General features: G+C 37.4%; 2 protein-coding genes across 2 annotated transcripts in view; both read left to right on the top strand.

Moving 5' to 3' along the window:
• st8sia3 (ST8 alpha-N-acetyl-neuraminide alpha-2,8-sialyltransferase 3) overlaps nucleotides 1-6687 on the top strand; it is a 21709-nt gene extending 15022 nt beyond the window's left edge. The window contains exon 4 of the mRNA XM_044334480.1: nucleotides 1-6687. This exon is cut by the window's left edge and continues 615 nt beyond it. The gene's annotated coding sequence lies outside the window, so the exon portion shown is untranslated.
• An 18976-nt stretch (nucleotides 6688-25663) lies between these two features.
• onecut2 (one cut homeobox 2) lies at nucleotides 25664-58422 on the top strand. The gene is made up of 2 exons (XM_044334579.1): nucleotides 25664-26873; nucleotides 58133-58422. The coding sequence occupies exons 1-2, from the start codon at nucleotides 25664-25666 to the stop codon at nucleotides 58420-58422; spliced, it is 1500 nt and encodes a 499-aa protein (XP_044190514.1).
• The last annotated feature ends 13667 nt before the right edge of the window (nucleotides 58423-72089 follow it).

Raw genomic sequence — 72089 nt, 5'->3', positions numbered from 1 at the left:
TGTTGCTCCTCAGCAGAATATCACAAGCTTGTATTGCTCAATGGTGTTTATATCAAATCAACAGATTGCTTGTGTAACATCAAGACAGTGTTCAGGCCGACATTCAGACTGTGTGAAAAAACGCAGACCCCTCGTCCACTTCAATGAGAGCACTGTTTTTGCACAGCTATGTCCTGACACGGAGGACTCCAGCAAAAAAGACACAGGTCATCTGGCAAACCTGGCTCCACTTTTGAGGCAATGTAATGCAACATCATCTGGCAAGGTGCTATGTAGATATGTGCAAGAGCTCATTCCTGGTAGATTACTCTGTACTATGAACAGGGTAATTCTACTGTGTACCACGCAATTGTGGAGACAGAGGATAAAATGACTGTCACCATGGTAACGTTCCAGAGTGATAAATCCTGTCTCATATTATTATGAACAGCTGTGCAGTATTTTGGTGTTTGATAGACCTTTAAACTCATTGGTCTTTTATCCAAACTGGACTTATTTCCTAAAGAAATATACCAATAACATCACGGTCCCTTGTGTTTTTTTAATGCAGTGCTGTTTTCGGTCTGAACGTCTTGTAAGACAGTAATGTGGTTGCTCGCAGTTTGACTCATACTTACCCTAAACTTTTCTTATGCCAGGGTCAGACTACACAGTGATTTTTGCCTTTTTAGATGGTCTTTGTGTCATCACACATAAATTCTTCCATGACTTGCCCGGGACACATGTCAGTTGTTGGCATGGCTTGATTTCTTTCACAACATGTATGACGTTCAAGGGCGGTCAGGAAGGAGGTCCCAGACTGATTTCACTGTTCCACCGAATGGTTCCAACAACATCATTGCTCTTACCATTCTTCTTGTTTACAGTTGTGCACGGAAGAGTGATCTGTGCTCCTGTTGGTTAATGTCACAGTACATATCATAGAAATTGTCAAACTAGGCCAGTTGCCCCCTACGCTAACTTTTTGTTCCCAAGGTCCCATGTCTGTTGGGTAGGGCCATTATCAGGCTGATTTTGTGTAGTCTGATCCTAGCATTAGTCATACTGATCTGTAGTCTGAAAACAAAGAGCAATGATGTTAGCTTCTTTCAAATCAAGAAAAACCTTGTCACTGACTTTAATTTCAGAACAGGACTCACCAAAAAAATAGTTAACATATGTCAAATGGGTGTATCATCATGTGTCAGTACCAGAAACAGTTTTGCTGCACTTTTAGGTTTACAAATGATTGTTTTATAGGAGAATACTATAGGGCTTGTGCTTGCTCCATTTGGCAGTGGTACACTTTAAATTAAATACATCTTAAATTTACGCATTTGGCTCTTATACAACTTAAAATGAGTGCAAAATTAAAATAAACTAACCATAGATGAGTCATACGCATGGTAATTTAGTCAAATGATTATAGAAAATTTCAATTTGTTACCCAGATTTCAGTGCATTTCATTTTAAAGCTGCATTCACTGATTTTTTTTTATTATTATTTTTATTTTCATTTTTTTGCCACTTGGGGGCACAAGTTGAAACCACAACCTTGATCATCTCATAAAATTGTTATGGGTAATGCGAGCTGTCAACAGTAGTTACACTTCTAGCAGACACAGAGTAACGTTGGAGTTGTGTATGTGTCGCCCTGATGATTAAAGGTCCAATATTGACTCTCCTTTTAGCTCTGATTTGGTCTCCACTAACTCCTGAGAAGAATATCTGGCTCTTTAGCTGCTCGTTGTTCCCCTTTCTTCACTAGCTAGTTGCTTACTTTTCTGTCAGCTGGGCAGGAAGTGTACAGTGGTTTACTGGAGCTTATTTGCTGAAAACAGCTGCCTGCAGCTGCTAGCAACAAGGTTGATGAGAGCAGAGCTTTGGGCTGGAAAACAGCAACAACAAACAATTATCCTAAAGAGAGTAAAATGTTTCATAGAGCTGATGGGAGAACCGAAGAGAGTTTGGTGATAATTCTCTGTGCGTTTGTCAGTATGAGTGACATCATATTCATATTACACGTAGTTATTTGATTCATGGTTAATATGAAAAATATTTCTAAGTGCAGCTTTAAAATCAATCCACTGTCAAGAGACCTCAGATGTATTCAGTTTGACAAATTAAAACCAGAAGTTTCAACAGAACCTCTTTGATGGCACTATCAAGAACTGAGGACCTCCACTATGGCCACTGGAGTGTGTGCTATGTAAGGGTAAGGGTATGGAACATACAACATGCAAAAGAGCATAACTATAAGAGCAAAGGCTATTGAATATCATTAGCTGTTTGTTACTGAAAGCTGAAAACTTTACTACAGCACAACTACAACTACAATAACTGGCACAATGATAAACTGTGAGGACTAAACTGAGTCAGGTTGTGTGTCCACGTGGCATCTTTAATGGGCAGAGAAGCACTGAAAGTGTGTGAGAACAAGAACATGAAAAACCGAGAGCTGTTCACACCCTTTTTAATAAGGCTGTCACTTTTTATTTGATATATTTGAAATCTTGTTTGTATTTGAGAAAGTCAGTCTGTAACTATATGTCCATATACAAAACCATCATAGTGTATAAGTGCAAGAGGCCATGCCTTGTACTCCAGCGGGGGGCACACTGTCTCTTTAATCTATTGCATGCTCTGTGACCTTAATAAACTAGGCTATTGCCCTCTTTCTCAATGGAAAATTGAGGAAACTACCTAGTCATAGAGATACAAAACCACTGATGTCAAAATTGTGGATAAAGGTAAGGCTATTTTCCAGCTTTGTGAAATGCAGCTGAGCAATCATGGTAGCTTGCTACCTATTGCTGGCAGCTTAGTTTAGAATTAGAATTAGGTTATGTATGTGTTTGAATTAATTCAAACTATTTATGTGCTTCTTTCTCATTCATTTGAGCTTGATTTCTTTTTTAAAGTGACAGCCCTTACTACTTTGTAAACATTACTGTTAGCTAGCTGGTTGAAAAGTCAGCATTATGCAACCACCAACTTATCAGGAAAATTCACTTTTAGCAGTATGCTCCCATTTCTTGTCTTCTTGTTGTGTTTTTTCCCTCCATTTCTGTGTGTTTACAACAACAATATCAGGTATACAAAATAGGGGTGTAACAATTTAGATTCTAAATCAAAAATCGATTGAAATGAGTGTTCGATTTTGACCTTCGAACTCAAAAGCAAGATCAGCGATTTTTTTTCTCTCCACCCCTGCCTACTTGTGCACGTGCAAACAAAAAAAACATCATTTCTAAGATGACACAGCGTAGCTTACCAGAAGTCTGCAGCTGCATTACTTTTTGAGACACCATGGCCACTGCCGGAGTCGAAGATGATGGAGAAACAACAGAACTGGAATATCCTCGTGTTTCCCTGAAGTCACCGGTTTGGGAACATTTTGCCTTCCCTGTGAATTATGTAAACAAAAAACGCATAGTTGACAGAAAAACTACAGTTTGAAGGCTATGCTACACACTTCAAACTTCCAGGATCAATAACTTGTAAGCGAAACGTTATTAAAACACAAACAAGGCCCTACCATTGTAAGGTAGACAAGCTACAACCAACCTTTTCACCAAAATGAGCCATCCTCCAAGCTGGACAAATAACATTGGTATCTATGTACATCTGTCTGTGAGACAAGTGTGCAAGGACCGTCTACAAAGTGTAACACTTAAACTTAATTTCAGAAACTCAAGCTGTTGTTGTTAAGTACCCCTAGTAGCCATCAGTGCTGAAAAAAAAGTTTAAATCAAAAATGTAATCGAATCGTGACCTTAAAATCAAAAATCAAATCAATTCGTGGATTTGGAGAATTGTGACACCCCTAACAGAAAATAGGTAATATAGATTAGAATATAGGCTCATAATCCCATAGTCCCACGAATCACTACATGTGGCTCCATTCTCACCAAGTTAATTTTTTTATTTGCTGATGCTAGATAGTGCTAGTGAGGGAATAGAGAGACACATTATTTTAACCTGAGGCACTGTGAGGCAGGCACAATTCATCTATTAGTTTTCATAGTATCTAGAAAAGATGCCTAGTAGACACAGATCCTAAAATTTGTCTCTCATCTTGAGACTCAGGCTGCACAACCGTGAAAATTGTAATTCTGATTGTTTTGTTGTTTTGGATATTTCAATCAAGATTATTGGTTGGTGATCTGCGAGAAATAATTATTTTGTGGCATGTTTCACATTTTATATCAGCATGTAAATTTTATTAAAATTTTAAAAAAATCTTGTTTGGGTTAGCGTGAAACATCTAAATCAGTATTTTATGTTTTTAAAATTATATGATATTTTAAAATTAAATGATATTAGAGATCTCCACTTAGAGATTAGAGATAATTAGCTCAATATGATTACATAATCAACAACAAGGACCAAGGCCAAAGAGTGCAGATTGTTGCTGCTGGATTGTGAATCTACAAGGAGACAAATGACGGGACACAAACTCTGGTCCCCCACCCCCATCTACCACCTGACCTCCACAACCTTGCTTTCCTCCTTTCCTACATTTTAATGTTTCATGTTAGCAATGCGTTATAGATTCATCCATTGTGAATATAATTCCTAGGGATACTGGGCTGGAATTTAAAACTCACAGTATGTAACAAAGTGTGAATCTACAGTCCGCAGCTCATTGTAGGTCAAAGGGACTTTAGGTGACTATATATATGACAATATGACAATAGTTTACCTTTAAACTAAAAATAAAAGGCCGCACACCAGATGTTTGCCCCATATTGCAGCACAATGCTTTTATCTGGAGGAAAGAGCTATATTTAATGTGTGTGAACATTACACGTTTTATTTGTTAAGGGACTGGTTTAGGAAGAAATTACAGCAAGAAAAGATCTCAATCTCGAGTCCTAATCCCACTTTGTTGGCCTGTTTATGTGATTCTGATATATCCAACTTCAAGAGCAATCTTAGGTAATTAAAATAACAATACAACATATTGTCACAGCCATGAATTCCAGTGTGTACACATTGAACAAAAAACAAACAAACTTTTTTTTGTATCATGAAGCCCTTCTATTCCGAACAGTAAACAACACAAATCAATTTGGGGGAACTGAAATTGAATTAAATTATTTTGGTCGAGGTTAGGTCAAGGTTTTTGTTAGGTTTTCTTTCAATTCAATGACAAAATCCATCACAATTTTTTTGGTAAGTTCATGAATTTTGGCCCTCTTGGCATTCCATAGACCCTGTGTATATTTGTATGCTCAGGTCTTTGTGAATGGTTACACTTATACAAATTACTTTTATCGTTGCTTTGGTGTGGGGTTTAGGAAGGTATTTATGTGTGTTATGTGATATGTTAATGTTTCGCAGGTCCATCTTGTATCTGTCATTTGTAATGAATTTGTATTACTGATTTGAAACGGTGATGTGATGTTTGGTTTCCGATGGTATTACTTGGAAACCAATATATGTTTCTGTTGCTGTATTTTCCATCATATCCTGCAATATCCAGAATGTCCGACACATTATAATCAGGAATTTGCGTCTGGGAATTTTCCCCAAAGAAACACAAACATCCATTCAGTATATACTTAGCCAAGGGAGGTGGTCTGGTAGTTAAAGAGACAGTTCTTCAACTAGGCTATAATCATTGATATCAATATCTGTTATCATTATCAATATCATTATTTTTATCAAGTGGTCATAAGCCAGGTGCATTCATCCTGAAACAAGGATCAAACCTGTGATTCAACAGTTACAGAGCATTTGATTGAACCACCAGGCCACCCATCCCTTAAAGCAAAAATGAATTTCTCACATGCGAAAAACCATTTCACACGTGAAAAATTCTCTGGATGGTTTTCAGACATTTCACATGTTAAATTCACTGTTGGCATGTAGGCACATGGAATTTTCAATATTTCAGGTATGAAATGTAAGAATTTACATGTGAAAATAACAATTTTACATGTAGTATCAAATGCGAAACAACATTTCACATGTGATAAACTCGCAAACGCACACTTTGTTCGGACGTTTCAAATGTTAATTATTGTATTTGACATGCTTTGTTTTGCAAGGAAGTGACTTTTTTTTCATTGTTTTCATATATGCTGCAATGTGTCAATGAGAACAAAAATGACAGAAACTGAGACTATTTTTATAATCTGCGGCTGAATTTCAGCTGTGCTTTTGTTGCCTCTTATTTGTTTGTTTGTTTTTTAGTCTCATACAGTTTAATTCTAAAATGAGATATCTATGACTTGAAATGTTTTCAGGACTTTGACAAAAAGATTGTTGGTGGTGAAGGTTAAGTCACTGTTTAATAATAATAGTGTTATTTTTTGACTTGAGCACATTACCTGCAAACTCTTCAAAGTTAATAGGATGTAATTGTATTTTATTTTTGCCACCTCTTATTTTTGTAATATAAAATATAGATAAGTATCAGGTAACATTTTTCCAGAATGTATTTCTTGCAATTTGGAAAGAAATTTGTCATTGCTTCATATCAATATGTCTTTAGAGATCATTCTATGGGGAGTAATATATACTAAAACCACATTTAGTTCCATAACAGCAAAAAGATTGAGATCTTTTCTGCAAAAGGAAATTGTAACATTGTAAAACCACATTTAGATATCATACACAATATGCTCTAGATTAACAAATAGTTTTTATTCTTCCAAAACTTGAAAGACAATATATCTACTCTGTATTTATTTCATCATTTAGTCATTAAAAAGAATGAAATTATCAATTTGACAAAGCGAGTCCTGTCTTGTTTTGAGGGAATGTTAACTGATTGTTTCTGAAGACTGAAGTCTGTTTAACACAGTCTTGTATGTGCTTTAAAATTTGAGGATTGTTCTGTTGACTGTTGGATTTTTTAAAATGTATATTCTTGTGAAGGCATCACACATCATTTGATGCCCATGACACAGAAGAAGTAACCAAGATGCAGCAGGCGTGTTGATCCAGGGAGCAAATGTGATCAAATTGCTGCTTTTCTGGAGAGTTAATGTGTGTTTGCCTAATTATACTCGTAAAACAGAAGGCCAGAGGCAATATACTGTGTATGTATATGTGTGTGTGTGTGTGTGTGTGTGTGTGTGTGTGTGTGTGTGTATGTATATATATATATTTATATATATATGTATGTTCACACCCACTCACTTTATTAGGAACAATCCAAATCAAATATGCAATCCAATACAACAGCTTTGCCATAAATTCTACTTTTACGAGGCTTATACATTTTCAGTTTTTGTTGACATTGTCAGAAAGGTGATAATTCTACTTTGTTTATTATTGAGGTCATAGTGTGTGGTGGTGGTATACTGGAGTGCATTATATTGAAAAGTGTTCCTAATATTTTGCCCCCTTTATATATGTTAATGAAGTGAACAAAATATTAGGAACACCATTCAGTATACTGCTCCCCAGTACACCACCACAACCCACTAGACATAAAGTAGAGTTATCACCTTTCTGATAATGTCAACAAAACCTGAAAATGTATAAGCTTCGTAAATGTAGAATTTATGGCAGAGCTGTCTACTGGATTGCATAGGTGTACCTAATGAAGTGGCTGGTGAGTAAATATGTATATATATGCATATAGGTCAAAATGACATTTTCAAAGACATTTCACATAGATTACTACTGGAACTGCTTTTTTGTAACAACCCTGATTGCTGAACATTTTCAGTTCTGCCTCAATATGGGGTTATTTGTTATTGTACACTTTCATTCAGAAACACTCCTTATCAATTTCTCTGCCATCTTTGATCACAGCACAAGCAGTAGCCCTCAGCTATTGGCTGTATTTACAAAGATCAATGCAGCTCGGGTCCAAGTTAAACAAATGTATGCAGCTCTGTGCAGCTCTCTGCATATCAGCATCAGACCAAAAACACAGTCGTGTGCAGTTGTGTGCTATTTTTATCTGATAATGTACATATGGCTCAGAACTAATAACTGGATTTGGCTTCAGCTGGACATTACAAATATGCCAAATGTGTCCCATGACCTTAAGTTCTAAGTTTGGACACACTAACAGAATCACAAACCTGTTTCTGTGATGTAAAAGTAACTTTCAATATTAAAGTAGTGATCCAAACAAAGACTGTCAGCATGTTAGCCAAGAAAAGCTTTTAAAAGTAGATGATGTCATTCTCTGTCACGTGCTCTCGGATTAGGGTGATAACGATAATGTGTATCAAAATAAGTGTGTGTGTATAAGAATGTGTGTGTGTGTGTGTCAGTGTAAACATGTTTTGTCCACGTTGCACAAGGGTCAAACAACATTCTTTGACCTTTAACCTTGTGACAGGGGAGGAGGCAGAGATCCATACGGTGTTACGTGTGGAGATAGAACAGAACAGAACGTGAGGTTCTATCAGCAATTCAAGCACAGGGATCATTCAAGTTATTTTTATCTCAGTCGGCGGTTCCTCTCTATGTGCCGAAGTGTCCTTGAGCAAAACATTGAACCTCACATTGCTCCACGTGAATTAATTTCTACCTTCACTTCATCTGGTTCAACTTATCTCAGCACATCTTACCTTGACGTAGTTTAATCTCATCACATCTCAACTTGAAGCAGTTCATCACATCTCAGTGTATTTTCAATTCATCTCACTTTATCTTACCTGATCAGTTTAATGACCTCATCTCATGTCATTCAAACAATGAAATATAGACAGTTGTTGATATGTGTATTTAATTAAATGCTTTAAACTACAACAACATTGCAATTCATTCTTTTGGTGCTGTTTTCCTCTGATCATAGTAATAAATATTGTTTTTAATAAATTAATTTTTAATAAATTAACCTGTTCATTTTTTTTTTTTTTCTCTTGTGATCCTCCTGTCCTGGAATTAAACTGTAATGTAAACTGTATTACTCATGTCCTATTTTTATGGAAATGTTGTGTAACATCCAAACTACATCATCTGCTGTTAGTGTGTGTGTGTGTGTGTATGTGTGTGTGTGTGTGTGTGTGTGTGTGTGTGTGTGTGTGTGTGTGTGTGTGTGTGTGTGTGTTCATACATTTTGTATATACAGAGACAGTGTCTCTTTCTTTCTTTCAACAACATTCAGTGGAAGACTCTGATGTGACTACATGTTCATTTGAATAAACAAAATTATCTGTCTTAAACACACACACACACACACACACACACACACACACACACATATTTGTTCTTCTATATCTAACCCTTACCCCATGACACAATCTATTCCCTATCTCCAAACCCTGATTTAATTAAAAATTATTCTTAACCCCCCAAAAGCCTGCTGTAGAAGTGAGGACTGGAAACAATGTCCTCACTTTGCCGAAATTCCCAAACTTTCAAAAACATCCTCACTTTAAAAATGTGTCATCTCTTTCCAAAATGTCCTCTTTTCTCAAAAATGTCATCATGTAAGAATTTTTGAGGCATGTAATGCCTTTATTAGGTAGCAATAGTAGAGAGATGACAGGAAATGAAGGAGAGAGATGGGACGGCATGCATCAAAGATCTGGATCTGAACTGAAAACATTAAGATACATGTCAGCGTTTTAATCCCAAAGTCACATGGAAACCCCACAATGATCCTCAGGTCCTCACAAAGATATAGAGCACAAGAGTGTGCATGCGCACACACACACACACACACACACACACACACACACACACACACACACACACACAGAGGGTTTTTCCCCTGAAATGCAAACAGAGATGATGTCAGGCACCAGCAGCCTGCAGGTCGATACTGTGCTGCTGGTTTTTAGAGAGCGTGGTGAAATCTCCAGTCTCTGAGGTCAGAGGTCAGAGGTCAGAGGTCAGGGAATGTTTTCTGAACCACTACTGGGATAAGACAAAGGCAATTTGGTCAGAAATTATCAAAATCAGTAGACATATTTTTAGTTGTTTCTTTTTTTTTCATAGTTTTATAAGCAACAATTGACTGTTGTCTTCTAGAGCCGTCGCACATCAGTAATATTTAGAGATGCAGCAACACAGTCAACAAAATCATCCTCTGCAGTGAAGGAGTCTTTTTTTTATATGTTAATAAGTTTGCCAACTTCTTTTTTATACTTTTTCACAAAATGAGCAAACACAAAAATCTGAAGGAACAATTAATGATAATTATGATGTATTTAAAAACCAAAATTATCTCTAAATCAGGGATATGATACTGTAAAATATACTTGAATTGAAATTATGTATGACTTTTTAAATTGAAACTGAAAAAAGTTTTGTTTTGTCCTCTGATAATAAATACGTGTGTGTGTGTGTGTGTGTGTGTGTGTGTGTGTATTAATAGCTTCTACTTACTTGTACATTTACAACTACTGTCCCTTTCCCGAACTCATAATGAATCAATATCTCCTACTGATCAATGATGTCAGCATTTCTACACCAAGTAGAACTGAAATGATCAATAATCACAATGATAATGACTAAATCAAAATAACTGGACAAAAAAGTTATTGAAATATAATTTAAGAATTTCCATAAACATATGAATATTCACAAATCAGTTGCTATTTAGTGTGATTTTTCTTTTAGTTAAACTTACGTGTTTTAACATTTTATATTTTATATTTAACTGTCTTATACATATTTCACTTTATGGTAAATTACAGTAAAAAAAATTTCATTTAATTAAAAAAACATTTTTAAGCTTTTTTATTAAAGGAAAAATTAACAATGGCCAGAAGAATGTAGGTCAGCGTGTATTGCAAATGAGAGAGGTCAGATGGCGTGCGCCAGAGGTGGCTGACCTCTGACCTCTGACCCCTTCAGCCCCGCTGCTTTATGTCAGCAGCTGGGAACAAAAGAAAACCTGCAGGAGTCAACCGCTGGATTTAAATCAGACCTTTGTTGGGGTTATTTTTTATTTGACTAAAGCAATTTGTAAAATTTCACATTTGATATTTCACAGTTTGGTATTTAGACGTATATAAAAAATATAAATTTTGTCACAAGATAATAATATGTAATATACTTTTTTCTATCATATTTGCATTTGATTGAGTTTGTGTAAATACATTTATTTGTAGATAATATATAATCCAGTTATATATTGAAGTGTTATTTTCACTAATTTTCAATTTTCAGTGTAAAATAAATTTTCTCATGATCCAGCAGCAAAGATGATGTTTGGGTGGATTTACCTTTTATTGTTCTGTGTGGGAATATAGAGTAAGTCACTAAAACTTAAGTAAAAATAAGATATTATATGACAGCATATTGACTGGAAATGTTCAACTTCACATTGTTGTGACTGTCGGATTTTCAAAATAAGAAGGAAATCGTCATTGATTCCTGCAGGAGGAAATGAGGTCACTGCAGCAGCGAAGAGTGAAAAGATCCAGCAGTGACAATACAAACAGATACACAGCAAACAAATGAACAGGAAAGCAAGTAAACAAATGAGTAAGAATGCGAGTAAAGAGGTAAGTAAATATGCAAATAGGTAAGCAAGTCAAAAAAATAAGCACACCTGCTAGGAAATAGGTAAATAAGCAACAAAAACAATTTAACTACTGTATGTATGAATATGTATTTTTTAATGTTTTGTTTAATTTATATAAATATTAATTAAACAGCAAATACAAGACTGTTTAGTGAGAGTCAGTGAAGAACACACCAACATGTACATTCATTCATTTGGATGAGGCTTTTGTCCACAGTAATGTAAAATGAGGTACAGATCACACCACTGTAGATGAAGGAGAAGCCATGCTGACAACTAAAAAATGAGAGAACAAATGAGATTATGCAATGTTTATTTGTTTACCTCCAATTACTTGACTGATTTTTATACCAACTAAGTATTTAAAATCAGAGCTCTCAGACCAAGCAAATCAAATGACAGGAAAAAATGCAGAGTGAAAATCAGAATAGAAAAACATTTGAGTGATTAAGTGATGAAACCGCAAAGTAGGAATCTACATCTGCTGCTCATACCAATTTTAAATTCAATATTAAAGTTTGAGGGAAAAAAAGAGTAGAACTGATTCTAAATATTTGAAAATGACAAAGTTTACAAAAATGCACTAATGCATTCATTAGCAAATACAGTGAGTCTCACATGCTGGAAAGTATTAAAAATCCACCATCAAAAAGGCAAAATGTTACAATAGTAACAAGCTATCACTTGTGTGAACACAGAAATGGTCTGAGGTTAATGGTTGAAATGAGAAATAATTACTTTCATCACATGCTGGAAAAATATTAATAAGGTACATCTCTAACTTTGAGGGAAAAAAATTCTCTGTGAATCTGTTTTGGCACATAAAGCAGCTCTACTAATCTGCTGTCGTCTCCGATTCGACCATGTGGAGATGTGAAATATTAATGCGGCTCCTCTTCTTCTTCTTCTCTTTGATCAGAAGTCTGAGAACTCAGAAACACTCGGCCTCAGTCTGCAGCCGTCGTGCTGATTGTCGGCGCCGTCTTCAGGCCGAGAGGAAATCAATAAATCAAATGTTATGATTAAAAGAGCAACACGCCAGAGGACATTAAATAATCATGCAGGGAGGAGGAGGAGGAGGAGGAGGATGATGAGGAGGAGGGAGGGAGCCCCCCCCCCCTCCTCTGTGCTTACTGTTAAACTAACCTGCTGCTCTGTATTATTTTTCCTCATTAGCTGTGATTTTGGGAATTATTTTGTTGACTAGGAAGTATATGATAAAACATACATCTTTGTTGCTTTGTAATATGTTTAAAATATAAAATAATGTTGTAGAAGATGAATCAGGCTGCACAGCTGAGTGACTGAACGGAGTAAATGTGTTTTTATACTGAGAATATGGCTGCAGAGAAAGTTTTTAACTTGCAGTGTTAAACATACACACCTGGGCCAGGACTGAACCAAAGGGGGGGCGGGGGGGGACTCTTCTGTTTGTGTATTTGAACTTATTTAGAGATTGTCTTTGTTGATGTTGGGTTGGTGCTAAACTGTCTTTGTTTTGAATATTTGTAGTCAGTTTTTAGTTTGTCATGTCGTCATGATTTGTCCGGCCAGTATAAATGTTCCACTGTTTCCTGTTTAGTTTTTTTGCATTTTTGTTTGCTGTATTTTGCATTCAGCTTTGTTTTGTTGAACTCAATTTTCTTAAAATTCACTTTTGCTTTTTTTGGCTAAAAAAAAAACAACACGTGTAAATGTAAAATCTGCATTCTTGGTTCCTCAGAGTAGCATTTACTGTATGTTACATGAAAAAAAAAAAGTTCAATTCCAGGATCAGACTGGTGGTGAAGACAGCGTCTGACTGACTGGGTCTTTGTGGTGGTCACATACAGGTGCTCTTTGGATACTGTGAAGAGCTCATTGTATGGGTGATATATGTCTCAATCAAAAGTGTAAAATGCAAACCTCCTTCAGAACAATCCAAGACACACTGTAGGGTTTGTGCAAAATGAAAATGCCTTTATATTACATGGTAGTATGTATATGTGGTAGATCTGCTGGTATTTGTTGTGATCATGTGAGATAAACAGATAACATAACAAATTATTAACAAGAAGTTTATATTTAATATTAAGTTTCATATTAACATCATATCGAGTTCTATTTGTGTTTAGTTATCAATATTACACAGAGTCAAACTTTCAGTTGAAAGTTTTGACCTTGATTTAACCGTGATGGTCTTTAAAAATCAAATGTTTAGTGATTCCTATCAGAACAAACAACAAACGCAGACAGAAGAGAAATGAAACATAAATACAAGACATTAAAAACATTTCCTAAAACGCTACACAGTTAAACAGTTTTTTAAGACATTTAAGATCACAGATGAATGAATCTTCCCCACCATCAAAAAATAAAGCTGCTATCAGTTTTAAAATGACTGATCTTATAACACAGAAACTCACATAAATTCAATAAATTAAACCCAAACTTAATTACTAATAACTTCAAACTTTGACTTTAGTTAAATTCACTTTATGATGTCAAAAACAAATGAAAATATTCTGCAATTTCAGCCTTTTTGGAGTTTTCTCTGTAGATCTTTGGGATAATGGGCTTTGTGCTTTTTTGTGAATTTTTCAGATTTGTAACCAGCAGCACTGCTTCATTGATGCTTTGTATTATTTCCTGGTGGTACAAAGCAGTAAAGTACAGTCATGAGTTGTATTTAAGCTGCTCAAACACAGTGAGAAACTGGAATAAACCAGATCAAGTTTCATATGAACTCAAACTAGAGTATAATACATTATGGTGTACAAAATGTAATATTTTCTCATTTTTATATATATATTTTTTCTATGCAAAAAAGGTATCTCTCTTTTAAAAACTTGCAACCTTTAAGATTATAACATTTAAATTATACTCTTCAGAAATTTCACAAATTCACAAATACACAGAACACTCTTTGGCCTCTGTGTTCTCAGGTCTCTGCTTTTTACATGTTCAGCTGCGTTGGTCTATCCATATTTATATATAAAGTATGTATTCTACTGTACACACACACACACACACACACACACACACACACACACACACACACACACACACACACACACACACACAGAGTGTTGGGCAGTGTTAACTAGTGTGCACAGATGAGAAATAAAGCTGCCCTCAGATCACTGAGCTGCTTCTATGAGAGGAAACTCAGCTCACATGGAAATTCATCACTAATATTGATCTGAATTAGCATGAGCTGCCTCTGCCTGTGGCCATGTTCTCTCTGATGTTTGCTAAAACATATACATGTGTGGGGTTGTGTGTGTGTGTGTGTGTGTGTTGTGTGTGTGTGTGCACTCAAACAGTCAGCTGCTGTGTGACTGAAGTGAGTTTAATGAGAAGAGACGATGGGTCCTTTAATGATGTGAATTATGAAAAACATTCTGAATATTATTTCAGAATATATATTTATTTACCCTCTTATCGCCGTCTTTTTCAGCCAGTGGGAAATTATAAGAATAAATCCCTACACTGTTACATTTGATGTACCCTGTTTTTTTTTTCAATTTTTGTGAACACTGTGAGATTTTTAAATGTTTCATGAAATCAAAGGTTCACTGTTTATTTTAGGTTAAAATACATTAATGGTATAATAAAACATTTAATGAATAAAACAAGATTTCCAGTGGTTACACAGTGGCTAATTAAATAAATGTATCTGCAAATTTATTATTATTATATATGTGTTTAATGGTAAACATATATATGTTTACATTTAAAGCTCATATTTATAGGCTGTTTCCAGCATTTTTACACTGTATTTTTTAAATTTTATGCCAAGAAATAAATTACTAGAAATGAATTCCTTGTTTTAATAATAATACACTTGAAATACATTACATTTACAAATTTCATGATGAGTTTAATGTTTGTGTCCCAAATTATGCAAAATTATGATTTATATTGAAATTAATCACAGCAGAAACAGTGAAAATGACAATTACAAGTTCAGTTGATTTTGCTTTTTATTCTTTTTTTTCTTGTTGTGATAAGGAATCCTTTATAAAACATTAGCTGTAATGCTGCCTGTAAAATTATGATGTATTTTTGAATCTGATTCACAAAACAATAAAAGTCTCTTTTTTAAAAATGACTCTTTCATCGCAGCTGGCTGGGCTTTAGCAAAGAGCTCAAGAATGTACTGTAATATATAAATTCATACAGGCGTGAGATGAAAGGCTATTAAATGAGTGTTTATTTAGAGTTGGAAATGCAGTGATAATGGCGTGCGGTCACATTTGAATACAGCGGGTCGGCTCTGCACGCGGCCATTGTGTTCCCATTAAAAGCTGATTTCACGGCCAACAGAACTGCAACAAAAGAGGCAGCAGGTCCGAAAAGTTTGAAAAGACTTGAAGAGAATAAAGGAGGAAGAGAAAGAGGAGGAGGTGAAGAGGGGGAGGAAATGGAGGAAGAACAGAAGGAAGAAGGAAGATGATGGAAGTGTTCTTCATTTTCTCAATGTTTTCCCAAAACTCTAAAGATGCCATACTTTTATTATGATATTATTGCATTTAAATAATGTGTGTGCGTGTGTGTGTGTGTGTGTGTGTGTGTGTGTGTGCATGTGTGTGTGTGTGTGGCAGACAGAAACATAATCCTTTAACAGCTTTAGAAAGTCAAACCTAACTTCTTCCTGTTCCTGTTCCTGTAAACACATTTATCTTTGTCTTTCTCTCTCTCAGGCTCTGTTTGTTCTCCATATATTTATCATCCATGTATTTATATAAATCTATATATCTATATACTAACTAACCATTTTCATCATCAGTATATTACTTCAGTATGTCTTTAATTATACTTATTATTATACTTATATATATTAATCTTTACATCTCTGTCCTGCATACCCCTCAAGGTAAAATCTCATTTTAACATATCTTTTTAAAAATTCTAGATGTTTGAAAAGCTCTATTTTATCTCCATATGTTAAATTACAGTTCTGTCTTTTCTCTTTATATTTTACAATTCAACATTGAATTTTCTCTGTATGACTACATGTTTGTACAAAACCCTGTATATTTTCTATACACTGTATTCATTTCAATGTCTAAATTAACTTTTCTATCTATAACTGTATTATTTAAATATATCTGTGTATATACCTCTTATCATTGTATTTATACTGTATGTTTATAAAACTCCATATATTTAAGTACAATTCTGTATTTTCTCCTACAAATATCCCTATAAATCTGTTGTATCTCTCTGTGTGTATATTACTCTATATATTATCTCAGTCTATCTCTATATAAATATATGTCATTTATATTTATACATGTGTGTGTGTACACCAATACATATATTTTTAATTTTGATGTCTATATTATCTGTACTTACAACTCGTTAATCTTTTTATCTACTGTATCTATAAAATCGCAATGTGACTTTTTCAAAATCTAAATACATCTGAATATGTATTTCTTTATATCTTTATTATCTCATATATGTCTATAAACCTCTATTTAGGCACAATATGTACAAGAATTATCTTTACAAATTCATCTCTATTAAGCTCTACATTATCTTAATATATCTCTACATACATTTCTACATGATATATGAACAGAGTGTGATCTATTCCATATCTCCAAAAAATTCTACAATATTTCTCTATATCACTCAAAGTCTATATCATCTCCATATATCTTATTTTAGCACTATGTAGATCTTTACATTACTGTTTCTCTGCATATGTATTGAATATTATGTGTTTCACCTACACCTACCTACTTTTTAAATCTCTAAATCATCTCTACTTACGTTTGCACATAATTTTCTATATAGGTATAATTGTCACTTCTGTACATTATCTCAGTATATCTCTATATAAATCTTCATAATATATGTAATATGATATACATAGCTTGGAATATTATCTTTATGTATTTCCACTGTCAATATATTTCTCTCTCTCTACAGTATATCCTCATATCCTTATTTGTATTCATTGATAGCTCTATGAATGTGTACATTATCTGCATTTATCTTCATAAAACTCAACATAATGTCTATCAATTTTTCTCCCACACAGCTTATCAACATGTCATTTATATTTAAGAGCAAATATGGCTGCCATTAAACACCAAAACACACAGAACAGGACTCACCAGCAACCAACCACTGCAGGAGGAGGAGGAAGAGTTTACAGCCGGACAGATGGACCCCCGTCCAAAAACTGCTGGGTCATTTAGAGGGAGAGAGAGAGAGAGGAGAGAGAGAGAGAGAGAGAGAGAGAGAGAGAGAGAGAGAGAGAGAGAGAGAGAGAGAGGGAAGGAGGATGACACTGGTTATAGAGAAAAAGAGAGAGAGCGAGAGAGTCAGTGGGACAGATGCGAGGCAAAGCGGAGCAGTGTTTGTCACTAACGCTATGGATTAGCATGTGGTCCCCAGCACAAAGCTGCAGATCAATACTGCTGCTCTGTACACAGCAGATGGCCCAGGACAGAGAGAGAGAGAGAGAGAGAGAGAGAGAGAGAACTGAGAGGAGGAAGCAGGAGGAGAAAACGTCCTGATCAGCCTGCAGCTTTATTCACATTTTACAACCTGCCGCTTGCTTTCAACCACAGTAAATACCACTCACCAGGAACCACAGCAGAGGAACCTGCAAGCTCTCTGACTCCAACTCTGCTTGTCTCTCTCTTCTTTTCTCTGCAAAACTGTTTCACAAGTTGAACAAAGATTCTCCTGTTTGACAATCATTCATTATTTAATGCATCTGACACTTAATTATTTGTATTTGCATTGTCTTGTCTTTGATTTATTTCTATTATTCATTCTAATCTAGTTGTTCCTCAGTGTGTCTCTCAAAGTGTTTAATTAAATGATTGAAAATCAAAATAAAGCTTACATAATAAAGTGAAACCGTTCCTGAATGATGATGCACAGTAATGTTGAGAAACCTTTAAACAAATGTAACATTTTACTAGACTGTGTAAAATGTTCACACACATTTAAACAGTATAAATAATAGTTGTAAATGATACTTTTACATGATAGAAAAAAAGCATCTGTCTAAGGTCCCAGACAGGAACATTAGACCGATTTAAATATGCAGATGCTTTTTCCTGTCATTATACACTCAGCTGCTGAACTTCCAAAAAGCCTTTATTTGGTGATCATTGATCTTCACATATTAAACTAAAAATGATAGTTATTTACAGACATTTGGGACATTTTATATTGAATGCTACAAAACATTGACACAGAATTGAACCATTAACTGCAAATCAAACATGAAAATCAATTCTTTCATACTTAAAAATTTTGAGATCATTATGTAGTATATTGTTTATGATTCTTTAACTTGTTATAACATGATCTAAACAGGAAAATGGCAATGGCACAAAATAAAAAATAATGCAGCTTAAAATAAATGTGTACATAATGTAACAAATGTAACAGACAGCTACCTTATAATGCAGATCTGAAACATACAACTTAAATAAGAAAGCAAGCAGAAAAACAATTAAAAAATAACCTGGGAAATACACACGGCAAAGGTAATTTCTCTGCAATTGTGACACAACATGACTGCTGACTGCACAGAGTGTAGATAAACAGGCTAATGATTATCTCAACAGACAGACAGTCAGTCAGTTAATGTGCTACTGTAATGCCATGATGTCTGCAAGCAACGAAGTCACCAAACCTTTACCTCCATGTTCAATATCCCATCTTTAAATGCTTAAATAAAAATGTTCTTTCTCCACATAAATAAATGTACTGATTATTTCACATCATGGTCATGTTCCAAAACATCCCGAGAAAGAATGCAACACACACACACGCACACACACACACACACACACACACACACACACACACACACACATACACACACACAACACTGCTGTCTGAGCACGTCAAACATGAATTCAGACTATCTGCATTGTGCTCAAACTGCAGTTTAATTGAATGGATATGTGGATATATGTATTTTATTTGTATGCATTTGGTCTTTTCTTGTTTTCATGTTTTATTGATTGTGAGCAATTTAAAGAATATGGCTGACTGTTTTAGTTTAGACAAATCTCTGTGCCTTAGAGCTCCCTTATTGTCCAAAAACTATTAAAAACACATCAGTGAGCCACACTGTTGCACATGTTCCTTCATTACCATGAACACACACTGAAGTTTATTAGGACTCAATCCCACACACACTGTCCTGCTTGATGGAAAAACTCACTACAAAACTACATGTATTAATGTGCAGCTGAAAATAGTCCTCAACAAACAGACTATTACTTCCTGTTTGAGTAACGTTTGCTAAGAACTACAGTGCCCAGCTGTTTAAGGGAATTACTGAGCCTTTTTAAAAAGTGAAACTATATATTTGTGGGCTGTTATTGAATATTCAAGTCCTCTTGGGATTGAGTGCCATCAACAGGGTAGGGAAGTCAGAAAGTATTGAAAGATGGATGAAAAAAATAGTTTTGATTTGTTTATAACTGGTCAGTTGTGTCTCCCAGCCTCTCAGTATTTGCAGCCGTTGGACAGTCAACAGTTTCAGTGACTTAATGTGGAAAAGTGTTGGGAAACTTTGCAACTTTGTTCAACAACTACAGCTCCCATGATGCCTTGGTAGGAAAACTTGTGGCTAAGACTCAAGGGAACTGTGGTTAATGGAAGCAAAGATAATTGTAGTTTTATCTTTGATGAAGTGTTGAAATTTTAAAAAACAAAAACGTGTTTATACAGACTCTTTTTAAAATGATGAAATTCTTTCTGTGAGGGGGCGGAGCTTTAATCTTTGCCTAACAGTGATGGCAGCGTTTTTTGTTTACATCACCATATTGACTCCAAAAACTCTTCACTTCCTCCTCCGCCTCTTCTTCCTCCCCCTTCTCCTGCTGCAGCTGTTCCTTTACAGCCTCCCTCCCCTGCCTCCTGATCCTGCCCCCTCCACCTTGCCTTCCGTTTTATCCCTTACATCCTCTTTCCTTTCATCCTCTTCCATCACCTCTTTAGCTCTCTTTTCTTTATCCCTCAGATTTTTACCTCCACTTCTCAATTCCTCTTTCTTCACCTCCAGCTCCTTTTTTATTACCTCATCCTCTACCACTTCCACCTGCCCTTTGTTTTACCTCATCATCTTCTTCTCCCTTCCTCATCATCTTGTCCCCTCTTCTACCTCGTTCTCTTTCTTTACCACCTTGTCCATCTCTTCCTGTCCATCTACTTTTGCGCTTCTTCTCATTTTTCCTCACTTCCTCTCCCTCATCCTGCTGCACCACACTCCTCCTCTGGCACTTCTTCTTCTTCCTTCCTCTTTCTTGCTCCTCTCTCTGCATTGTGGAACGTCAGGAGGAACACCAAATAGCAGCCACCTGTCCAATTGGCATCTTCTACAGTCTTTTCTCAGCAAGACAGCTGAAAGTTTTAAGGAGAAACAGACAGACAGACAGATAGACAGACAGACAGACAGGTCGTCCCTCGGCAGACCCCCTGCCTGTCTCTCTGACAGCTGATCAAAAGAAGAAAATGGGTCAGGCTTCTGTTCTTCTGTCCTTAATTACACAACAGTCTTTAGACAAAGCAACATCTGCCCAACTACCCATCCTGCTCCTCCTCCATCTCCTCCATCTTCTTTTCTCCTTTTTACATCCCCTCATCCTCCTTCTCATCACTCTGGTTCAGTGGATTTGGCAACACTTAATTTTAGGGGTTACGTAATTGCAGAATAATTACCTAACAATTTCCAGGACACCGTATTGAAAAGAGCTATAAAAATTGGAAGGGATTGTAAAGCCAGTGTTCAGTTGCTACATCTCCTATAATTAATTTCAATTCATTGTTTTTTTTTTTTAGGCAGTGAACAGGATGTCAGCTCTACATGCAAATATTGGAAATTTGTCAGCACACAATTCAATATATATGGAGAATGAAGTTTAAAGTAATAATTAAATAATGAATGAATGTTTACTTTAGCTAGATGAAGCTCTTCTCCAGGGAAATTCCTATTTTTCCCACAAATACAAAGAAATGACACAGTTCTTTCCAAGAAACATCCTATTCACGTCCTTTCCTAAATTATTAGGAAATTATAGACCCATAAATAAGAATAAAGTATTACAATGAATGGCTTTAATTTTTACCTTTGTGTTATTGCTGCTCTAGGAGGGAAGCTTCCTATTAACATTTCATAACCTTTCCTACAAATTCTGGATGAAACACCTGATTTGTAACATGCACAGGACATTTTATGAATGTTATCATTTCAAATTCTGAAGGTTTATAATAAAATTCTTTTTTGTAATGTTCCTGAAGTCTCGTGGGTAAACAAAGACAGAGCATTCTTTCAGGAACTATTTTACTGCCCATAGAACAGATTACAGATTTGTTCTTTCTTCCCTGCAAAAGTGTGTTAAGATATTCTGAGAATGTTGAGATAGAAATTTTGAGGATTGTTATTTCAGTACAGAAAAATAATTAGCCTGCTTCCAAACCTCTGAATGGCCTCCTGCATCTCTGATTTGTTTTAGTGATTCAAATAGATCTGATCTAATTGACGACTGTTTCCTCTGTTGTAGAAATAATCATCCAATCAGAGCTTTGTAGGTGGGATTAAGAACGGGGACATCCTCTTCCTGTGCCAGAGCCAAAGTGTGGAAGAGATCAATGCAGCTGTACAGGTTGATGTGTGTCGACTTACAAAATTAACAACTCTTGAATTGACATTTTTCTTTGATTGACAGGAGAAACATACAGTTAACTGCTCCCAGCAGCCACTACTGCAGCTTCTGTATCAACTGAAAATTGTTAGTGGGACAGATACTTGCTACTGGTTGGTTAGAAATCTGCTAAAATAAAGACAATGTCAAACTGAATAAATTAAGTGAAACAAAATGACAAATCAGTCTGCTTAACAGGCTGGAAAAAAAGCATTCACCCATCAAAACCACATTAAGAGCAATAAAACCAAACCACCTACACCACATTCTAGCTATTACTCAAAATATCTGTCCTGATTTAACAGAATACTAAAAACTATTTTGACCAAGAAGTTGTATCTCTTTATAGGTAAAAATAAAAGAAATGGAGCAAGAAGAAGGTCATTTCATTGTCTTAAAAATGCTGTATTAGACTGTGATTTACAATGACAAGGGAAGACAAAACTATTAGTAATTTAATATAAAAAAGGGGTGTCTGATTGTTTTTGTTGTGTCTTTATTCTTGTTATTTTATGACAATGGATCGGTGAGAGAGAGAGAGGGAGAGAGTTATTTAGCAGTCATTTGTCCTTGGAAGTGTAATGAATTGTAAAGTGAACGGGCTACAGGCCATAATGCTCTTTCAGTACAGCTCCCACGCTCATCACTCCACCCAGAGACTGTCGATAACGTCCCAGCAGTCTGCACTCAACACTGCGAGCTACACAGCTGCAAACATCTGTTTGAAACCACACAACTGCACTCACAGAAAAACTGCTTATCTCTTTTTTGTTGTTTGTTTTTATTGTATTGTTGCTTGTATATGATGTTAATATCATGATATTTTGTGTCAGGCCATGTATGTCACGCCATATCATTGTTATATCATGACACATCACAGCATGTCACGACATATATCATGACATCATGTTTTTGTTGTGCCATGCTGTGTCACTTAATTCCATGATATACAAAAGTATGTAGCTTCACACTGTTCATCAAGTGATGTTATGTCATATTATGTCATGTCACATCACATGAAATTCTGTCATAACATGTGATTTCATATATCATGTCACAGTATGCTGTCATGTTATATCATGACATATTAAGTCATGCCATGTGTCATATGATGTCATGATATGTCATGTCATGTCATGTTGTCTGCGTCGCCCTGTTTCACTTCGTCATAACATGTCATGTCACATTATGTTATGTAATGTGATTGTCATGTAATTTCACATCACACTATGTCATCTCATGTTATGTCAGATGAGGTCATGTCACAATATCACTTATGAGATGTTTTATCTCATCTCATGACATATCATGTCATAGTATGTCATTCATATTCATTCATGTCACATCACATTTGGAGATGTTGATCCATCTCATGTCATAATATATCATGATATTTCATGTTATGTCACGACATCATGAGATATTATGTCGTGATACTTCACATACATTGTAAGATGTTTCATCTCATGTCATAAGATGTCATGTTAAAGTGTGTTGGGTCATGTAGTGTCATATCATATTATGCCATGCCATGTGTGTTGTGTCATTCATATCCTGTCACATTATGTTGTTTCATCTCACATCATGTTATCTAATGTTCTGTCAGATCAGCTCATGTCATTTCACGTCATAATATGTTGTATTATGTCAATGTCATGTCAAGTCTTGTGCTATGGCTTGTCATTTAATGCCATTTTAAACTGTGATGTCAGATTTATCATCAATCTATTCTTAGTAAACTAAGAAAAACTCCATAAATGTATTAATTAAACATTATCTTTGTTAATAAATGTGTTAATAATGATGCATCCTGCATCATGTTGGCTGGTGTTGTATTATTGTTATTCAAGATTCAGCAGCAGTCTGGACCAGTGATTTCTACTATTCAATGGGTTTCACTTTCTATCTGTCCTTAAGCTGCGTTCATGTGCAGGAGAAAAGTCCGATATTCATGGCGTCTAAGATTAATCAGTGTTGTGTTTGCATATTATTTTGTGGAAAAGTCCAACCCTCAAGATGTGACTGGCAGTTTGTAAAGAAAAGGAAAAGGAACATTTTCTTCAGAATGGGAGGTTTTGTTGTCTATCAAGTCAGTTCTGGGTTTATCACAGATTTATCATGTGTTATTTCCTGTCACCTTATTTTATCTCAACAATCAGGGGCAGCAGGTGATGAGGTAAGAGCTGAGATGAGATCAAATTTTAATGATCCCTGTGGGCAATTTGCTTCTTTGCAGCAGCAGCAGCCGAGGGGAAAAACAGAATCCTTGATTTTCTACAAAGAATTCACAGAATAAATTATGTGTTTTTCCTGTTTCACATACAGTACAGTGCATGTTAACATTTGCAAGATGTAAATTTGCATCACTGACTCTCTGCACAGACACTGCTGGACACTTTCAGACACTGTGCCTTTCTGTATGAAGACTGAATTTCAGTCATCTGCCCTTTCATTTCAGTGTTTATTCATTTCTGCCCTAGAGTAGACTGGAAAGGTTTCATCATGCCTTGTTGCTCAATCTGACCATAAGAAGTAAGACTTTACCATATAGCACCCTGAAAAATACCCAGACTAACAATACAGCAAAATTATGGGAAAACTATTGATTTTTGTAAATTTTAGAAAGAATTTTCAATGTATTATTTCATATTTCTAATTATTTGTTTCGTTCATTCATTTTTGTTGTTTCCATTCATTTTACTTTTTAAATATGTATTATATTCTTATAGATTTATTTTTCATATATTATGATTACTAGCCCTTATATAAGAATGCAATATGTGATCTCCTTCAAGGAGATAAGATAATTTAGCTATACACACACCATAAATCCTTATAATGATATCATATAAGTAGTCTATTATAGGAATATATACGGATTCTGCGAATTTTAGGGTCTATTTCTAATCATATTTAAACATTAATTGGAGACACAGAACAGAGTTTGACCCTTTACACTTACATTCAAGTCCTGCATATAAATCACTGTAGTAATATTCCCTATCATAGGAATACTTTGCAATAATGAATTTTCGCTCAAATCCCACCCAGAGCAGCTTCACTGTCCACACAGCTGCATCCACCAAACACGCTCTCCGGGCAGCTCGCCACGCCCTCCGGATCCCCGCTCGTCGCTCTGATTGGTCCGCCGCACCGTCAGTCAGGCGGGTGACTCCCCTCCAGCCTTGCCCGCTTCCCCCTCTCCTCCCCCTCGCAGCAGGTTGGGTTGAGCTGTCGGCTAGGGGACCGTGGACAGCTCCCGTCTGAGGAGCAGAGCAGCACAGGAGGAGGAGAGGGCTGGATATGGGGGAGCCACCGCACAGGCCCGTACGATCGAGATAAAAACACTTTTTTTTAATGTGCACATACCGGGGAAAATACACAAAGACACCGAGCTGGAGAGGCCTTAGGAGGACGGGGAAACAACCGAGGAAGTGAAGGAAAAGAAGGGATACGGCTACTGACCCATCCCGGCGCATCAGGGGAGAAGCAGCGAGAGAAAGGAGGAGGAGAAGGAGAGATAATTCCGCTCGACCTGATGGACTGAGAGGACAGATGAATGAAGACTGCCTACACTAACGCCTATAGATGCCTGGCCAAGGATCTGGACGCTTACGCCATGAACACGGACATGACAATGGACGGCATTGGCAGCCTGCATGGCGGGGTGGCGGTGAGCTCCGTGGCCCCTGATGCGGAGCTGATGAGCCACAGCCCGCACCACGGCCGCGGGAGCTCGTCGGGGGGACACGGGGCGGCGGCGGCGGCAGCGGCGTCCGCCCTGCGGATACACCAGGACCTGGCCGCCGCCGCCGCGTCATCCCGCTCAGCCATGGTGTCCGGCATGGCCACGATACTGGACGGCAGCGGGGAGTACCGGCCGGAGCTGTCCCTGCCGCTGCACCACGCCATGAGCGTGCCCTGCGACACGTCCTCTCCCGGGATGGGGATGAGCGGCACCTACACCACCTTAACCCCGCTGCAGCCGCTGCCCCCCATCTCCACCGTGTCGGACAAGTTTCACCATCATCACCATCACCACCACCACCAGCGGCTCCCCGGGAACGTCAGCGGGAGTTTCACCCTGATGCGGGACGAGCGGGGACTACCGGGCATGAACAACCTATACAGCCCCTACCACAAGGACCACATGTCCGGGATGGGTCAGAGCCTCTCCCCGGTGCTGGGCAACGGCCTGGGCTCAATCCACAACACCCAGCAGGGTCTCCACAACTATGGCACCACGACGCACGGAGGCCACGACAAGATGCTGAACTTCGACGCGCACCACACCGCCTCCATGCTGGCCAGAGGGGACCACCACCAGCACCGAGGCCTCGGTGGCCCGGCGGCCGGGATGATGCCGCACCTGAACGGGATGCACCACCCGGGTCACCCGGCCGCATCCTCGGCGGGCCACCACACCCACCCCCACCTCCAGTCTCCATCCCACGGGCCCGTGTTGGCTTCCACCCGGGAAAGACCGCCCTCCTCCTCGGGGACGCAGGGGGTGAACAGCTCGGGGCAGCTGGAGGAAATCAACACCAAAGAGGTGGCGCAGAGGATCACGGCGGAGCTGAAGAGGTACAGCATCCCCCAGGCCATCTTCGCCCAGAGGGTGCTGTGCCGCTCCCAGGGGACCCTGTCGGACCTGCTGAGGAACCCCAAACCCTGGAGTAAACTAAAGTCAGGCCGGGAGACCTTCAGGAGGATGTGGAAGTGGCTGCAGGAGCCCGAGTTTCAGAGGATGTCGGCCCTCAGATTGGCAGGTAAGAGCAGAAAAATAACTATCTGCGGTGCCAGGCTGGTGTTTGGGTTTGCTTTGCGCACCAGGACGAAACTAGGAATATATAAATTCAAATAAAACACATTGACTTTTTATTTATTTATTTATTTATTTATTTTGCTGGCTTTGTTTTGGTTTTTCCTCGTGTCTTCTCTCAAGCACAGCGCTCCAATTTAGATGAATGAAATTTATGTAGAATCACTGGTGTTATGATTACCATTATTGATCAATAACAAAAAGGGATCGATACGAAATGACAAGGTCACGGGATTTCCCTCCAACAGTCGCCTGTCTCTGTGCACTGTGCAGTAACCCAGATGTTATTTTCTCTCCCTGCATGTTAGTGGGAAACACTGCGCTCTCACTAACAATCAGTTGATTATCCGGCTCAGAATTAAATCTAAATTAAGATCAAACGCTTCAAAATAAAACAGCATTTTAATACATGAAAAAGAAAACAAAGGGAAAAAGGACAAAAATGGAAGCAATACTTTCTTTGAAACGAATTCTTTAAATTTCAAAATTTTGCACAAATTGTAGAAAATAATTAAATCAATTTGCAAGTTTACATGTTAAGACTTGATTAAATCAAAGGGGGTGACACTGTTTATTCTCAGTGTTAATGAGTGTTTTTATAATAACAGGGATTGTATTATTCAGATGGTGTTATTGCTGTCATTAGCCTGTTAGAGGCTTATTGTAGTCTTATGGTATTAGCAGGCAGAGAGGTGTGAGAAAGCACTGAAAGCAGACAGAGAGGGTCGGAGGAGGATTTGTGTTTGGTTGTGGGGAGCTTGAAGTGATCAGTAGGCTGTGACATAAAGGTTTGTAGCATCAGTGGGTCTGGTGCCCCCTCTAGTGAGGAACCTGGTTTCTGTCCCAACAACAAGCATCTATTGTCTGCAGGGGACAGCAGCAGCAGCAGCAGCAGCAGGGACGGAGCAAAAATAAAGAAGGATCAGGTGGCTTTTAATGATCAGGTTGAGGGCAGATTATATTCAGTTTTGCAGGAATATTGTAACATAAACAGAGTTTAATGTTGCTGTTGGGGTTTAGTATGTCTGTGGTGAGTTTTTCAGCAAGATTTGATCATATTTGGTGTATTTAACAGAGCTGTTTTTATGTCCATTTGGATCTGTAGGTCTATTATTACAATAAGAATGCTTTAATTTCATGTTAGTCTATAAAAGGCACAAGACAAGTGCAAAACCTGATTTATTGTTAGATTATAAGCAGTGTGAACAGAAATAGTTGGGTCAAGGGAATTGCCAAATATTTTCAAACAGAAGCACTAACATGCAGTTAGTGTGAATCAGTAGAGAGATAACACCAGATCAGTGATGTAAATCTTTGTTTTTGCTTATTTCTCTGTGGCTTGACGTTAATGGGCCTCATTCAGTATATGATGAGTGGATTTGAGCACTGTGTCCATGTTTCTTTTCACATTACTCTCCCTCTTTTAACATATGTTTCATTTTGAGCTCAGCGTCTTATACTGTGCAGTTACAATACAATTTCCCATTTTGAATTGTGAATGTTTCTTAATCCATTGATTTAAGCTTGAAATACATTTTAAAAAGTCTAAGAAATCACACATATGATCAAAACAAAAAACCACATTAGAAGAACAAAAGGAGATTATGTATGACTGTTTGATACAGAGAGAAATATATGGCACATAATTAGTGAAAGAATAATCTCGTTATATTAACAAGCCATCACAGGACTCCAACTGTTTATAAATTTGAGCTTTTGGAGCCCATGTGGATATGATCAGTGTCCAGTGAAAACCATGTATCTCCTGAATGTCAACCTTCCTTTCATGAGCCAAGAAAACCAGCCCTGTTTTCAGCTTTGTGACTAAACACATCATTAAGCCATGATAAAAAAAAAAAAAAATTAAAATCTATTGAGTTTTTACATCAAATAGTAGAAGAAGAAGTTAAAGAAATTTACCAAAAAAAAATCTAAAATCACAAATACTTGGATATACATGGTTTTCACTGGACAGCGGTAAATAATGATATTTTCTTCATCTCATAAAGTTGAAAAACTTTTTGAATCCATATGTTGTATAAGGTACGGTCAGGTTATAAACATCTGACTGTAAAACATGTAATGGAGGTCACTAGTAGGATTTATAACAAAATTTCAAAAATTCAATTATTTTCCATTTTTAAAAATCAAAGCAGCAGTTTGATCTTGGACAGCAGACATTCTTCACTATCAGTACTTGTTCATATCCTACAGTAACAGACTTATTCAAGTATTTGAGCCTGCTTTCAGTTTCAGTGTGAAAACTCTTAATAAACCTAATTTTAGGCTTCAAATCTCACATAGAAAGAAAATGATGAAACTGAATCAAGTTGCATCATCCATCATTTATCAGAGCTTCAGGACATTGTTGATGCTCAGCAATTAATTTAAGCCATTGCTGCATTTTCAGAATCAATTTTATTTGACTCCGGTTGTCAGTGTAGCTCTCAAGATACAAATATAGACACACAAACAAAACAAAGCAGAGCAGACTAACACTTTGTACAGACAAGAGGGTTGAAAATAGATAAAATTACTGTAAACAACTAGACGCTAAACATACAGTATCTATACAGGTTAAATTATTGCTGAAAAATGTATATACAGTGGCTGTGGTCTGGTTGGTATATGCTGTATATAAGAAGTGCAAAATTGTGAAAATTTTTCAAATAATACTGTCAACAGGAACTAATTCTGATTAAGTATGTAGAAACAAGAAAAAAATTAAATTGCAGTTTACAGAGAAGTAAGTATTTGAAATAATGTAGAGTGATAATTCCCTTTGAAAACTTTCATTTTATTTCATGAAAACCATACGTATCTCTATTTGCTGATTTGAAGTTTTCCATTAAACTGAATTGAACGTTTGGATCGAATGCTTTGAGTTGAGAAAATTCTGCTTCCACATTAACTAAAAGAACCTCCTTAAACCCACTGAGTTATCATCAATATACTGTCACAAAGCTGACATACACTCAAAACAAGGCTATTTTTCTTATTTCAAGAAAAATTTACATTTAGGAGATACACGGTTTTCATTGGACAGTGTATTACAGTAAATATTGATCGTGTAGTCTAGAGTCCGACATTATGTTTCAGTAAAATACGTTTACTTTAAATTAAATTATATACAGTTTGTTTTATATGTACCCATGACTCCCCGGACAGCAATATCCTGCTGAAACCAAGTAGACTGAAATGGATTCCTTTCAGTTTTTCGCTTTTATCATATTTGTGTGTTTTCTTTGAACCAGCACACACTTTTTTAACAAACACACCCGTTAAAATGATACAATGTACTATTAATTTAACAGACACAACCTATGTGGAGTGCACTGTGTACATTTACAAATTATTCCTAAAAAGCGAGTTCTTGTGCCTGCTGTTTTATTTAAATGGCCACATTAATTCTATAATAATCTTAGAAATATACCTGACTCTGTTGTCATTGTATTTCATTAAGTATCCATCATTTTGCAGTTAAAAGATCAGATAAAATCTCACTGATTCCCAGGAGGGAGGTTTTGCATTACAGCAGCACAGACCAGAGATCAGAGATACGCCTTAAAAATATATGCAAATAAGAAATTATACAGAATAGTCAAAATATATAGTTGTATAAAGTTTTTCTTTACTAGTGAAGATAGATATTCTACAAAGTATAATATTGTATTTCTATAATATTTTTTATAGAGACACTTCAAATATCACCATAAGTTAATTTTATTTGTATTACACCTTTCATACACAATGACAGTTCAAGGCGCTTAACATCAGCATGAAATTCATCAACATGATAAATTGTTTTAAAGCAAAGTTTAAAAATGCAGAAACTCAACCAAAAATGAACACCAAATCAAGCACACACACACACATTCACACAAAGAAGAAAAAAAGATAAAAAGTTGTAGAACAGTTGTCCAACCACACACTCAGTTGATAAATTGCTCAGTCATAAACCTGAGAAAACAGAAAGGTTTTCAGTTTTCTTTTAAACAGTAGTGTCATTATATTCTGTATTAATAATTGTATTCAAATAGAGGTTGCCTTTATTTCCTATAGTGAATTAAAACTTAGGTAAATAAAACAAAATAATGCATTTTTTTCCTTCAATATATAATATTACTAAATTATTCCCAAAACTTTTAAGTCATTTTTATTATTCAATTCAAACAATAATTCATGATATCACCATAATAACAATGTAGCATTTTTTATTTCCTGTATAACCTCTATGATGTTCCTACTTTAAACCTTTAGTGTTTCAGTGTGTTTGTGGTGCTTTAATATTGGAAGAGTTTATGGAAATTGAATCATATTTAAAGTTACTTTAAAGAAAAACAAATTTTCCATTTCCATATGACACATCCCGCTGTAGTTTGTGATGTTTAGTTGTGATATCTGCTCAGTAGTCTTTCATACTTTGGTTGTGAGATTTATTGTGCTCCTTTTAAATAGCGGCTGAAGCGAGTTCTGACAGTGAAAATGTAACATGGTTTTAAGAAGCTGAACAGTCTCTGCTGAATAGACTATTTACAGACTAATCAATGCAAATAGGTGGCGTTTTAATGGAGATCCTTCTGAAAAACAGCCCAGCATGCACATCTGATTCAAAAAAAAAAATTGATTGGTAATCTGTATTTGATTAGATTTGGTTGATAGATTTGGTTCGATTCAGACCTTCATATTTCCAATTGGTGCACATGCTCTCGTGGATGAGATCGTCTCGTCGTCATTTCATTAAGGTTTCTTTGATTTTCGGGGCTGATATTTGACGATACAGGTTCATAGGATATGACATGAGTGAGGGTGGATGGAGGGTGGAGCTGGAGGAGAGCAGGGTAGCGTTCATATGATCTGTGCTCCCCTGTGTGTTGTAAAATGTCAGCGTGCAGACACACACTGCACAGCCTCGTACTAATACTGCTGTCTGATGGAGCTGCACTCATCTGCTTCTCCTCTGATAACCAAACACACTCGCTGGCTGCTGCATGTGGGATTCTGTTTTCTTTTTTAAAGAGTCCAACATGCATGAATCAAAGCTTAAATCAAGTTTTTTGTGCCAATACAATACAGTACTTGAGTTGAGGTACCATTAACAAAATAATTTTATATTTTTTTATCTTGTGTATATATATTTTTTTTCATTTAAGAAAAGAACTTGAAGCTGTCTGATTTACATGGTGTGTCAGCAATCAAAGAGTCAAGAGTCAGTTTTGTTGGCTAAAGCCAGGTGCTAGGCTACAGCATAGAAGCTAACTCTAAGCTAATTGGATGTAGGAGCTAACTCTGTTTATGGCTTTATCTCAAACTTTAGAAAGTGTTGTATCTAGTATATTGTGCTAACAGATGATTTTAACTAAGCCATGTGCTTGTCAAAGACAAAAAACATAATAATGTCATTATCTAAAGGAACACTGTGACATATTGGGAAGTCTTTGATCTGGTTGAGGATGTGTTTAGCTAGCTTAGTACAGAGACTGAAAGCAGGAGCAACTAACTGAAATGTGAAAGAAAAACTGCTTTCGATAACATCAAGTTTTTATTTAGGGAAATGATGAATTTCAAATGGAACAGATGGTGGAAAATGAGAAACAAAAACAAAACCAAACTAGCCAAATAGTTTGTTTTCTCTTTCAGATTTGCTTATATATGTTTTAATTTTCCTTTTCAATTACAGTTTTCAGTTTAACCATTTGGTTTCAAGCTTTTAATCTGAGCATTTACATTTAAGCGTTTCTATTTTCTATTTCAGCATTTGAAATGTCACTTCATTTTAAAATTTCTATTTCACAGTATTAATTTGCCATTTTGCTATTTAATGTCTCTTTTCAGTTTTTCTTCATTTAATTAATCTAGGACTAAAATATTGTAATAGTTTATTTGCCATTTTGCCTTTTAATTTTGCATTCCCCTTTTAATACTCATTTTAGGTAAATGATCCGCCATAGTTAGCTAACATGGTGTGTTTTTCTCTGTTAAGAGCTATGCTTGCGGTTTCTCCTTACCTTCAGTCTTTGTGCTAAGCTAGGCTAAACATGCACCGGACCTATCTCTCTATCATGTAAATCAGGAAGTTTGGCAGGTTTAAGATATTTTTAGATGAGAGCAGAAATATGAATGGTTTTCTTTCTTTCAGTTTGACTCCGGAACTGAAATCGGCGTCCTGTGGTTTTACTGATACTGGGTCAATATTGTCCAGGTTCTTACCTCTTTATGGCGGTCAGAAACATGCATATAGATCAGATTGTTGTGAAGATACTCCTTACACCAGTACTTTGAGTTTTTCTTTTCCAGGCGCATTTCATTGCCCTCGCTTCTCTCCACAGTGGCTTTAAAATGACTGTAGCAACAGAAGGAGCTTCAATTCCTAGATCAACAACGCTACAAGCAAGCAATAGAGCTGAGGTCAGAGGTCAGAGCTGCAACACTCAGACAATAGATGGAGCAAACATTCCCCCTGACCCTGACACAAGCAGAGAGGAGAGACAGGAACCGCATGCAGGGAAAGAAAGAAATGAGAGAGCTGGAAGACAGGTTTATTGTCCGCAGTTACATTATCCACATTCATGCTCTGTATGTTTGCAACAATTATAATTATTATGTTTATTTATAAACAAAAGCAAAAAGGACAAATTCTAAATTGAAATTTGCTTTATTGGCATGACCATAATTACGCTCTAGAGCCAAGAGTGTGTGGACAACCCTGTACATATAGGTCTGGAGATGTTTTTCTTTAATTCAGCAATTCAAATAGATCTGGTGTTGTACGCATAACAATCAACCAATCAGAGTTTTATAGGTGGGATTAAGAATGAAGATGTCGTCTTCATTTAAGGCGAGCTAGCTACCTCCACGAAGAATATTAACAGAAAAATGGTGAGAATGAGGTGAACGCAGCTGTACAGACTGAATAATTAAGAGAAATTAAATGCCAATTAATTCTAGTAGTTCCACTGAGGGAAATCTTAATTCTACAGTATACATTGATTTTTAGACAATAGCATGCAAACTGTGTGGCAGTTTGGTGAAGAACTGCCTCGTGCTCAGAGCTAGGACCATAAAGAAATGGGTCTGGAAGAACTTGACTGTTCGGCACAGAGCCCAGACCTCATCTCCATCTAACACCTTTGGGATGAACCGAAACCCGAGCTGTGAGCCAGGACTTATCACCCAACATCTGTGTTGGACCTCACTAATGCTCTTGTGGCTGAATGGAAGCAAATCCCTGCAGCCAGGTTCCAACATCTGGTGGAAAGCCTGAAACCAGGAGAATAGATGCTGTTATAGAATCAGATTGAAGCTCCTCAGTTTTGGAATGACATGTCCAACTATTATTGCTTGTCTTCATATACGTTAGTCCAGAGGAATCTGTTTTTTAGCTGGGTTTACAAGGTTTACAATATAATTGTAATAATACAAAATTCCTGAGAAAAAGACAACAAATGATATGCACATCACTACTACAATTAAAGAAAAACAAATCTTTAAAAATCTCTCTAGCTGTCTCTGAGCTTTTCCTCCTCGCCTCCTCCTCCTCTCCCACTACCTCATTTTGAATCTGTTTCTTTCTCTCTCTATCTTTCTCCTTCCTGGGACCTGTCTCTCTCTCTCTTTCTCTTTCTCTTTCTCTTTTGGGGGGAGGTATTATGTGATCGTCGGGGGAATTGAACACAAGAGCAGAGGCAGCAGCGGCCCGATGAATTATTGATGGGAATCTCGGCGTGACCCACCTCGGTCTGCTCACTTCACTTCGTCTTCACCTCGCAGCCGGGTTAACCAGGCAAAATGGAGGGAGGGAGAGAGAGAGAGAGAGAGAGAGAGAGAAAGAAGGAGGAGTCCATTGTTTGGTTGGAGGACGCTGCCTGCTTGTGATTGCAGTGAATTATGGATGAAAAGAAAACAATGCCCAAGTCAGTGTTAGAATAGAATAGCTCATGTAAAAACAGGTGTGCAAATAATAGTGGTGGCATGAGCAAATAAATGCCGGGTATAAAACATGTACTTAAATAGTTCACATGGTAAATAGATATTGTCCATTTCTGTAGCACCAATACCATTGATACAACAGTTTATTCACTGTTTTCATTCAGTAATTAACTGCAACTGCTTCCACTTTGCTGTTTTTTTTGTCTATCGCTGTTAAGTTGCTGTCAGTGAAAGTCATGGGATTTTCATGGTAATAAGGGAACACGCCTCATTTATTTGTTTTTAATAGTTTTTGGACACCAGTGGACATCTATCACAGTGGGATGAGATATATCAGGCTTTGGATACACACTTGTCAGGAGGGTCAATTCTTTGTTGGTTTTCATGGCAGTTGTTGACCTTGTTGAACTTTAATTGTCTTCTGTGTTGCAGAGCAGAATATTAGAGAAGAGCCCACTCAGCGTCAAATTGTGCTGAAAATCAGAATGACTGAACCTAAATATTTTCCATTTTATGCGTCCTGTTGCAAGCAGACGCAGTGCATTATTAATGAGCTGGACTTTATGACACACAGATTAACAGCAGTTACTCTGTGTGTGTGTGTGTGTGTGTGTGTGTGTGTGTGTGTGTGTGTGTGTGTGTGTGTGTACCTGGTCTTACAGTTTCAGACTGTGGGAATACAGTTTGTGTCCGTTTTCAGGGTTTCTGCTCTGACCTCTTGCATATTCGCAGGCTGCTATTGATCTGTAATAATGGATTTCAGGCTGCTGAGTGGAGACTTCTGATGTTTGTTTGTGTGTCAGCGTGAGAAGATTTGACAGGAACAGTTATGTACTGTCTTTCCTGTCAGGTTTCATAGCAGTTTTAGGAGTTTTGGAAACTGAGATGACAGTTTTGTTGGTATGTCTGTCTGACACTTTGGCTCAGAGTGAAATAACTGAGATCAAAATGACTTTAGATCCTTTTTTTGTGATGACAACTGTTACCGAGCACCTGCAAAGAATGTATGATGGTGTGTGTTTCTCTTGGTTGCCTTTCTTCTTTTCCTAACCTTAACCAAGTAGTTTTTGTGCTACTTGCTTAACCAACCAAACTTAACCATAGAGGTGGCAGATCAGAAAACATTCATATGAATGAATTTTCTAAAGTGTTATGGAACGCACTGACAAATCACTTATTATGTAGTTTGGGGTGCGAGGACTTGTTGCTAATTAGTCTGTGAAGCTACAACATAAAAGACCTCCACTTGTGATCTGTTCAGAGATCAATCAGAGTGCAATAAAATCCTAGGTAGCCGAGCTAGCGCTAGCAAGAGGTAATATTAGCCTAGTTAGCAAGGCATCCGTGAAGTGGCCTGTTGATGCCTTTGGCTGTCTGTCACGTGACCCTCACTTTGCACGTTGAAGTGGTCCCTCGAGAGTATGTCACCTAGCCTTTCCTTGATCTGAAACACACTATGTTTGTTAACAAGCCCGCCAGCTCTGTCTACCTGATTTGCATATTGAGATGTGTTCAGAATATAACAAGAGTGTTGATTAATAACAATGCAAAGGCACTGACTGCATCATATCCATTCAGCAAGAGCTCTTTATCAAATCTGAAACTCCAAACATCAGCCTTGTGCGTTCAGACTCTCTACAACCTTCACTGTAGCTCCCAATAAGAATATCAGAGGTATAGTGTAGTGATTTTTCATTAAGACTGTCCACACCAATTATGACGCCCCGGCGATGTTGGAGCGGTAGAGGACTGTTGCCGGGCCGACTGAGCCGCTCGGGTTCAGAGAAAATGGTCCTGTCGCCGTTTTATTACGGCGGTCAAATCAAACGTGACACCTGGACTCTGAGCTCATCGAGGCGGAGCGCTCAGAGAATACACACCGAACAATCAGTCAGAGCTACACAATACCACACACCACACATCTGCAGGTAGGAAGCAGCAGGGAGGACATGAACACAACTCTGAACTGAAAGTCACAATCATGGTTCATGGTTTTTTACATAATTTACCCAATTTATTTTGAAAGTAGTGCATTAGTGGTAATATGTCACTACAGTAGTTTTTAAAAACTCATCTTTCTCAAATTAAAGACTGCATTTCCCATCAGTCCTGTAGTTTTGTGTGCCTCTGCTTCGGAGGTACACAAAACGTCCCAGAGGTGATTTTTCTCCATCAGTTTTTCTCTCCTTCCACCACTAGCTATCAACAGAAAGTCTCAATGCTCAGTTCACTGTGGAAGAACAGCGCCCCCTATTTGCTTTATGATGTAATGCATCAGATAAATCAATTGTGTGTTAGTCCGCCACTGAAAATAGTGCCCAAAAAATGCACGTCTTATTTGTTTAAGTTTTTCTTAAATCTACAGTGACCAGCTGTTTTAAGAAATTACTGAGCCTTTTATTAAAAATTAAAAATGTATCTAAAATAGATATTTGGTAGCCATTGTTAAAGATGTATGTCCTCAGTAGGAACCAATTGGAGCTGAGTGCCACTGGCCGGATAGGGAAGTGTATTTAAAGATGGACTAACACACTGTTAGATTTGTTGACAAGAGGAAAAAATAACACCTGCCTTATCCTTCAAACTGGGCCGAGCTGGCTCACATGTGTTCATGCCAGAACGTGTCAGATTGCTGAAATTCCACTTAAACTTGGTCAGTTTGGTGAAGCTGATTAATACCAAAACTGCCGGCTCTTAACCCTGTGTAACAGTGATGTCATTAGATTTATCTCATTTTGAGCTTGGAAATTTTTAACTTTTTAACTGGGGATATGGAGTTTGAAAGACAGGTGTTTACCAGGCAGAGAAGGTCTAATGAAAGATACAATTGAGTGGCATTATGGGAAATGTAGGATCCAGTAGGGACTAAAACAAGGATATTTTTGCCATTCTTTTAGTAAAAATCTTTTCATGGAAGTACAATATTAAATCACCTTCCATTCCAAAGTTATAGTGGTCGGTTCACATGCACTTTAGTTAGCCTGCAGTGCTGTGCTTTTTACATTATTATTATCATAATTTTGGTATTATTCCATCGTTCTCTGTTTGTTTTTGTCCGTGCACAGTACAGAATGGGATAGTTTTGTGAAAATGCATTGTTTCACAAGGACCCCTCTTGAAAACAACATGACCCATGTTAAGGGGCTTATCCTGTGAAAGATAAAATATGGTACCAGTATGTATTTCAACATGGTAGCAGAGTGTTCAATCAATATTGGAGACTAGTAGCAAATTAGGTCAGACCTGACCCAGAACAGAGGAGGGATCTGAGACCTTGTTTTGGTCATGCAGGATGTAGGGACTTGTAGAACAGAAGATGATTATTTGTTCACGATATGTCTCAAACATTGATTTATTGTAATTGATTTACTGAAGTTTATATGAGGCACATAACAGCGACTTTAAATAGACAGAGCCCTCAATCCCTCCCCAATCCCCATCGAGCAGGGAATACTTCTCTGTCGCTATTTGTTTATTTTCTCAGTTTTTTTAAATGTATTTTTCCTTTGCATTCTCCTTCTGTCTTTGCTGTCTTGTTTCCTTCCTCTTGTCTCCCCTTCCTCCTCCAGGTTCATTAGTATTGGTGTCACAGCGCGGCTGAAATAACTCTGTCCGGGGGCGTAATGAACGACGACAGGCGGGACGGACCCGTCAGTCCCCAGGCAGGGTTTATGGTGAAAGACAGTGTTTAAAAAAAGGAAAATAAACACAAGGTCTGGTTTGACCTCGTGTCTGACAAACATCATGTATTTACCTGTGAGGATGACAAACAAACAAATAAATAATTTGATCCCTTTATTAGACTTGAATTATTATGATCATTATAACTATTATTGCTGTTATTATTATTATTATTAATATTATTAGTTGAAACATAAAACATCAACAATAAAATTTAATTAGAACTTTTGATATATGTAATACATTTACTGATTGCCTGTTATTAATTATTATTCAAATAAATAATACAATTATATTTATATTAACACTCATAACAATTATTATTTATTGAAAAATCAAACAATGTCTTTATACAATGGAAATAAATGAATACATATAAAAAATATAAATACATAAATTAATACATATATTTAACTTAATTATTATAATTAAAATTTTATTAATAAAACCATTAAATAAAAAAGAAAACAAATTATTATTAGGAGAATCAAAATAATGACACACCAAACCACATTTGAATCTTTCGTACTTCCGTCCAGTCTGTGTTTCTCTGTTTGCCGCTTCAGCCTTCAGTTCTCTGTATGTAAATGTGCTGATGTGTATCTATAACCGATCAATACTCTGATGGTCAGATACCGAGTCCAAACACAAACAAGGAAGTGGACGTATATTCTGTTTGTTGTTCTGCTCCTGTCTCTCCTCATGTTGTTGTTTCCTGTTATTTTTGGTTTTTCCTTCTCTGTCTGGGAGTCAGTATGTCTTTTTACAAAAAATGTGTGTGTGTGTGTGTGTGTGTGTGTGTGTGTGTGTGTGTGAAGCAGCAGTTTGGGCTCGGCTGTGCGTGCGGATGGATGATGTGGATCGATGGCTGTAATCCCGAGCAGATTAAAAGAGCATTAATACTGGCAACGATAACGTAAACGGTGCGGACCCAGATCTCCATTGATCTGCAGGAACCTGATCCAGACCAGTTCCTGGAAGAGATGGGGGAGGGGGTGTAGACAGAGAGAGAGAGAGAGAGAGAGAGAGAGAGAGAGAGAGAGAAGGGGGGAGGGAGAGCTGACAGTGTAAAACAGAAAGAGAGAGAGAGAGACAAGCTGCATCTCGATGGCTCATGATAATAATAACAATAGTAATATGTAATATGTAATACGGCTAAAGGATGCAAACTGTCCTATAATTCAACCCTACCACCAAAAAGAGAACGTTGATATTGGCGACAGTGAAATGCAAGATATGAATGAATTGTCCCAAATTGAGTGTAATAAAAGGCCTTGAACAGACCTGCAGTTTTCTAGGAGATATGTGGAGATATGTAGAGCATAAAAACTGCTGTTTGTCCATGTTTAGTTTTGATTGCGCGGACAGAAAGCAGACCTGTCTCAGACGACATGAGAGGTCTGGATGGTCCGTAACGTAGTAGCAGATCAGAAACCATTCAGTGCTTTATAAACCAACAGAGGAAGAAGCCAGTGTGAAGATTTAAGAAGTGGAGTGAAGTGATCCACTCTGCTGGTGTTAGTGAGACTCTGCAGCAGTAATCGTCTTAATGTGGTTAGATTGTGGTTACAGTTAGAGCGAGTTACAGTTACAGTGATGAGATTGCAAACTCTTGTTCTCTGCATGAAAGCTGGACATGCTGCACACTCATCTGCTACCAACTCTAACCCACCACCTCCTGCACTGGCACTGAACGTTAGCATCCAATATTAATAATTCCTGGTAATTGTGTTGTTTGTGCTTGCAGTGTGTTTTGTTATGTTGCATATGTGTTACATTTATGAATGAAATATACTGTATCTGTTTCATTTCTTTGCAGAATTTTTCTAAAAGTTGCACATGTATTGTCAAATCTGTTACAGTTACTGAGAATAAATACGTAATTAAATTACAGTTTTAATCAAAATGTTGGTGATTACAAAGGGGTTACATATGGATATATTATTTTCTGTAAAAAGCTTATATGTAGAATATAACATTCATTCTGTTGCTTTGCATCTTTTCGCTGTGCAGGAATGTCTTCTTTTGGCATATTTCCGGACAACGCAGGTCAGCAAAGCTGTTGGGACAAATTTGAGTGCAACACCATCAAGGGTAGGATGGCTTACAAGGAGCTGTCTGTATGTCTAGACAGGCTCTATTTATTTGGCGGTATGAGCTCAAATTGTGAGGGTTGTTCTTGATTGGTACTTTGTTTGAATTTGCTACGCCTCTTGTCTGAGTCACAGTTTGTTGTTTGTGATCTGCATACGGGTGATTTGTTTCGGTGGTTGTGCTTTAAAATCAAAACATTCCAATCTTAATTCAAGTTATATTGAAGAACTTTTAACAAAAGTTTGACTGTAATCAATGTTGAGGTCTGTTGTCAGGTTTACTCTGCCTGCTTTAAATTGATGTTTATAGGACTTTTCAGCTTTATTGCCCAGTTAAAACAAAGTAATCAAATATAATAAATAACATTACTTTGACAAAGTAATTAAGTTATATTACTTATTAATTTTTTAAAAGGGTAACTAGTAATCTGTAACCTATTGCGTTTCAAAAGCCTCCCACGCTGAAACTGAGTTGATGTTGCCTTCATTTGCTTGTGTTTTGTCTGTTTGCTTGTGATGCAGTTTTTGCAGCACAGTGCACACAAGTTCATCAGTGTGTCTTTGTAAATTAGGTGGTTCTAGGAGCTTGGTGATGGGGCTAGTTGATGAACTACTGTAGCTGGCGAGCTAACTGCTAACACGCTATGCAGCCAGGAACAAGCTAGTGAGTCGCAATAGTTCTCCAAGTTAGGTGGCAGCTATTTGAGATGTATTTGTCGTATCGTCTCCTGTCTCATAACTGTCTGCAAATCATTCTTCTTTTGTGGAGCAGTTTATAGTCCTGCAGAGCATACTGTAGTTATAAAATTGAATGGTGCCAAGCTAATTTGATAGCTTCCTGTTTTTTAATCTTCAAATTCACGTTAAAGTTCACCAATATTGAACTCCACATGAAAGATTTGTGCTCATTTACTCAGATCCATTGATCGCTGTGATTCCACTGATATGCATTGATTTGACTGCAGAATTTCTCTGTTTTTAATACTGGTGTGACCAAGCCTTTACACAGAACTTTGCAGTTATGTTCTACCTCACTCATGTGGAAGCTGAATGAATGTGTTTCTCTCATGCTTTACGGTCTATGTATAATTTTACTTAGTTTACTTACTTATAGTTTAATTATAAAGTAAAATTTCATCCTATGTTGAATTTGGATGTTATTTATATTCCTTCTCCAGGTTGGTACTGACATGGATACTTTTTCTTTTAGTTTTGGGATGATGTGTGGGTTTTGTTATCTCACCTACAGAGTTTGTATTTCTTTAGCTGACCTTTTGTCTTATCATTTGCACTGTTTGTGCTGATAAGTCAAAACCAAACCTGAAATCACCAAGACAACGGGGCAGATTTTGAGGGTCAGATTGTTTTTATTTTTCCGCCATGCTCACCTCCTGCAGGTTTGGTGGTAAAAGCATTAAAAGCAGCTCCAGTTTGATGTGTATCAGACAGATGGGTTTGAGGGGAATCCTCCTCTATTTGATTGGGCCACATAACTGGATTCATTTAGCTGAATCTGTCTGTTATTGGATTATGTTTCATATTGGATGGATGGGATCCAATTGTAGATATTACAGCCTTTAATGGAGACAGGTTTACCAGGAGAGAGTGGGCAGAAACACATCGCAGAAAAACGATAAAGACAGAAACAAAGAATTACAGGGAATAAAACAGAAATAAATCAATTTAATTAACAATAATTTATTGAATAAATATAAAAACATATAATTAGAATGGCATGCTTATAAGGAATATTGTAATTTATTTTGGCTGTAACATTTGGCACCAAATGTGTAATGTATTGTAAGAATGGAAGACGTAATAAGCTGTACCTAAAAAACAAAAAGTCAAACCAAATAATAAACTATAAGCATGACTATAAACATGGCCAAAAGTATGTAGACACCCCCTCTCCTCTTTATTTAGCGCCTTCAGCGTCTTTCATCTCTGAACTGCTTTTCATCTCTCAGAGCAGGAAACCTGATCAACTTGTATCGCCTGCCGCTGATCGTTTGGAGACAAGCACAGCGGCGAGCAGTTTGCCAGGATGTCCGTTTATAGCTGCCCAACCTTCTTCTGATCAATCACCGATTACAATACAATCTATTGATTGGAGAATATTATCTCTCTGCCCGTGTTTGTTCTCTGCTGGAGCTGTGTGTGCTGGGAGACAGAGCGGCGATGGCTTCATGCCGCCAAAAAACACTGCTGATAAGAAAGAGTACTGAGAGGCTGGTTAACTCATCATCTATTAGTCTTTGTGTGTGTGTGAAACAGAGCTTCCCTCTGACTTATCCACACTGTCAACATTCAGCAGGTTAAAGGTTACTGACTGTTTTCCCTGAAGCTTTTCAAACTTTCTATCCAGAGACGATGGCTTCTAAAATCAAACTTTTCATTATTTTCACTCCCGTTTTTAACCGGCTTATGTCACTACATGTCTTAGCCAAGAATGCCATATATGGTTATATTCAGAATATACTAGGCTACTTAGAAATGCCATTACGTGACATGTCAGTGGTTCAGTACACGTACAGAGTCAGTGTTCCATGGAAATGTGAAACATGTTGATGAGACATGTAATTATTTTCTTGTCTTATTTATATTTGGGATATTCTGAATTTGGCACATCATGCTTTGTGGAATGCAAACAGGAAAGATAATGTTGCCACGGTGTCAGTAGCTGTGTCCGAAATCACTCCCTACAGGCATTTAGCAGACATTTAATCTGTGACCCAAAGCCATACTGCATACTAACCATATACGTTTTTTTTATACAATATATTTTAGTATGCATAATAACAGTTTTGATTTTATTTTATTTTGTAACCTTACCGTGTGAAGACGTGTAGAATGGATTTGGGACACAGCTTGAGACAAGCACAGGTGTTATTAATAAAATGAACGATCCGTTCTATTCAAATGTCCCAGTAAACCACAACAGTGTGACAGTTAATTAATTATTTACACCTGTGCTTTTTACTAACACATCAAAATGAAAGGCCTATTTGTTACCTAGTGCAACTATGTTTAGCCCCGGCAGTGTCCCACAGTGGAGCAGAGGTGATGCTCATGACATGCACACTACCTTTTCCTAGAAATCCAGTCATTCAATCCTGTATTGTATTGCAACAGTGTTCTTGTGTGCATTATTTACTTTCTTTATTATTATTTATTACATGAGTTATAAAAATAATGTTTTACTACAATTATTATTGTATTTCACATTTAAAAATAATTTCACAAGATGATGAAAGGAATAAAAAAAGAAAAAACATTTGCTGCACAAAATTATCTTGATTTTTTTCTTAATTTTCTGTCATTTTAGCAGTTGTGTTCTGAAATCCTAAATCTTAAAGCTTTTAAAAACCCTTAAAATTAAAATATCTGAGAAGGAAAAAATCAAAAAAATGTTGTTTTTGTAATAATATAAAGTTTGTTTATCAGCCTCTCAGCTGATGAGCAACAGATGAAAACTAAAGTAAAACACAACTGAATGAGACAAAATGAAACACGAGAGAAGAAGACAGAGAGCGAGAAAGAGAGGGGTGGATGACATCAAACTCCTCTGAGGCCATTTCCTCATCAGCTCAATGACATCACTGAGCCACCAGCGCCTGTGATTGGTCAGCTCCTTTCTCCTGGTAAACAAGTGGAGATACATTACAGTGTGTGTGTGTGTGTGTGTGTGTGTGTGTGTGTAAGTGGGCAGAGAGACCTTTGTCCGGTGATGTCACCACATACTGTGTGGACATACAGATTATACACTGATAAAGCATCTTTCTGCACACGCACACACACAGTGATTCAGTGATTGCATCCTCTGAATACTGGCTCTCTCTGTCCCTCTTTGTTCCTCGCCACATTCACTCATAAAAACCGATTTATCCGTTCTCTCTGTGTATGTGATATAGTGCAGTGTGTCATGTACTCAACTAAATATCACTAGAAAACACAAACCTTACATGTCATACTAAAACAACACCTCTAATGCTTTAATGCTCAGGTTGAATGTGGACAACAGTAAAGGGTTAAATGTTGCTCCTGATCTTCACTGTGTTGTTACATTAATGATTACGGGGTTTAATAGCTAAATTTCACAGGATGAGGGTTTTTTTTTAAAACAACAATGAGTTGGTCCGTCACTCATCACTGTCTGACTTCCCTACCCTGCCTGTGGCTCTCAAGCTCATTGGCTCCTTTTAATATTGATCAAATATTTTAAAAAATGGGTCACAAATGTATAATATCTTTTTTTAAAGCTCAGTAATTCCTTAAACAGTTGGGTAGTGTAGTTTTTAGGAAACGTTACAGGAAACAGGAGTAAATTGAATGTGAATTTGTAGGGGACTAATTTAAGAAGCAGATTAATACACATTTAGTGCTCTAGTGAGTATTTTTGGCAGCAGGACGGTGCATGTTGAATTGAGTCAAGGCTTTGATACACACACACAATGCTTATTAGGATCAGTTCATTGTTGGTCTTTTCATGGGATTTTTTGACAATGACAAAAAACAAAATATCACCAAGTTTATCCTTTAAGGTACATTTAAGATGCTGGTGCCTGTTTTAATGGATGTAGAATCACGTTTTCTTCAGTCTGCATTCAGTACATTGAATTTCTGAATAGTGCAGAAACTATTAGTTGATTAATTGATTAACCAACTGACAAAACGTTAATTAATTTTGAAAATTAATCATCAATCGTTCAAGTCATTCTTGCAGGTCAAAGCTACTCAGATGCAGATTTGCTGCTTTTCTAGGATTCATATGTATCTTTGAATGTCTGTTGAGTTTTGGACTATTGACAATGTTGACAATGTTGACAATGTACATAGACTGAAGGTCTAATTTTGGTCTCTGGAAATAGAGATGACAGGAGTTTGTCATTAGGTTTTAGTTGCTCCCTTGTTTCTCAGCTGATACACATATATTCCAAAGATTGGGAGAAATCAGAATATAACTATTCTTATAGTTTCATTCATGCTCTTGGTTACTACTGTATGTTTGTGTGTGTGTGTGTGTGTGAGAAAGAAAGAGAGAGAAGGAGAGAGAGAGAGAGAGAGAGAGAGAGAGAGCAAGAGAGAGAGAGAGAGAGAGAGAGAGTCTTTTGTCTGTTCCATTTCCGGTTATCAAAACGGAAAGAGGAAAGCATCATGGTGCATTAAGCACAACCACACTCACACTCATACACACACACACACACACATGCATGCACAAGCACAAGTGCTGATTGCTACGTGCTAAAATGCTGTGTGTCTCTACATACATCTGTGTGTGTGTGAGGTTAAGTGCTGAGATATTATGCATCAAGTGTGTTTGCCAGGCTGCCATGCTGAGCTGAAGTCTGCAGACTGTAATATACTACAATATACCAACTGCTGTACCACAAGAAATATTCAGTTTTTCCCAACTGTGTTTTCTGCGTTTTGGCCGACATTCCTCTAAGTTCTGATAACATAGAAGTTACTCACCTGGCTACATCATTGTAGATACATGGTATTAATGTTGCAGGACATGTTTTGGCCTTTTGGTTTAATAGAGTGATATAAAGTTCACGACAGCTGGGATGCTTGTTAAATAAGCGCACAATAACTTTTATACCGAGACTGTTGCAAAGCGAGTTAACCACTAACACATCCTGACCACTTGACATACTGTTTTTACAGTAATAAAACATAAAAAAAGACTCAGGCAGAAGCTGTGGAGACTTGCAGTGATCAGTCACCAGCAACAGTTAGTCAGTCAGTGAGTGAGCCCATAATGGTAGCTGCATCAGAGTATCTGGATGCAAATTGAAATTGGACCTGCCCTGTTCAGAACCAGAGACGGAAGGCAGAATTAGATTACATTTAACAGTTGTGATTATTTTGGGAAAAAAGAGTCACTTGTGACATCACGCCGACATCACGTACTGAACATTAACAATGTAACGATGTCACAGCTGATTAATGATTTAATCAAAGTATCGCTCAGCCCTGCCGGCTCATGACGGAGTGTCGAAGCACCCAAATGTGGCGCCACACACAAGCAGTGAAGTGTATGTTGAAGGGCGACTTTACTACTTACACTGCACTTATATGCCCTCTGTGTAATGGATACCGAGGCTTAAGTGGTAATGGTGCAATAAAAAAAGATACAGGCAAGGAGGAAAGAGGGAGGGAAGAGAGAGTAAGAAAGGTAGGAGGGGCAGAGAGATGGAGAGAAAGGAGAGGCAAGGAGACAGGAAGAACGAAGAAAGATGGAGGAGAAGAAAGAGTGAGGGAGGAAGAGAGGAAAGGAAAGACAATGGAGCAGAGAGTTACTGTAAAGACATAATGGAAACAAAAGACAGATGATGAAAGAGAAAACGAGGAAGGAGACAAAAGGTGACGGATGAGACAGAGAAGAACAAAAGACAAGCCGGAAAAGAAAAAAATGATAGAGAAGAGAGATGAAGGAAGAGCGAGAGGAAAAGAAGATGATTGAGGAAATAGTGATGAAAGACAAAAGAAAGAAGCGGCAGTAAAATACAAAATGTCTGAGACAGAGAGACATAAGAGATGGTAGATGCAGAGAGAGATAGAGCTCTCTAGTTGATGGTGGCCCTTTGTGCTATAAATCCTTTTTTCTTACAGAATGAAGCCTGTAGAGTCCTGACAGACTGCAGTATCATCTTATGGCTTTATATTCAGCTATATTGACTCCCAAACTCATACCTCTCTTTTTTAATCTGTCTGTGGCAGTTTGTCTTTAATTCTCAGTCTCTAGCTCTTCATCTCAATCGCCCATGCTCTACCTCTTTCAATGTGTGTGTGTGTGTGCCTGTCTCATTTCATTTAGTGTTTCCCATCTGTAAACACTCTTTATTCAAAAACAGAATTGAGGTTAATCTTATAGTCACAATTGTCTTACATATTTAACATAATGTTTTGGGGGGGGTTTTCTGAGCTGTCACATAATTCTGTCATACTTTTGTGAGTTGCTCATCAATTGAAACCAGAACCTCCAGTTTCTGTTCCAGAAGTAAGAAAACCTCATTCAAAATCACGTTTGTACATTAACACATATTACTAAAAACTCTACAGCATCATCTTACTCAACAGTTTGTCATGTGGTTCACTCTGCCTGTCTAGACAAGGTTCACATGATTTCACAACAGTATGTATTTTTAGACTTAGAATTACTACTAATAGCCTCATGATGATACCTCTAAAGAATAATTATAATCAGTATAAATATCGGTATTATTCCCACTGAAGAATGTGGAGTTGTAGTTTCTAACAACGACTACTGGAGAATAATGAACATGATCATTTGTAGGTATTCTGTCTTGATGCTGGTATGAATATTTCTATTGAACTAGCTCTTTATTAGAAATACACTATCATCAACACAGATTTTACCGTTCGTAGTTGTGATAATCACACTAGTAGTGAGTTGTGCTGATATTAATAAGGATTGTACTGATATTAGTTCTTAGTATTGGTCACAAATTGTAATTGTTTTACACTTTCTCACTGTGACCACTGAAAGGCAGACCCAAATAACATTGTTTTTAAAAAACAAGTTTTAATTGTGACCTGCCAAGGGACTGCAGATGAAAATTAGCTGTAAACTAACTCTGGTAAAGTACATCAGATGGTAACATTTATGTTTAATAATCCTGTGGTCGTTCTTACTACGATGGCTAGATAGCATAAACGTAACTATAGGTCATTTTTTGCCAGCTGAATTTTAGACATATACTATTGTTTAATTATGAGGATGTGCTGCTCTGTTTGTAAAATTAAATCAAATGAAGCTCACTGGCTCCTTTCTTTAAACTTTAACTCTTAATAATACTCATTATTTCTACAGTATATCACAATTCATGCATTTAATGCAGCATAAACTGCTGTACATAAAAGTGGATAATTAAAGAATCCAGTAGGATGGTGAGCTGATAGTTTCTCTTTCGCTGCCTTTGCTAATAACTAAAATCTCAGTTTTATTTTGATTCAGCTGTAAGTTCTGACTCATCTATATATTATATCACAAATGAAGGATGCCAAAAAGTTGTCGACAGGACAATCTGGACATACAGAGATATACAGCAAGGTATCATCTGCATAGCTATAGAAACTAATGTGCTTTCTTATAGCTGAGTGGTAACATATACAGGCTGAAAAGAAGTGTGCCTAAGATACAACCCTGAGGGACACCACATGAAAAATCTATTTTATCTAAGGAGAGGTCAAGTGAACTATCAACTAGTTATGTGGTGACAGGGATTTCTCAAGTGTTGCATTACAACTGCAGCAAAAGAATTAGTCAATTAATTTATTGACAGAAAATATATTTGCAACTTTTGTTGCAAACAGGCTCAGGGGATGTGACAGGGATGGAGTCCACACAACAGTTTGACTTATCAAACAACTACATTTAAGTAGGCTTTAGCTAAACTTTGAAATGTTACATTGTGGGAGTTCTCTTCCCTCCATGTTTCTCTGTTCGTCCCTTTCTATCCCTCCCTGGCTGTATTCTCTCCCTCATCCCCTCCATCATCTTCGGTATTGATATTTTCTCCCCTTTGTTTCCTCCACTTCTCTCCATTTTCTCTCTGCATCACCCTCCTCCTTTCTTCCTCTATTTCTCATCCTTCTTTCTTGTTATCTAAATGCTTCTCATCATCCCTTCTCTTTTTCTGCTTCCTTTTCTCTTCTACTATCTATCTTTTCCACTCCATTTCCACCTTCTCTCCCTATCGTCAATCCTCTCTGCTCTTAGTTCTCTGTGTATCTTTATTCACTTCAAATGGCTGCTTCAATAAAACATCACCTTGATGTTTCTATTGATGTGTAGCAGCCCTTGACTATTTAAACCCGTGTAAAATGCATTGATGTGTTTTCTGAGTGTTAGCAGCTCTTGAGGCTCAGCACTTGACTCAAGCCTCCATACAAGTGAACAGAGAAAAGGCTTCAAGCTGGAATAATGCCTCTCAGCTGCCATATTGGTAGACTTGACCTCTTGGTCGGCAGTGGTGGTGAACAGCTGATTGTGTGTTTTAAATGTGCGTCTTGTGTGTGGTTAGGTAGGTATGTGGTTATTTCTGTTTCTAACTGGAAAAAGATCATTTCATCTGTGATGTAGCCTGGTTTGCCTACATCTTCAAATGTTTACAGCAATTTAAAAAGGTCTTTGGCCAGTTGCAAAAGCTGTTCTGAAGTTCAAACTTAGCCTAGTTATAACATGTTTACTAAGTGGAGATTCACACATCACTAAATTAAAATGGATTTCACGCACAAGCAGTAATTTTCAAATTGCTGGTGCAACCAAGTCCTTTGTTACTTTTGTGAATGGGTCAAAATTACAGCAACACTTGTATAAAGAACAGCTTTACTGTTGCTACAGTTTTAACCTCTTAAGACTCTTTCCCTTCCCCATGCACCTTGGAGGAAATCCCTACTTTGCTTTATGGCCTAATTCTGCACTTATGTCATGTTGGAGTTACCGTAATTACTAGTTTCAGACTTAATATAATATACAGTATACTATTATAATTACTGTTCACATCTATAGGCTATATAAGTTATAATCACGACTGTGAAATCTGAAAGCTCCAATATATCAACTTGGTGTTCAATAAAATGTGACTGAAAAGGCAAATGAACACTGATTTCTCACATCAGCAAAAGGCAGTTGTTTAAACCCAAATTAAATAGACATGGTGTTATACTGTCAATACACTGTATTTTTAACCCTCACACAACCAATTCTGCAATCATACAACCATGTTGAATTGTTTGCTGACATGAATACTCACAGGCTGTAAACATGGGAATCTTAGATCCATCCATCTCATATGACATGAACTCGTCAATGACTATGATGAGAATGATTGTGATGATGATGAGCATAGTTACAGTTGAGATAACAGTGATTATGACAGTGATGACATTACTGTGATAGATGGGTGAATAATTGTGGCGATAATGTTTGATGATGATTGTCAAGAGACTGATTGTGATGAGAATAACACTGCTGAGGAGGTGGACTGAATTTTTTTCATCTTAACTCTTATTACTATTTTCTTTATGTTGTGTGTTCTATGTTATTAATACTGTAACACTGAAACACTGAGTTTCACTATGAATGAAAAGTGCAGTACAAGTTAATTTATTATTATTATTTATTATTATTTTATTATAATAGTTGTGAGTATGAGCAGAATAGCAAAAAATAGTGACTGGATGTATTCTTGTCATGTGACAAAGAGTGATTGTGACTGGCAGATAGCTGGGATGATAATGAGGTAGATGATGATGATGATGACGAGAGTGACCTTATCTGTGATGAGAATTTCTGTGATGTGATGAGGATGATTTTGAAGCTGATGATAACAGCAGTTATTGTGTTGTGAGTGATTACACTGATGATGACTTTGAGCACAAAGAAAATGATGCTGATGAAGTTGTCAAAGAAATAGTTCAGCATTTTGGGGGATAACTTTGCTGGTTTTCTTTCTGAGAGTGAGAAGATCGATTTCAAATTTTATGTCTGTGTGTTAAGTACAGAGATGGAGTCAGGATGGGGTTAGCCCAGCTTAGCATAAAGACTGCAAGCAGCTGGCCTGAGTCTGTCCAAAGTTTAAAAATACACCTACCAACACCTCTAAAGCTGTGTGCAGCATCTCTATAAAGATAAGATAAAGCTCTCCAATGTTAAGTATCTAAACACAATGATCTGAGCAAGAACCTTGCCTCAATAATAGTAATAATAGTTATATAATAATAAGAGTATAAAACTGGCAAAATTATCATTTTAATCAGGAACAATTTTGACACATTTTGGTCAGTACCAAAAAAGTACTGTGGTTTAACTCAAAGTCCAAATTAAGATACTAATTATTGAGACGATAATTAGTATCATGTTAAATATCTTAAATAAGTAAGATGCTTTTATGTAGATTCTAATAATGGTAATACAGATAATGATAATGTAATGATGACTGTGCTGATGGGGGGAATAATTATGATGACTGTGATTGTAGGTTTAATTTCCATGATGTGTATAATAATAAAGATGAGGGAGGCAAACTGTGACAGAGCAACACGACAGCTGACTCACACAGAGTGAAAAAAGATTCTCTGTATTTTCTGCTGATCTCGTTTGCAGTTGGAGACGCATTTAGCAGCTCACTGATGTTTACGATAGAGACTGAGAGAGCTGATGAAAGACAGAGGAACCCTGCTTTATTGATCCTATTGATTCAACCCTTACCTTTAAAGAATACACCCCCCCCCCTCACCCTTACTCTCACCAACCTCTTTACTCTCGCCCCTCCTCCTCCCCTCCTCAAACCGGTAAACCCCTTTTGAATAATATAATTGCGTATTTGATCCTGTACTGTACTGTAACCTCGACCAGAGTAAAAAAAAAAAAAGCCTGACTGAATCACTCAAGCGTGTGCTTTCTCCATTGACGGCAGACTTTGTGTGTGTGGGTGGGCAATTTGATTGCTTCCTTTTTACACATACATGTGTCTGCACTTAAAAAAAAAAAAACCTTGTCTGGGGTGAACTGCTGCTGAGCTGCTTTTCATTGAGCTACAGTAAGCAAGAAAACAGGGTAGAGAGAGATAGATACAGAGAGAGAGAGAGAGAGAGAGAGAGAGAGAGAGAGAGAGAGAGAGAGAGAGAGAGAGAGAGAGAGAGAGAGAGAGAGAGTGCAATTTAAATCTATTTACACTATTTTAAATATGATTTCATTAATTCAATATTTGTTGCCCTATTTTAAACACATATTTACCGTTTGTTTTTAGGTGTGTATGTATTTCAGACATGCACCTCGTTATGTAAATGTGACAACAGTTTTTAGAGTCTGAATTGAATGATGTGACATTATTTATGCACAAAGAAAATAAAATCAGTTGAATAAACTGATCTGTGAATGAGACAATTTGAAGTTGCTGAGGAGATTATTCTTATGTCAGATCAGTTGATAAAAATTATATTTTCACTGTGCTGTGCAGGGGAAAAAAAACCCTCTTGAACAAACATCAGACCAGACCATAATACTTTTTTGATACCTTACTTCAATATTGATACAATACTGATACAATATTGTCTGAATACAAGCACCAGTACAATACCAACTTTCAGGACTTGACAGTTTTGGTTCACTTGGTGTAATAGATACATGTCAGTTACCACCAAAAAGCATTGATGTTCAGCATGCAGCCATAAATTACACATAATCATTATTTCAACAGCATTTCAGTCATTATATTTCAATGTGAAGCAGGTCCAAAATACACCCTGGAAAATCAGTCATTAAAATGCTATTGAAAGAATATTCATATGTAAATGTGTATATATGTATATGTATAAAAATCATTTGTTTATCAATCAAATTAAGCCCAGTTTGAACCCAGATGCCTAGATGTGTTTTGACCTAAAAACTACCAAATTATTTTTTATTATATTTAAAAAACATTATTATTATTATTATTAAAACATTATTTTGTAAGAATGCTGGTTTTACCATTCAGCTCTTGTTTTAACATTGATTTTATTTTCACAGTGTTTCATGACCTTATTGTTTGCTGTTGTCTGCATTTGCCTTTGCTTATAGTTTTATTATCTTAGTTTATTTTTATTTTGTTTTATTTCATTATTATCCTCATCATTATTATGAAGCTGAAGAGAAGGCTTTCCTCATGTCATCATAACTGAAGGAACACATTTGACAAGTTAGTGTCAAAACAGCTTGAATTTCACAGGAAAAGCGTACCTAATGGAGTGTTTAGGCACTTGGTAACAGTGGTAGTAAAGCTCAGTGTGGAGGCAGAAGGAAGCTGCAGTTTTACATGAATTGTGGCTTTCAGTATTAGTTTTCAGAATGGTGCTCAGAGGCACTTCAGCAGGACAGATGCCACCAACGTTTCAGTTTGATGTTTTTTGTCCTTGTTTAAATAAAAGTTGAACTGAACCGCCGTCTGTCTGTCATGTTAAACAGCTCGTTCACAGTTACTTAAGAAATATTCGGCTTTCAGAGAAAAAAGAAGTTGACATTTTAGCTGAACATGGAATCAACACTGCACATAGAAACAGAACAATGGGGAAGCCGTTAATAACAGTTATTAACACGTCAGTTGGATCTAAACACACTTCAGCTGTCAGCCCGTCAGCTAAAACACAGTCTCACACAGACCATCCAGTAAATAGTCAGGTCCAGAGTCCAAGATTTGTCTCCAGTTTAGATGTTAAATAAACAAAAGCAAAACTGACACATTTTTTATCATCTAATACAAACATGAGTTGGACAGTTAGACCTGAAATCCTGTAATAATAATTACAAACCAGTGCTTTGAAATAAAATTGCGAACAACATGAGATGAAAAAGAAAATAGTAAAATCATAAATCAATAATAAATAAATAAAATCTATTTATTAGGTTTAATGAGGAGGTTCAAATAAATGGTGTAACATGTATACTGGGTGCATCATAAAGCAGGTTTTATATGTGATTTTAAAAGATGGGGCTGATTCTGGTGCTGTTATTATTATTAGACTAGTATTATTTCAGTTTTGTTACAATTTGTTGTAATTTTATGTGTCCATGTTTGATGTGTTTCGATTTCGAAGTTAAGATGATTCAAAACAAACTTGTCTTGTTCTCTCTCTCTCTCTCTCTCTCTATCTCTCTCTCTCTCTCTCTCTGTTTGTGTCTCAGTGCTCTCTATATTCACAGATCAATAGTGCCACCTCTCAGTGACAAACTGTAACTACAACCACAGGCGTGATCCCTGACACTCCACAAAATTTCACAAATTTACCCAGAGAACAAAAGAACCACTTCCTACATTATAAACAAAAGGGACATTTACCCTTGAAAGGGTTCATATTAAAGTGGCTAGTTGCTTGGAAAAAAAAAACACAAGAAAATTTTAAAGCAGGTCATGTATACACACTGTATTCTGAAGCTCCTTAAATTCAGGCCAAGAAGTCGTAGTTAACTTGACTCTCTCTCTTTATGGCCGGCAGATGTTTGTATATTTCTTACTTTTCCACCCCCACAGTGTTTTTTATCAGATCTAGCTTTAAAAATTCATATTGTGCACACAAGCGGTCATCAAGCCCTCAGAACTTTATTTAAATTCTAGTGGAGATCCCAATATTTTCAAGTATATAACATAACATGTAACACTTGATTTTGAAATGTGTGTAAAAATGATGCGCAAATCCATTTGATGGAATAGTAATAGCCATGGAGTCACTCAGTGTAATATAAACTATCAGACTCAAAGACTCCCCAACCAGCTCTCATGAGACAAAGAGCAGCAGTGAAACAAAAAGCTGCTATCTTACATTTGCATCTGTCGTCAGGTCGCTTAGCACTGATAAGAAGCTGAGAGGAGACAGGAGAAGGGATTTCACTGTGTGTGTGTGTGTGTGTGTGTGTGTGTGTGTGTTTACAGCGAGTTTCCCCTTACATAATAGTTTTGTTACTGAATTGAGTCCTTAACCTGATTCGTATTGATCAGCCGGGCTCCGACTCGTGCATACTTAATTCAGGGAGGTAATCAAATCAAACGCACCCAGACCTCCTCCTCCTCCCCCTCGACTGACTGAGATACAACAGCAGACACATTAGAGGGGCTGTTATTCTTATTGTTATTGTCGTTGTGTGGGTGTGTGTGTGTGTGTGTGTTCAATTTTTTTTTTCAAGCTTAGGATCATCAAAGTATCCAAGAAAGCATGAATAACTCAGCATTTTGGATAGACTTCATACATCACATGTTGTATAGACCTACTGTAGTACTAAATAAATAATACTGTTGATTATTTTATCTACTTTGTTAAACAATTTAAAGTAATAAATTGTATAATAATAGCCATGTTTGAAATCAAGTTTGAAAGATGTGATGTTTGAATTAATTTAAATGCAACTCGCGTAACAGCGTAATCCTAAAGTACGCTGTAGAAGAGGCTGTTTTCCACTGTCATGTTGACTTGTCACAGTAGGAAAAGCTCAGGTATAAATAATAAAATGAATGATGGCTGAATTCCATTTAGCTGCTTCATTTTCAGGGTCCTGGTATTACACATGCTGGCTCACTGTCACTCATGATTTACTGGGACACTTGAATAGAGCAGAGCCATTGTTAATGTGATTAGTAACACCTGTGCTTTTCATACTATGACAAGTTAAAATGTCAGTTGTAAAAAAGACTTATGGACGTTGCTTGTGGAGTACTAACATGGCCTGGTGTGGTTATACTCTGTAAATTTTAAAATTCTGACATCTTATTACAGATTTATCAATTTAATTTTTCCCACGTTTGACTGGCAGTTTGAATTTAGAATAAGAAGTGACAGCCGTGTGGGCTATTTTATAGGCAGAGTGCAGGGTGCAAAGGAAGAAAAATGTAAAATGGTTAATAATAGTATATTTAAGTAAGATTCCAAGGTCAGTTGGAATTATTTGTTTAATTACTTGTTTTTGCCAAAGGCATCAAAAAGCGGCACAATGATGGCCTCACTAATTAAAAAAAGAAGTAAAAGATCAACTGTAATGCAACTACAGTGTAATAATCCCTCACCATGTTTTATTAAAACCACAGTTGAAACATCACAGTGAGGCCACAAATTTGACTCATGTACGATTGTGTCTTCTGAAGCATCAAAAGTGAGAAGAGAGAAATACAATAAGAAATACAGTATACTGTAGTACTGTACTACAGTATACTATATACTGTACTGTACTGTAGAGACAGACTGAGAGACACACAGGTGTACACAAACATATATGCTGCCAAACACACCAACAGACACGTTTTAGATGTTATTACACTGAAAGGGATTTTCTGTGATTAGAGACAGGATACGGATGTTATTGGTTGGAGATAGATGAGGGAACGGATTATTTTGAGATCACAGAGCTTCTCTCCCTCATCCTGTCGAGCTCAAGAAGAAGAAGAAGAAGGAGCTTGATAGATCAAGACTGAAATATTAGATTGTGATATAGCTGACACACCTGTCCTGTCAGAGCCTGGAATGAAAATACAGACAGCAGAGGTGAAGCATCCGTCAGCGTGAAGGTTAAAGACTAACTGATGAACCCATAGAGTTCTGGGCTCAAGACAGGCGTTGGCCTTGAATCAAATTTACTATTTGCATTTTCTAAAAATCTTTTGAAGTCAGTCTTCGATCAGGTTCGATTTCTTTTCATACAGAAAAAAATTCAAGTGATCCAAAATGCATCACTAAAAGTCATATGAGGAAGTTCACTAGATGAAACACAGGAAGAAGGTCCTGTCTGCCCAAATATCAAGCAGGCAACTTTGTTTATAGTCCAGGTTGGACCTTGATTAATGTTCCGGCTAGCTGCTAGCAACTGCTGATTCCGCTCATCCTCACCCCAGCATGCAAAGCACACTCGGTTACGGGCAGCAGGGGTGGACTCAGGCTGTCTCAGGAGCAGGGGTGAAAGAATATAAAGGGCACCTGATACATTCAATGGGCCCCCACTTCACAGTGTTTTCTCCCATACAGTGCACCCTATAGGGCACCTTTTTTCATTGAAAGGGCACCCAATTCTGCACTTCAGTATGTTAGACTTAGGGGAACACTAAATTGCGCTTTTTCCATTTTTTTTTCTTCACTGGAAGGGCACCAAGAACCTACAGCTCACCCCATTACACAGCATCATAGGACACCGCATTACAACCTCTTCATTTAAAGGGCATATCATGTTCTTTACACGGCACTATCACATTTTCTTCCACTGAAAGGGCACCGTGAGGGCACTTAATTCCAGATTGTCACATATAAAGGTCCTTTATGGGGCATTTCATCCTGATTTACCCATAACTAGATAATTATTACAGAACTGTGGCATGTTTTCTCCTTTGTGTGGGCAACATAGAGGGTACTGCAGTATTTTTTTGGCCTTGGGTGCACCAGGGGGGCAGTTGCCCAACTTAACTGCTCCACCACATCCTCCAAGAATATAACTGGGTTGTTTTGGTCAGCACCCAATTATAAGTGCTGTATCTCACTGCCTAAACCAAACAAGAAAATGCACCATTTGTTTGTTTGATCCAAACCAAGGAGGTTTGGGGTGAAAGCACACCGAGTTACTAAATGTTCATCATTAAGCTTCACTCTGCATCTCAAAATTTCACAATGTTTTTCACTTCTCATATGATTCTTTTGAATTCTAATCTGTGAAATGCCTGAAGTGTATTGGTGGTTTAGTAATGGCACAATAGAAGACTCAGAAAGACAGCAGGTAAATAGATAGCAGATGTGCACAGGAGCATAAACTTCTGTCAACAAGACCTGTTTGTGTTTCATATGAGAGATGCTGCTGAATCCTCCTATATAACTGTTACTCAAATAATAATAATACAAACAACGCTAACACTTTTATTTTCTGTCTCTTCTTCCCTTCACCCCACCTCACCTCCTTTCCTTCTCTCTCATTTCTCTCTCATTGTCTTCTCTCCTCCGACTTTCTTGCCTCCCCTCCTCCTTGCAGCTTGCAAACGGAAGGAGCAGGACACGGCGAAGGAGCGAAACAGCACGCCGAAGAAGTCGCGGCTGGTCTTCACCGACCTGCAGCGGCGCACCCTGCTGGCTATCTTCAAGGAGAACAAGCGGCCGTCCAAGGAGATGCAGCTCACCATCTCGCAGCAGCTGGGCCTCGAACTCACCACCGTCAGCAACTTCTTCATGAACGCCCGCCGCCGGAGCCTGGACAAATGGACAGACGACGGAAGTAGCCCCGGCGCCCAATCTTCAGCGTCCAGCACTTGTACCAAAGCGTGATAATAGATGTCGAGGAGGGGGGAGGGGAGGGAAGCAACAGGGAAGGGTCGTCTTGGGGTGGGGGAGGGGCGATGGAGACATGGGGCGATTAACTCGGGGAGGGATGGAGGGGTTGAGGGCGCGGGTCGAGGTTTCGTCCGGTCGAAGCGAGGAGGAAAACCAAACTTTTTACATTTTTTGTTTGTTTGTCTGTTTTGCTTTTGTCGAGGGTGACAAACTGAGAGAGGGGCTGCTCACTGCGACGACTTGTTTGTAGCCAAACCGCCTTTTTCAAATCCATCATAAATCCATAAAGAAGCTGAAGGGTAAGCTCATCTTTAACACATACAAACCTCACTGGGGGAGAGGGACAAACTAAAGGAAAAACCTTTGAATCATAGACTTTCACTGCTGATGTCTCCTCTGGGACAATAAGCTGACACACTAGCCCAAATACCAAAGACTAGAAGACCATGTATGTTTTCTATTATGCAATATAAGCTAGGATCCAACCAACCAAATAACCAATGAAAGCTTTATGACTGCAGAATGTGCTAGAAGCTCTGGGATAAGTGGAAATTATTACCTTCAAATGGCCAAAGACGACAATAACACATCCGTTTGGGGCAGAGTTGAAGACTCTCATCTAGAAGTCAGGTTTTGGAGATTGCACTGCCAAATTTAGAAAGCTGTCATAGATGTGTTGGGATTTTGAAACAAATGGAGGTCAATTTGTGTGGCCAAGGGTCAGACTGTAGATTTTTTTTTTTTTTTTGCTAAACCAAAGATGTTGGAGGGGACACAGAGAGATTTCTCAGTCAAGACAAAACCTGACAGTGATTGAACTTCAAAGTTCTTTTTGACCATGGAAACAGTTTGACAAAATAATCTTAATACAATAAGGTCCACTTGCTAGCTTGGAAGGAGTCAGAAGTGTGCTAACAGGTGTTAAGATTATTTTGTTGAACAAAGAATGATTTATTCATCTGACTCACCAGATTGAGGTTGCAATATTTTGCCCAAGAAACTGGTCATTTTATATATCTGCCAGTTAATAGCTGGGTGATTGACAAAAAACAGTCTAGCATCTGTGTTATTTTGGCCTTGCAGCCTCCATCTTCAAAGTCTGTTTTCCCCCTGAGATCAGAATTGAAGAGTTGGCTTCCAAAATGTTTTTATATCCATTTTAAAAGGGAAATACGTACCTGAAGTTCTCTGGAATATATATATGATCCAGGTTGTGGAAGGATAATAATTTTCTTAGACCATGACAAAACTTACTTTTGGACAAGACTCTTAAATTTTACCAAAGACAGAGAACATGTAATGATTCGACTCTTTAAATGGGGCAGTGAGGATTCTTAAAGTTAGGAAATGGCAAAATATGCAAGCACAAACACACACACCTACACACACATACACAAACATCCACCAAGGCACATGCAACTTTCCTCATAAGTTGAGCCGACATGTAGAATTACAAGCTTTCTCAGCATACTTAGCGTTGGGTTGAGTATTAGTGTATTATATATGAATATATACAATGTATGTGAGCACAATCTTGAAGCACATTTTCTTTGCAATAGAACCGGGGCTCTCTGCCAAGCCGAGTGGTCTTCACATCTTAGAAAACTCAGGATGCCATTTTTCTAAACAGTGGCTGAAATCCACTCTGCGTTTGTCGTCACACACTATAATGCACGAATGTACAAACACACATACAGACACATACTGTTGCCGCCAAGCAAATGCACTTGCTTAACATAAAACACACAAACACACACACACACAAAAGAGTCATTTCCCGAATGTTTCCCAGAATTTCCACCCTGACCGACCCATTGTCAGCTAAACCAATAAGCTCCAGTTTACCCTGGCTTCACCCACCCATCATTTGTGTTACCATGGTAATTCATCCATCAGGGCAGCGCTTTCCTTCTAGCATCTTGGCATTAGCACAATCTTTGTTCTCAAGTAGAACAAAGATGCTATTTACACCACTGAAAACCGGTGGCATTTGTCGCATTTTAATGACGAGAGCTGTAACTGAAATTTTAATTGGACTCAGCCATATCTATGGTCCCAAAAGTGTAACTAAAGGTAGAATTGAGATTTCAGGCATCATTTTTAAAACAAAACTCATACATGCATCTTCTCCACAGCTACGGCTCTCTTTGAGAGACAAAACGCCAAATGCAGTCTGGATTTACACAAGACAAAAGGCTTTTTCTATGACCTCTCCATATTTAGATGGGTATAAAATCCTAAAATTCATTTCTTATACATGGAGAAAGTTCCTGTTCACATACAAATAAAATTAGTTTGGATAGAGAACAACCAAAGCATCCAGAGAAAATTAACAATCCTTCAAGAATTATAAAAAGATTCTGCATCGCCTTAATGGCACTCTCGTTTCCCATCATTTCAAACGGAAATGGAAAGAATTAAGCGTGTTTTTGATGCTCACATTACAGATCACTGAAAGTTAAATTCCATATTAAATCAAGAACGTGTTGTGCTTTAAGAGCTCTTGGGCTTTCAATAAATCAGCAGAAGCTACAAAACATGGTCACACACATATTCGTTTCTCGAACCCTTTCTGCCAAAGTTTTGTGAAATGAGTACAAAAAGCACATAACAGGAGGTAGTTTGACACTTGGTATGCTTCTAATGTATCATTCAACTACATCTTAAGGCAAAAATCTTTATACTCTTTCCAAATGGCCACATTTGCCACGTTATAGAGATTGATGAGATGTCCATCTCATCCCTCTCTAATCATGCAAATGGGGATAATGGTGCACACTTTCAGACAGTCTCTCCTCAAAGACATTCATGGCGTTGCATTCTCTTGTATGCATGGAAAGGGATGGAAGTAGATGTGTGAAGAACCAAAAAAAAGTGCTCAAGATAGAGACATCAAAACCCTGTATACTTTCACACCTTTGCACACCTGGTCAATTGCTGCATTAAGTGGCCATGATTGTCTGATTGTCCATTTCAGAAAATTACAAAAATTGTCTCAGCTCCTTCTTATTCCTGTCCTGGAAAGAGGATTTCATTTGAAGCATATGGCCCATTGGGAATAAGATGTTTTCATTTTTACATGACCACTATCTAGTTTTTAGCTGATATTAATCAATACCTAAATCTTCACCTTAACTAAAATATAATCTTTGAAGTTCAACAAAATCTTTTGTTGTCCATGTTTGTGCTTATTTCACAAATTTTTGACCATATTGGTGTATCACTGCTGAAGAGATTCTTGGTTGAAACTTGCATAGAGACTTACAAACCAGATTTTACCTTTTGGTGTAAATCCAGCTGTAGAACTAAGATGCTTTTTGGACACCCCCAGCTGCCATCACAGAAACCCCCAAAAACAAACCACAAATGCACATACACAACAGCAAAACCAGTGAACCATCTGAACCCCACGGGGGACGAACTGTCTAGGCGGATCAGGGCCTTTGTAATAGTTAAAGAGGACAATCTAAAGACGATGCCTGGCAGGTCCGTCTCTTCTAGAGGGTCAGTGGGCTGGAAAACAAAAGGACAGGTCTTAACGCTGCAAACAAATCATTTTAATAAAGTCTTAAGTCGTATATTCAGACTTCAAACTGTGTCAATTTACACTATCAAGATAAGAAAATGCTCCTTGTTGACAGTGGAGAGATCAGCTGTAAGATTGAATTTGTTTGCAGCGTAGGAGAGTTGGATGCTTGGTGAAAAAGATGGGCAGCAGACAAACAGATGGACTGAGACAGAGACAGACAGATCTGACTCTGACTGTCTTTGTGTCCATACAAACTTCACTGAGCATCCACTGATACCAATTATCACAACACTCATTTTACTTTGATACCGTCACACTGTACAGCCTTTACACATGATGTAAATACTAATGCACCCAAAAACCTCAATGACCACCACCTCCTACTGTGTTTTAACAGCCTTCACCATCTGCAATCACCTCATCAATCATCTCTCGCTCAAGCTATCAAACCAAAAAAAGAAACAAAACCAAAGGAAAGGCGTCAGTCAGCAGCCCCTGCTCCTTAGAAACCCCAGGCTGAGTCCCAGCCTGGTTAGAGGCAAGCCAAAGGCTCTAAGAACGATTTAAAATAAAAAATGGACACTTGAGACTTTTTCTATTTATTGACAAATCGAAACCAAAGAAAACCTTTTTCTGCACCTAACTGTTCCAACAAACGGAAAAAAACTAACTGAAGATGGAAGAGAATTATTACCAAAAAAAAAAGAAAAAAAAGAGTGGTGGCGATGATGTCGCAGATGGAGGATGACGACATCGAGGAGAAGGAGGATCGAAGAAGGAGGATAGATGAAAGGATGACATCATGGGAGTGGAGAAGTAGCTTTGTTCTGCCTGATGTTGCGTCAGGCCATCTTTAAGGGGAAGCAAGTTGGGTACTGAAAAGGGTAAAACCACATGGGAAGGAGGGAAGGAATGAACGGAGGACGCCGTCAACAATCTTCTTCCCTCCGACCCCCAAAAAGGCAGAACATTAATGTGTCTCTCACGGTTGAAGAGTGTCTTTAACGTGTGCCTATGCAGTTTTTCAAAGTAAAAAAATGGTTAAAAGAACAACAGAAACCTCATCAGCTAACAAACCAAAGATTCACCGTTAACTCCAGTAGCAGTTCTCCTCCCCTCGAAAAGGAAAATCTCGACTTTCGCTAATCAGCATGTACACACCTGTAGCATGATGAGCATCCATGCTGGGAGTGGTGTGCTGTGGGTTTTCAATATTTTCGACTAAATATTGTTCTACTACATCTTTGTATGAAAAGTTTCTGGGTTTGCATTTAGGCTAATCAAGCTTGTTTGTCATTTAACGTTCAAGCTAGTAGCATTTCCTTCATCCTTTTACCCTTATTAAAATCGACAAACTTAGCCAGGATGTTTTTTTCAGAATTGCTAGTATTCTGCTCGCAAGCTAGATAGCTAGCTAGTGAGTATCTAGCTTAATTTCCCACAGCAGACACTCATGTAAGTCTGTACAATATTTATCTTTCAAAGCTAAAATGTGTACATCTGTTTTTTGAATGGGCGTTCCTACAGCATGGCGTCAACACATGCAGCCATCATTGTAGTAAATCCTTCACACCCACAAACTTGACCAAGACCACACGTTACCACAACTTCTACTTCTCAAATAGAGAAAAAATGTATAGGAGTTTGTAAAACTCAAGAGTTCGTCAGATGGCTGCTGCTGCTGTTTGTGGGTTTTTTGTGCCACAAGTCATTACCTGCTCCACAGGGCACAGTCTACCTCCAACAATCTCCAGCAGTAGTAACAAAAGCTGCCAGACAACAGCACAGGGACGGTTTATCTTTCCCAGCTTCATATTCATACAGTTTGACTTATTCAAGCTTGAAGCAGGTCAAGATAAAAAACTTCAACAGTACTTGTTGTCTGTTACTGAAATGCTTCCCTCTTCCATTTTTGCTTCCACTCAGTCTGGGGATTCAAACCGGCCACCTCTTCATGTAGAAGCTGACTGCTGTCTGGCATGCTTCCTACTGCGGAGAGAGTGACAATGTGATGCTATGTGAAACGTACAGTACATACCAAAGATTTTCTGCTGTACAAGCAGTAGCACACTGATACCTTTTCTTTTCTCCATACCCCTTGTATGGTCTGGAACAGATACTGAATCTGTGATCTAGATCAATCAATTTCTTTACATAAAGTCACTCATAGTGTTGTTGGCTCACTGCCTCTGAGTTTTTTTACTTTTCTACCCAAATCCAGTAGTAGCCAGCTGAACCAGAGGGACCTGGGTAGGATTTAGACAATTTACCAAACCAAATACTACTGAAAAACAAGCAAACTTGTCATCAAACATAGTCTTCCCACTTTTCTTTTTTGAGATGTGTTGTGTGAGACTTAAAAACAAATGAAGATAATATGAATTTGAAAATAGGGTCACAACAATTCCAATCATCCAATCCAATCTAATCTAGATAGTAGTACCAGACCAAGAAATTAGTGTACTGGAAACAATTAATGGAACAAAAATCTGTTTAGTTGAGTTTTGGCTAACGAAAAAAAGCACTGCTGGCTTGGGTGGAAAAGTTTCAAAATGATCTACCAACCTACCTACTTATTACACAATATTTGTTTGTAGCCCACATCGCGATGCTGGAGGAGGACCCTTACAGCACATGCTAACTGTATGTAGCTTAACAGACCCACATTAGCTTGCTCTTTAGGGGGGAGGAACAACGCTGCTGCTGCTCCATATATACAACAACAATAAATGAAACAAAACCAAAAAACAAAACCCGCTGAGAGAAACTGCTAAAATATCGGTCAAATAGCTTTATCCTTAGTTTTCTCTCTCTCTTTCTGTATGTAAAGCTTCTAGTCCAAAGAAATCCTCCGCCCACCTGATCCACCCATCCTGTTGACCATGCCCAATTGAGGGGCGTGGCCTGTGGCTTAGGGGGTGGCGGCCATTTTCCATTCCCACTTGCAATTCTGTCTGGATGTAACACAGGCTAAACCTGCCAACCCCCCCAAAAATGGGTATGAAACCAAAAACCATCCCAAAGAGGTTTTCCATTGCTTGTTTGTTTTTAAGTACTTAAAAATTATTTGCCAATACTTATGTGTCTACTATTACTACCACTATGTTCCTTCCTAGGTTTTTGCAATATGTGATTTTTTTATTTAATGTAATTTATGTTTTCTTTTTAATTGTGAATTAATTTAAGCGAACAAATTTTTTTGCCAAATCTCCCTCTGAACCCTTTTACCCTTGATGATTAGCTTTGCCAAAGTTTACATGTATGTTCCCTTTTCTTTCTGTTCGATGCTGTATTTATTTATGAGGTGTTTTAGAACACACTAGTTTTGTACTTAATAATAATTTAATGTTATTTAATTAGATGTAATTGTTTTTTGATGAATATTTATGAGTATTTAAGAATGTTAGTTGCATCAAAGATGCAGTGCTTATGCCAGGCCTGTTAATTTATTCTTAGTTAGCTTTACTTTAAGAAGCAAATGAAATGTTGTTTTATGAATGTTTAGACTTAATGACAGAACAATGTAGGAATGTCAGAGTAGACTTACACACTTCTGAATGTCAACACTTGCTCTCACTCTTTAGCCAATCTAGTTTTTTTGTCCTGGTAATGATTTTTCTTTTTTGAAAATGAAAACAATCTCTTTTTGACAAATAATAGCCTACCAAATGATGAGCACTGCATCTGTTTTTCTTTTCCTCCCTGTGATTTTTGTGGCTAATTTATTGGTTGTTTTGTTTTTAATTTGTTTGCAACCTGCTGACCATTGTTGAACAAGCAATGAATTTCAGACTGATGTTCTAGTGACACTTGATCAGGTGAAGTAAGGGCCACACGTTGATATAAACAGACTCACCAAAGATAACTGGAATCCTTGAGAGGCCAATAAACTGTGTGTGTTTACATCCACGCAGCTCATACCCTGGTTAAGGTCTTATTCGTACATGTACTTTCAAAAATTATACAGTATACACATTTTCAAAAGTGCCCCCAAAATAAGATCACTGCACATGTAAACCAAGCTCTATGTGGTTTCTTAGTGAAGTGGTTTTTAAGGGCATTTTCTTGCACAACAGCAACTCTTTAGAATAAAACAGATTTTAGCTGCATGTCATGTCTTAAACATCTGCCTAACAAAATTAAAACATCTAAAATAATCTTATGAAGTCTATGGAAAGATAAAGAGGACATGGGTAAAGATCATTTTAATCATTTGATGACAAAGAAAAACTCACTTATTTTGTGATCACAACCCGCTGAGTCCCCCCAGGTTTCTGGTACACACCAGATAGTGTCCCATGTGCATCAGATACTGTCTGCTGATCACCATAAACTTGAACTTTCTAGTTTCTGGTGAATAAACTTGATAGTTTTTAGGGCACAACCAAGGCAGTTTGCCATCTGGTGCGCATTTAGGGGCTCTGTTCGACTTTACAAATTGTCAAATTGTCATCTTGATGATGACCAAAGAATTAGTTTGTAATCGAGAGAAAAAAGGTTTTGTTATCTCAAGCTGTCTGAACTAAACAATTATTTTGTGGTCACAAGAAAACAAAACATACATGTATTCTTAAGCATGTCCTCTTCAATATTCTGTAAAAAAAAAAAAAAAAAAAAAGCTTTGGAGGAACAACATAAAGCATGACATGTGGTGTTCAATGTGATTCCATATCCCAGATAAAATCTGTTCATTTCCAACTTTTTCTATGATTCTCCGTGTTGATATAAGAGCTTATCCAGGTTATCGTGAACAGGATGTGATGCTAACATACACCACCTCTACAGTTAAATACCTGCTGTGTTTCCCCTTTGTTATAAGGATTTCAGTGTGTGTGACTGTGTGAATGCAAACACACTGACTTGTTTCACTCGTTAGGAAGGAAAACTGAGGAGTCCCTTAAAGCTAGCTGCTTCCAAGACTGACTTTGTAGGTGTGTAAAAAGAAAAAAAAAACCTTTCTATTTCAATAGTGAGAACCAGAGAGGCTACCTCACTGACTTTCCATTTGTCCTTTTAATCGTGTTGATGAAACCAAAGAAACCAAAGATTTTTTTCCTCTTCAGTACGGTCTGCGCTCAGCTCCATGCTTTTGTGCTTTCTCTTTTCCACAATGATGCCACATTTTGTCCTGTGTCTACTTTCCTCTTTGTTTTCCAATTTCTCTTTCTCTCCTTTTCCCTCATTCTCTATTATCCTTGTTTTGTCTCTTTTCCTCAAAAAGAATAAGTGTGAAGTGAAAAGAGGCAGGCATAGCGTAGGGTCCGGTCGGATGCTGAATTCCAGGGAGTACAGGCAGAAAAAACACAGTTACTTACATTTTAGTAATTGATCAATAATATGCAATAGCAATTGATTAATAGTATGTTTAATCAACAGTATGGACATTTGCTTTCAAATAATTTACTGGCCCGTGCCATTTTGGGCAATGAGTGCCAAGTTTTGATTTCAAATATAACAAACAGCAATATAACAAACAAAAAGACAGCTGGACACTAAGAAGAAGCCACAAACTTAGACGTTATAAACCAACACATAATGACACATAATGTTCTACAGAATATGTATGTAACAGGTAAATACATTTCCAAATGAAGTTACTAATAACGATCAAAGATGGGCCCAGTGGAAATTGCTTTGGCCCCAGTATGCTTCAAACAAACTAGGTTGTATGAAATAGCGAAGCAGACGTACATGCAAAATGAAAACAAAAATGCTGTTTTGCACTGAAATACAAAAGCTGCAGATTCATGGAGCCTCATTGATAGCTGAAGTTTTATGGTCCTGTCATACTGTTTCTCAATCAACAGCAAGCTTTCTCCGAGCTATTTTTATTTTCAACAACAATCCCCCCTTTTGCTATTTGACCTTATCTTGCAGTAATTCAACCCAATCGCCAGAACAAAACGTTGGCATTGAACATTTCTGCAAACCACAGAAACGTTGAATATATATGTTTAAACACGTGTAATACGTATCATATCAACATTTCTGCAAACATAGCATATTAACATTTCTACCCTAATGATGTTTTATGGTGTGACAACGCTGTGGTTAAGGTCTGGTTATGTTTAGGCACAAAGACCACTTGGTTAGGGTTAGCGAAAGATCATGGTTTGGGTTAAAATAAAATAAAAAATACAATAAAAACGGCCAATGTCTCACTAAAAATACCTGGTTTCTCACCAGAAAAACAGCTGCAAATGTTCTGATGTCTCGCTAAAAACACCTGCTTTTGGCGGTTGAAACGGGAAGCAGGCATTGATTTCGAGGTGGTCTCAAAATGTGCTCTCTGCTGATTTCCAACTTGCTGCCAAGAAACTTACTAACCATCCACAACCCCTCCTCCTCACATAGAGCTCATATAGATCGCATGTGAACTACGTCACTTTAGAAATGTTGAGATGATACATTTTGTTGAAATGTTAATATGCTACGTATTACATGTGTTGAAACGTAAATATTCAAAGTTTCTGTGGTTTGCAGAAACATAAATTGCCAACGTTTTATTCTGGTGACCAGGCTGAGTAATTAGATGGCTTGTTGTTACCAACTTTGTGCTGCATAGCAACCAGAATGATGCAACGCTGCTCTGACCCTTTGAGCTCAAGGCTCAAGGCTTTTTGTTTGAATGGTAGGGAGCCTAACAAACAACTTTGTGATCCTTATACTTGTCTTAGTCTGTCAAGTCAAGTGGAAAAAAAGGGACTGTCAACATTAATGAGTCCCTCCAGAAACTGTTCTCCTGTCGCCATGAATCAATCTCCTGCTTTCTTAAAAAGAACTTAAAAATGGAAAAAAAAGATCTCACATAACCAGACCTCAAACTCCTAAAGTTTATGAGGGTCATGAGAAAGTCCATTAAACTAGACTTAGAAGTTATAGACATGCTAGCAGCTCTGTGATATATGTTAACGTGCTGATGTTTAGCAGGTAATGTTTACCATTTTAACCATCTTTGTTTAGCGTGTTAGCATGCTAACATTTGCTAATTAGCATTAAACACAAACGATTACAATTTATCTTGTAGGGACCTCTAATATCTATACAAAATTTCATGGCAATTCAATAAATCCGTAGATATTTTACTCTGAAACAAATCTTGACAATCTGCTGGTGGCGCTAGATGAAAATCTGGGATGTCATGACAATTCTTTGTTTGGGAGCCATGTATGTCTGCACCAAATTTTGTGCCAATCTATCAGACAGAGGTAGAGATATTTAAACATGCAAAGTCTTACCTCTTGGTGGCACAAAATGGAAAGTCAGGGGTTTCCCCAAGTTTTTAGAATATCTGTTGGATGTCTGCACCAGAATTCACAGCAGTCCATCCAATAGTTTTTACAAAGACAGTAAGTGGAACCAAAGTGGTGGACCAACTAACCAACCAACTGACCTGCTTACATTCACATCCCAAGACCCACCATTCTAGCAGCAGTCACTCTGATTGACGTTTATACTGAAAAAGCACAAATACAGCCACCTTAGTCAAGACGAATATGACTTACATTCTATACGTCACGGACAGGATAACAAAGACCATAGACATCTGGAGACAGATGCATACACACAAAACCCTGACATTTAACACAACATACCAAAAAAGCCACAATAATCCTCAGCTGCTTCAGTGCAAAACATCAGCATCACCTCAAAACACAAATAACAAAAACCTCAAGAAATCGAATGTGAGTTGTTGTCAACCTTCTTGATTCTGCTCTGTGGGCCCTAGACTGCATCCACAAGACTAAAATCACAACCCTGTGATAGATTATGATACTAAAATACTCCATGGACCTTATACTGATCACACACGCCTGGTTGGAAAAGCAAAGCATACTGAAATCATGCAGTAGAGTGACGGACAAGAACTCCCAAGTTGGCTGTTGTTTTTATGAGCATGGAGAATAAAGGCTTGAGGAGTCACATTACCTGCATATAAGCCCATATTGCAAAGGTCATAGAAATGACTCTTAAAAGGCATGTAATCATCTATTAAACTTATTCGATTCAATTGGTAAATCAGCATTTTTTTTCATAACAGTAATATGCAAGAAGGATCTATACCTCTAGCTGTGCCATTTTGATTCCCTTTTTATGAGCATTGGACTTAAAAATCAACCAGGGAGGCCAAATGGCACCTAGAGTTGAGGGTTCAGATTCCTGCTATTGCACTTTGCTTTTCCAAACCGGGCCACCTCAAAAACAAAGACGTAGAGAGCGCTTTTGTTGCGAAGTATGAGATAACCTTGGACGAGTGCCTTGCTTGAACCAAAGCGAAGTCTAGACCTCTCTGTTGTGTTATAAACTTAATATTCCTGTGAAAAATAAATACCTCAGCGCTGCCACCACTGCTCGGCTCCAGCGCCTGAGTTTCCTCTCTGCTCTCTGGTGCTTTGCAATGCAATCAACGCAAAGAAATTCAGAGAAAATACCAAAGGCTTCCTGTTCTGTCTGACTCTTCTCTGTGACTCTCCCCTCTTCTTTTCTTTCTCTCTTTCTTTCTGAGCTGGGTTTACACATTAAAGATCTGTTTTTTTAACTCTTAAATGTGATTATCCTTCCGTATGTACACAGGTCTGAGATGATGACATTGCAGCTTTCCATATATACGGAAGACCAAAAAGGACATTGAAATTAAATAGTTTTGTTTTTTTGTTAAATGATTCTACATGAATTGCTTGTTTTCTCTACATCACAAAATTATGAAATACTTGTTCTGTGATCAGAAGAAAACACCAACCTATGCCATGATCACTGTAACAAATAATTATTTTGTGATCTTGACATAATGTGCTGTCAAACCAGTTGTCTCATGATCACTGACAATTTTTTTCAACTCATCATAACGATCATGGAAATTATTATGTCTTGATTTTTATTACAATAAATAACTATTTTATTATCTCAACATAATGTTAGAATATTTTTTGGGATCACATAATTATTTTCTGATCACAGGAAATCAAATCTTGTTGACTCCATGATGATGATGTGATGCTGACAAGCAAGATTCTGAGATCATGAAATTCATGATCACAAGACAAAAAGCTTGTTCGTCTGAGATGTTAAATTCACAAACGTGAAAAAGGAATGTCCTCTCAGGCTTACTGCAGTATCATCCCGTATTGCAAGACCATCAAAACAAACATTAAGTATTTAACACAAATGAATGAACCCAGCTTCGTTGGAAATGCAGCTCATTCCATTTCACTGACCTCCTTCTCTTTTTTCAAATGGTTGTAAAGCTTTAAATGATAAGAAAACAGAGGAACAAACTTGTGAGCGTTGTGCGCAGACCGTGCTCTCTTTACCAAACTGTTGCAGATATACCTCATAGACACTAGTGTTAGGATGATGATGTTATAATAGCGTATGTCATAAATTATTCACTTGCTCTTCTTCCTTTTTTTTTTGGTAACTGTAACTTTAAACGAAACAAATGTGGGGAAAAAGCTTTATACGTTTTTAAGTTGTGATCTTTTTTTGTAATAGTTAAAAAGGTGCGCTAAAACCAAAAATGAAAAATGCTTGTCTTCTTCTATGCTCTCTTTCTTGTTGATGTATTACCGTTTTCTCTCTGTCCCATCTGACTAGGATTGAGGGGTTTATGATTTTAAATTTTAATTCATTTTTTGGTCTCTTGTTCTTTTGAAGGGGTCATTGTCCCCTCATGTGCATATTTTTGGGATTGGGAACATTGTTGAAATGATGCCAGAATTTACTTGTTTCAGCCCAGAATAATACCGGCTTCTTTGATCCACTGATTTTGTTTTACATCCAACCACGTTAAATTTATTTTTATGCATCATTTTTTAAACTCTAATTTCGGTTGTCCTTTCTTTCCTGTGTTATAATGCTAGCATCACAGTTACACCATCCATAGCAGTGCTATAGCCCAGATTTTATGCATGAGTATATTTACGATTAGCTAGCTGTGTAATGCATTGTGATTCTTATTATTAACCTTATGATCATCATCTTCTCATTTCATTTACAACACTGTATGCCATACACACAGAACTTGCGTTGCATCTTGCATTAGTATGACCTTTGACCTGCTGATATAAAACTTGCAAACATGTTTACATTTAAATCTGTTTCAGAAAGTGACGCATCAGTGTCTACACTGAGA

The sequence above is a fragment of the Thunnus albacares genome, chromosome 18 (genome assembly GCF_914725855.1).
Source record: "Thunnus albacares chromosome 18, fThuAlb1.1, whole genome shotgun sequence".
NCBI classification, from domain to species: Eukaryota; Metazoa; Chordata; class Actinopteri; order Scombriformes; family Scombridae; genus Thunnus; species Thunnus albacares.
This window is presented reverse-complemented; position numbering and strand designations above follow the sequence as displayed.

Bases quoted from the DNA above. Each gene is read 5' to 3' on its own strand.
- onecut2 (XM_044334579.1), top strand. From the start codon at position 25,664: ATGAAGACTGCCTACACTAACGCCTATAGATGCCTGGCCAAGGATCTG. The intron at 26,874-58,132 runs GTAAGAGCAGAA...TCCTCCTTGCAG, and splicing joins GTCGGCCCTCAGATTGGCAG to CTTGCAAACGGAAGGAGCAG.